The sequence below is a fragment of the Schistocerca cancellata genome, chromosome 4, assembly GCF_023864275.1.
Source record: "Schistocerca cancellata isolate TAMUIC-IGC-003103 chromosome 4, iqSchCanc2.1, whole genome shotgun sequence".
Classification (NCBI taxonomy): Eukaryota; Metazoa; Arthropoda; class Insecta; order Orthoptera; family Acrididae; genus Schistocerca; species Schistocerca cancellata.
This window is the reverse complement of record NC_064629.1, coordinates 686,216,843-686,281,488: the sequence shown is the minus strand read 5'-3', so window position 1 is coordinate 686,281,488 and position 64,646 is coordinate 686,216,843. Positions and strand designations below refer to the sequence as shown.

At 38.4% G+C, this 64,646-nt stretch overlaps 1 protein-coding gene across 1 annotated transcript; it reads left to right on the top strand.

The window, feature by feature from the left end:
* Positions 1-6,151: 6,151 nt before the first annotated feature.
* Positions 6,152-41,874, top strand: LOC126183538 (tRNA-dihydrouridine(20a/20b) synthase [NAD(P)+]-like). Its single transcript, XM_049925608.1, has 6 exons — positions 6,152-6,599; positions 7,226-7,347; positions 7,424-7,499; positions 8,253-8,432; positions 10,734-10,942; positions 41,245-41,874. The coding sequence occupies exons 1-6, from the start codon at positions 6,523-6,525 to the stop codon at positions 41,646-41,648; spliced, it is 1,068 nt and encodes a 355-aa protein (XP_049781565.1). The 5' UTR covers positions 6,152-6,522; the 3' UTR covers positions 41,649-41,874.
* Positions 41,875-64,646: the final 22,772 nt, after the last annotated feature.

Below are 64,646 nucleotides of genomic sequence, written 5' to 3'. Positions count from 1 at the left end.
GTGATAAAGCTCGTTAATGGTCAAAGCAAACTTCATAATGGACGTTCTTGACAAACTTTGTATGATGCATTTTTGGGAAGTTGAACAATAGGAAAGTTGTCATCCAAACATTTTAAAACATTGTCAATTATTTGCAAGAGAAAATATATAGATACAAACACATTGAACAATATTTAGAAAGCGATACATTTTTACCTTTTCCATTGTGTTGCTATCTTTCTTAGTACTAAATGGAGTGAAAAACAATTCTATTTTGATTCTGCAATAGTGAGACTTTTTCACTGTTAAAGAAAGTTATTTAATGGCTATCGTTTCGTCAGTTGATGTTCCTATTTGTCCACAGAGTAGGCTTTTTCTTTACTTGGGTATTGCAAAATTTGAATCAGTTTTCATTCAGATATTAGGCCTCTTTCAAGGAAGAGCACTCATGGGAAATAACAGTCAATCCATTATGGAACATTTGCAGTGTGGACGAAAACGAATTAAAGTATCACAGGAAGACTAATAAGACACAAAATCATGAAATCCAGTAAGGAATAATGACGTGAGAGAGTGTGGCAAGAAGAGCTTAACTTCTGACATTAGCAATCGATGCCATCACCCCTCGCCAGGTTGAGGGAGATGTTCATTTTTCAGGAACACTCCTTTTCAATAACTTGCTGGCAGGCATAGAATGTCTGATGACTAATAAAGTTCAGTTTAAATAAAAGCTTTTGCAACAGTGTCTAAAGTGATTGGACAAAGTAATATTTTTTCATCTCTTATACGTGTCCTTATTGTGAACAATTTTCTTTATATGTCATATGAAAAATTCTAAACAGCTCATACATATATACATAATTTTGATGCAGTCTGTCCAGTTACAGCCTTCAGGTGACACAGGTCTACTAATAAAGTGATGTGTTACAATAATATCAAACAATGCAAGTATTATTACAATTCTGTTCTGAACAAATTCAGTGCATTGATGTGATCATTGTAAATACGTATTATAAATTGACCTTTCTATTTAACGATGTGTGACTACCTGTGGCCTTAGAATTATCATATGCACCTCAGGGTAGTGAACATTTATAATGTTGGTAATCCTTACCAGCCACTAGTGGGCATTCTAAGTTTCGTGGTAAGTGGTTTGTGTTTTAAAAACATTTTCATTAAGTTTTCATAAAATGCTGACATAAAGTATTTTGCAACTAATTATTATTATATACTTTAACTTGCTGTAACTTGCTTCCCTACTTTCACCATTACTGTAGAGATACAAAAGCAGTCAGTAGGTAAAAAGGTTGACTACCGCTTATTTCCATGTTTTGTGACAAAACATTTATTACTTTTTAAATAAAAATAACTTATTCCATGTCAATGAGAACTACTTCACTTGGGATTTGTGGAAAATGCGTATATTTGTTCTTCTTTGTAAATATTAAATATTTCTTGTATATCCATGCTTTTCTTACACATTCTACAGCCTAGAGGGTCTACTCGCTATGGATCCACTGGAACACAAATCTAATCTAATCTAATTAATGTCAATGTCAGTACTTTCTTCCTGGGAACCCTTGATCTTGAGCCCTCGTTCTGTTTTTTTTTTTTTTTTTTTTTGACAGCATTTTTGTAAATGCTGATGTTTGAATGGCATTTTCCTGTGTTCTTTTCTGACACATTCCTTTCCGCCAAGTGTGAATCAATCTTAATCAATGATCTCTATAAAGATCACTGACATTAAAGCCAGGTTCACACATGCAAATAATGTGACACCACAGGTTATGGCTTTCTGTAGTGGCACCATGAGCTACCATTCACACATGGCACTGCAAATTCTATGTAGTTGCTCAACTTTCAACATGACATCAACTGAAATCATATGGGACGGTGTCAGTGTCATAGTATGGGTTAGCGCTGTGACAAGGAGCACGAAACCCAAATGTGGGATCCGAAAATAGTTTTTGCCCAGGGTTAAGAAGCTACAAACACATTTATTAGAAAAATAATACTTGGAGACGAAAATGCTGTCTGCTTTGACAAACTATCCGACAGCTGGCATGTAGAAATCATCTGTAGATATGCTAGTCTCCTAAAGAGTTTAAAATCTTATCGTATTCGTTGATGTAGGCATTATGAATCACTAATTTTTAGTTTAACAGCTGCCACATAACACTCGCAAGTTATTTCCTGCATATAATCCACAGTTTATACACTGCTTGGTCTCACAAATCATGTCGTTTCTACGACTCATTTTTTTGAACTTATTAAATTTGTTTATTTATCACTGATTTGCAAATATTGCTCATGCACACACACACACACACACACACACACACACAACACACACACACATACACAGTGCGATAGAAATTCAAACATAGTTTGTAGTTCTTGTAGTTCCAAATGCTGCGAAAGTGCCGAGCACTGTTTTCACTTTCTTCAGTAATAAAATGAAAACACACTAAAATGGAACGGAGTAAAGCAGCAGTTACTCCACGATGAATGTGACAGAATGCTCGTGTTTTGAGATAGAGCCACCAGGGATCAGTGGCGGAGTGAAAGTGGCCCAACGAAGTACAACCGGATTGAACTTTTTGTGGTATGGCATATCTAGAGTTGCGCCACAAAAAAATGGGAGTTCACACATGCAATTGCAGTATGCCACTAGCTGTAACGACCCTTTTGTTGCGTGTGTGAACCCGGCTTTTTAACCATGGTGGTAGAATACCTCCATTTTTTAACTTACAATCTTCGACCATAAATATAATAGACTGGCCCTGACGTCATTTTCTTGGCTCCAACATCTCTGGGCTAAAGTCACGTGAATGTTGGCAAAACATGGTTGTTTCGTGTTGCGCTTATGGCTGTACTCAGCGTTTTGTCGGGGGAAATGGCGTTACATTTCATGTGTAAGTGTTTCTATGATGGCGCAAATGCGTTTATTGAAATCTGCTGAAGTGACTTTTATATGTTTTTTACACTTGAAATAGAGTATCACGTAAATTAGTGTGTTGAAAGTGATGCCTGTAAAGTCAGACTCATATTACATTTTGGAAAGTATCTGTGATAATTCGGTTACAGAAGTAAGTATAACTGTTTCTCATTACTACTCATAGATTCCCTAAGGATGAAAACCGAAGGCAGCTTTGGGTACAGGCCCTGAAAAGGAAAAACTTTAAGCCATCTGCACATACGCGCCTTTTTGTATATACAAGTGAGATTATGATAAGGTAAGAGCACCTGTAGTCGGCACATGAAGAGAATTTTTTTCTACCTTCTAATACTATTAAATAAATGTAGGCTCCAAAATTATTTTCTGAAACTTCAAAGTCTCACCTTTCATCTAAAATATCATTTTTTTTACACTGATAGTTTAAACTTTTGTAAAAATAGTAGGAACTGAACCTTTGAAGTGCACCTAAAATTGATACTCTAAAATGGACCTGCTCCTAAAGTCGACAATTTTGGCACCTATAGTTGACATAATTCCCATATCCCATTTTCTTTTATAAGTGACTAGACCTCAAAACGCTGCGAATCCAATGTTTAAAGTTTTGACACGAGCCCACTCTTACTGTTTAAAAGAATTTTAACGACATTTTACTTTAATTGATAGTTTATTGTAATTTCGTCCCGCTGCCCACCAGAGGGGCGTTCGATGTATTTGTTAGATTTTATAAATAGTGCTGTGAATAAATCCAGGTAAAATCTAGTTCTGACATAATTTTACGCAAATAAAAAAGTAATTTTTGTTGGAAGCGTTTGGCAGTCAATTGAGAAATGTGGGTAAAATACGATACAAACATATGATGGCAGAACGCTGATTTGAAATCCCGCCGCGTTTTGCCAACAGTCACGTGGTTTATGTTGGAGCCACACCAGCCCTATAGCTTCTGCACAGCGAGGCCAGTCTACTAGTATCTATGGTCGAAGCTCACAATGCACAGGTATAAAATCTTTGAAGAAACTCCTGAATCCCCTTTATGTGCAATGCATATCGATTTACGTGTGTCTAGGGACAGCAAATCTTGGTGCCGATCGGGTGTGCTGATCGGTTGTGCTTTGCTGGCCTGGCCTGAAGTCTGCAGCTCTTAGCGCTTCCTGAGCAGACAGTGAAAGCCTACATTCGCCTTTAGCTCGGCCTGTGGGACAAGGAGGTGTTTCATTCACTCCGCGCGAAATTCAAAATTGTGTGTTAATTGTCTAGGATGTTACATTAGATTAGTACTTGTCCCATAGATCATGAATGCGACACTTCGTAATGATGTGGTACGTGTCAGGTTAATAAAATGTGTCTATACAAGATGTTACATTAGACAAAACATTACATGACACTCAATATTTTTAATTTTTTTATGCAGCTTTTAGCCCCTACAGTTTACGGTAATGACAGACTTTACAAAATTTCCTCCAAAATATATCCCACAACTAAAGACATATTTAACTTCTCCCTAAACTGCGAGTAATTTTTCACGGCAAAAGTGTTCTGGTTCTTATTACGGTAGCTTGACTTACTAATACTATACGTTTCTGACTGCAGATGACTCAATCCCGTGTTTACTGCCGGAGGCTGCACAAACGTCATGGTCACAGGTTTCCTTCATTAACCTGTACCTGATTTTGATCTTTAAGTAGCGGAGTTTTATGTACTTTCCTCAAGAAGTTTATATTCAATACGGAAGTTTACAAGTAGCTTTGTGGTTTTATGTAACATTTCTTTGAGTAGACTGAATCTGCCAATAACGTGAAGGCTGTTGTAATTATATTTCACAATCCTGGAGATGCAGAAGCATTTACTAATGTATTGCACGGGAGTGGAGAATCAGAAACAGGCTTTGTGATATATACTAGTTAGTTTAATGAGTCCGTTATTACAGCAAGAGCTATATTATATTAGTTTTTATGTAGTTTTTGTCTCTGTATGGAATGTTTTGAAAAAAAAAAATGGGGCAAGATGTTTCTATAGTGCATAGTCTCAGTAGCAGTGACACAGGAAATTTTCTCGCTAAAGATGGTTTGGATGGAGAAATCGCCAGTAAGGTGCAAACTATGTTAGAAGGATTCAGGATAGTTGATTATTAAGACTTCTTTTGCACCATACAACAGTGCAGGTTTAAAATAAAAACTGTCTGTGCTGTCTGGTTGTCATTTGTGTTTTTGCTGATAACTAAAAAGAAAATGGAAATTACCACTGCTAATGAGTTAAGAAAGTAAAGGCAATAGTCGAAGCACATTTTTTTGTGGTGAGATCCATAACAAAGTAGATGACAGTATGTTTCTTTGACTTGTAAACTTGTAAATGTCTCAGAAATGATATATTTAAATTGCACATCCAGCAAATGAGACATCCTATATCAGACTGTTCAAAAAAATAAATTTATTATTTCATCAATTTCGATTTTGATGAAATTTGCTGTACATTCCAGATATGAAAATCCTGATATTTGGCATGAGAATTGAAGAACTTTGCGGCAACATTGTTCTTTCCAGAAGTTTCTGGGATAGTAAAGTTTGAGGCATTCAAGATTAGAAGTCAGGGAGACTGATTTTGATATGTAATCTGAAGTAAGGATTTGCGGGTTAAATAGAAAGCTGTATTCCTTGGCTTCTCGACTGATTTTAATCCTCCTAAAGAAAACAAAAAAAGTTACTGCCATTTGTAAATAATGTTAATTTTTACGCAAATTCTGATTATCATGCCTGTATATTGGCTAATTTGGCGATGTAAGTTTTTATTACTACCATATGTTGCAGTGCACAAATTGCAATCATGTTTTTCCATTTGCAAAGGAGAGCTGTATCAACATAAGCAAACATGTAATAACCAAATGCAAAAATTCGAAATTCCCCAAAAATCTAGGTCAAATTCCCCAAATTTGGGAAGAAAGATTTTCTGATTTCCCGCATAATATGCCATTTTTTCTGATACTCGTCTTTAATAAATTATTGACTATGTTATTTCATGCTCATAATGTGCTGTTAATCTTGATAAATTTAAATATTTACTCGGAGAAACAGAAATTCACATAATTCGGAAGGCCACAGAAATGTTTTTTGTGTGGCGTGATGCTTTGCTCTACGCATGCCCTCAGCCATTGTTATGTTCAGTCTCGCTTAAGTAATATCTGTATATTAAAGAGTATTTATCTGCCCTTTTCAAATTCTATTGATTGAAATCTTCTCTATGAAACTCATTTTGGCAATGCTGGCTGCAAGTTTTCGCTGCCAGCCGCAAGAATGCGCGACGAGCTGCAGACCCTAGCGCGTTCGATTGAGGTTTGCTGTCCCTGGGGCTGAGTTATTGATTTTACTCGAAGTGGTTCATTGCTGCGCAGGACGCTGATGTAGAAGCAGGGAGTACCGTTTCGTGTAACGGCTCTCCAAAATATTTTAAAATTTGAATGTTGTAGGACACTGAAATGCTGTTATAGCGCACTTAACGTAACGCCTGTGGTTAGTTTAAGTGAAACCTGTGTTACTTTTTGAGTGCGCGCGTGAGACTAATTCTGTTTTGTTGATACCGGCGATGTTCATAGGATGCCTGTTGATATATGTGAGTTGTTTGAGCGGAGAGAGTTGGTGAAGGTCTGCGCGCCGATGGTGAGATACAGCAAGTAAGTATAAAATTCAAACTTGAATTAAGAACAGCTACATCTATAAGAAAAGTACCACCTTAAGGGTATATAATTTCGGTGTCAGTGATGGGGTTGAAATTCGGTGGCTATCTAGTGATAATTTATGTTTAAGGGTGAAATATCGTTATTAATGAAAATCGTGCACGTTGCTGTAGTACTGAGAATTTCTGTTCGAATTTGTTCGTGATATGGTTGTGCTGTATTAAAGTTGACTCATTTGTATGTCCTGCTTTAACTTGTGATCGTATTTTTGAAGAAGATTCTGCAGGAGAATGAGCCATGAACTAGAGATGACGGCTCTTTTTTGTTGAAGGTGATAGTAACTTGATTTCAGAAATTTGTGGCTTAACCCAGCAGTTAATAATTTGAAATAAAGTTTACCATCTTTCAATTATATGTAGACTACAGTGAATAAATACTTGTATGTAAACACTTCTTGCGTTCCTCATTACTTGTAAAACTTAGGCCTATATACATTTTAAGAATTGGGTTAGGCTTCTAATTGGAAATATCATTTTGGCGTGAGTTGGTGTAGTTGGAGGCTCATTTTACGTTTCTTTTCTACGTCTTAATACTGCTTTCGTAACTTAAAAAATTATTTTTAGGTTGGCATTCCGCACATTGGTTAGACTTTACAACTGTGACGTGTGTTTCACGCCAATGATACTAGCAGATTCATTTATTAAATCAGAAGAAGCAAGAAACAGTGAATTTACAACATTTACAGGTATGGCATTTTTCCATTCATGAGTAACGATGGTTTTATTTTCTTCTTTGGTATTCACAATTTTTTATCTTTCCAGGTGATCAGCCATTGATTGTACAATTTGCAGCAAACAATACGTATGATTTTGCCACTGCTGCTGAAATGGTTGCCAGGCAAGTAAACATTTGTGTAATGGGTCACGCTATAAAAGCAGCTGTTCTGGAAGGTTTAAATGTGATGGCGCTCTGGTACATTGTCACTTCAAGCAAGGATGCATTTTGCAACACTCAGTTTAGTGATAGATTCAGCAAAAGTGACAATGATAGTGATAAGAGGTTGCACTGACTTGTTCCTCGTTGTATTTAGCTGTTGACTGGAGAGCTGAGAGTGTAGTATTTAATGATGATTTTTTTGTAATGTCAGAGTATAAAATAACCACTCTCATGCCTGTATTTGTTTTCCATTTGCACAACTGTGCAGTTTTAACACTATTACTTCAGATATTGCATACATTATACTGTAGATGAAAGTTGGTTTATAGTCTGTTGGTTTGTGGTAATCAGTGCAAGAAGATCCCTTACAGTTAGTAATGTTGTTGAAATCTTTCAACTGTGAACCACAAACAGCTACAGGTGGAAACAGAAGCCATTTATGGAGCTGTGACCACACTGAGGTGCCATAAATGTTTAAAAAAATCACGTTAATAATTTATTGAGGTGAGTGCATGAAGCTGCTGTATCCAGTCCACTGAAACTGTTGTGATTTTCTTATGGCAATTCAACTATAAGTGCTCAGCTATACAGCTAATGTTCAAATTGTATTTATTAAAAATGATGTTCAAAATGAAGTTCTATGTAGTAAGGTCGTTTTTCATTGCTTTAATAATGTTGTCTTCCCTCTCACAGTAATCTTAATTTTCTTCGTAGATACAGCAATGGTGTAGATTTGAATTGTGGCTGCCCCCAGCGCTGGGCAATCAGTGAAGGTGTGGGTGCCTATCTACTTGACAAACCACAGCTTGTGAAAGACATGGTGCTGCAGGTGCGCAACAGGATTCCGCACCCATATTCGGTGTCTGCAAAAATACGCATCAAACATGATATTAGGTAACATGCTTTTATAGAACTATATCCCCACCCCTCCTATATATATGATTCTCTAGAATATGAATAATATTTAGAATTGTTGATTTACGTATACTTGAGAGAATATATGAAGAGCTGTATGCAAGAGACTGAACAGATTGTGAAACTCCCCTCGCCCATATCTTCCCTTCTCACTATTATTAGTTAATGACTCTCAGGTTGTCATACACATTGAATGAGGCAACTTACCAATTTCAAGTGGTAATTATTATTTTCTTAAGCATGCATGTAAGTTTGCCTGTTATAGGAAATACTTTGATTATTTGAACAGTGTACTGTCTAGTTAAACCTGATATTTAAACACTGTACATGTCTGATTCGACCAGTAATTCAGATTAGGTTACTTGCTCCTGTAATTGTTTATTATGGCACAGGGGCATAATGTTTCGAAGTAGTTGATGCACCAGACTAATTGGAAATAAAGGGATCAGTTATAAGTATCAATTTGCCTTTTCATTATTTTTAGTAAAATTAATGAAAAATAGTAGGATGGTAACTTGGTGTCATGTAAATTGTAATACATGCCTATTGTTTTAACATCTGTGTAGGTGTAGTGATAAACAATCAATAGTAAACATGGCATTTTTAGTGCCTGTTGAGTTTAAACCTAAGCAGAGAATTAGCATAGTAGTCTGCTAGTTTGACTGAAAATAATAATCTGGTTCAGTGTATTGGAGAGCTGTATTGGACACCATATTGATTCAAAAGTGAGAAAATGTAAATGACAGCAATATAGCATACAACTGTTCTGGCTGCCAAAACATTAAATAAGTGTAACACATAAATAATTTCTGTCCAAAAAGGAAGCGGTACTGGCGTTGTTTCTAATATACAGAGCTTGCTACGCAAAAAATTTTATTTCTAAAAATAATACTAATGAAAGCAATATTTTGTGAAAAATCCAGAGATATCTGAAACATTGTTTCATTGTACTGTGATTTTATTTTACACTAGTGAACCCAACAATGCTTCGCAACTCTTAAATATGTATGGGAATTGGATGTATGTCAATTTCCTCCTCCATGTGCATTATGTCCCTTCTCTCTGACCATCTACTCCTACTGCCCTTTGACCTTCACCCTTGTTAGTTGTTACTACAGATTCAGATTCCTGAGTAGTATTCTGATCATAAGCTGATAAGCCATGAATACAACTCTTATGTTTTCTCTGAAAATAAATTGCGAGGAAGGAAACAAAAAAGCACATTGTTGTGTAAACAATTTTTGTTCAAAAATATGAAAGAGATGTGTGTGGGAGAAACTATTTTTCTAATGGTGTACATGCCATATTGTAATTTACCTGGCATTGACTGCAAGAAAAAATGAAATTGCATGTATTCATTGCAGAGCAAAGTACGGCATTTTCTTTCTAGCAGTCAGTTGTAACAGAACACTTCATTTTTATTTAAAAAATGCAGTATATTGCTTATGGCAATCTCAATGTTCATTAGAGTATCGTGTAAAAATATGAAATAAATGGGTCAAATACTTTTAAAGGTTTTTGGTAACAACTTTTCTCCTTTATGTACTAAATGTGTATTTATATATTATAGGGTGGTGCTCCGTAGATATATAAAAATGCGTGTATTCGAATGCAGAATTTGAGTATCAGATTTAAGATTTTGAGCAGTTGAACATTTACATTTTTATTAGTATAGATTAATCCACTGTTTTCTTTCTTACATTGCTTATATCTAACATAAAGTATTTCTAAGTCCTGTTCACTAAATGTAACATTCGTAAGGAGTTTAATGTGGAAGTAAGTGACAAATTTAGTGTTCTTTACATGAGTATCTTACCTAATTTCTGATACTATAATGCATTTTGGGCATATACACTGTTACCAAACATTTATATGTCAAAAATAGAATGTTTTGTGCGTGGAGGATAGGAAGGGAATTAAAATGTAATGAGGTTTATTAGTGCCCCATGTCATTAGTTGATTTGTTGTATATTCTCCTCTATTTCTAGATTTGTGATTCAGTTTATTTTTGTTATTGCAGTTGCACTTTTTGTCATTCATCTTGCAGTAGTTTTGATTGTGGAAAGTTTTCAACTTTCTCGGGTGGTGATCAAAATGGAAGGTATTGAGCGCATATTATATAATTCTTATGAAGTGCAGAGGCCATAAATTTCTACTTGAAAAAGTATCACCATCTTGGAAAGAGTTTTTGGTAATTATCTCGACAGTAGATACGGAACTTACTTGATATCAATATTTTATATTGGGTTAATTACTGAAACATATGTTTAAATTTGGCAGGTTGACAGTTGAACTCTGTAGAACTTTGGAAGCTGCTGGATTGTCATTTATAACAGTTCATGCTCGAACTGTGGAACAAAGAAACCAGCCAATCAATCAAGAAAGCTTGGAACTGATTTCACATTCCATTAGAATACCAGTAGTGGCAAATGGTGATGTCAGGACATTGGCTGACGCTGAGGAACTGCGAGAAACTACAAGGTGCAAAGGTATGTAAAAATAAAAATTGACATGGCTTAGGATTGGGTTAAGCACTTGTCAGAAACTTGTACTTAAGTTACAAGAGAAGTGAAGAAAAGGTGAGATAAGAGGTACTGGCGGAAGTAAAGCTGTGAGGACAGGGGCACGAGTTGTGCTTAGATAGCTCAGATGGTAGAGCACTTGCCTGTGAAACGCAAAGGTCCCAAGTTTGAGTCTTGGTCTGACACAGTTTTAATCTGCCAGGAAGTTTCAAGAAAAGAAAAGCTGCAGTGTTGAAAAGTTTAACTTTATATAAAAGTGCTTTGTCCAGATAGTCTGTTTGGTGTAATGTGTAGTTTCCAATGAATATACCGTTGCTGGTAAAATTATGGGAAGTCGTCAATTAGGATGCTCTAGATGGCAAATTGAAGTTCCTGCTCTACATCAGATATCATAGAAATGTAGTTTATGCCACAGCATTGTCTATGTCTATTTCCCACTCACCTGTATGACTGGTAATTTGTTTTTCACGATGCCATTTAATCTGTTACACAAGAGTAAAAATCCCAACACACAGGATAGAAACTCTCACACAAGACTCTGCATAAAGTGAAAGGATTGGGGAACTGCTTGCTTGCTATGTTAGCTCAGAAACACATGTAATACTGTATGTCAAGAAAAGAACCCAGAAAACAATGGCAGAACAGCCTCACAAGAAAACTTGATGCATCACTGTTCTTTGTATAGGATTGATGCCAGATGTTGTGTATGTTAATACTAGCTGGATGTACCAAAATAAAAGTATTTAAGATGGATTAAATATAAGGAGATGGCAAGGTTGTTGCATGTATGACTAAGGAATTGTCAATGATGGCACTTACAGAACAGTGAGAAAATAAATTCCAAAAATGGCTACTCAGAAGCTGGCAGGTATGAAGAAAATGTTTGTATCATTCCCCAGATGAATGTTTGAAAGCTGCCTGTTCCACCTAATTAATCTGGGAGCAAAAATTGCCTCGCGTTGTGATTTCAGCCTACACAGAGAACATGTGCTAAATAGTGTGTTCATGAACTTAAGCAAGAGCTATATAATATCAGGGACAAATTGTTTATTTTTTAACTGGAGGCAATGCTTGTCTCAACACTACTTCAGATTTTAGTACTTAAGAATACAATGTAAATGAGATTGCGCAAATACTGAGACCACAGTGCATTATTAATCACACAAAAACAGTGAGTAAAAGACATATTCCTACCTGGAATTCTGTAGTAGGATCATTAAGAATGAAAGTCGTGCAATTCATTCTTTCAATACTGAATGGTTGGGTCAGCACAGATATTTAAACTAAAATGGCTTTATTTTTCTTCAACATCTACAGGAATGAGGTAGAACAAGCAGAGGAGGAAAAACTGTTAAATTCAGCGAAGAGGCTCAGAACTATTGCAAGGTAGAATGGGACTGGTAGATGAAATACCTAACATGCAGAATAGATTCTGCAGTCGCTATGAAAACTAGAAAGCACTGCAGAATGCAGAGATGGAAGAGAATGGATTGAAATAATTTGGTTAAAACTGTAAAAAAATGTGTGAATCTTCAGTGAGTCCCAATATTTATAGTATCCTGTACTGTACTGAAACTGATGTAATTGCTCAGCCACTGATTGAATTAATAAATGGCCGTGTACTTTTGAATTCCAAGATTCACGAAAAGAGGTGCCCATAGAACCAGTTTAAAGACAAATGCAACCCATTGAAGTCTCAAATTGCAGGCCTCTCTGCAATGTGAATTCTGGCTAAGGCAGTGCAATGTATGATGAAATGCTAAGTATAATGTTATTTTGAAGATGGTTACCTCTTCCTTGATGTAGTGTCATGTTCCATGCTTAGGTTTCCCAATGGCTTAAGTGACTTGGTTCTACAAGATTCAGCAGGTAGACACATGGGACATGAAGATTTTGGTTTGGCTGGGAGGAATCTTTGAGGTAATCATGGCCAGAGAGGAAGATGGCTAGAAAATTCACAAACTTAAAAGCATATAGTTTACTAAGAGTGTAGTAGAAACAATGTTGATGGGACCACTCCATAACAACTTCGAATGTTTTCACAGTGAAGTATTAAGTCTAAGCATAGACATTGGAGTCTCATTGTTCCATACAATTAAAGAGCAACAAAAAAATCTAAGTAACAAGGAGATGCTATGGTACGTTTCTGCAAATGCTACTAAGAATGTGTAAAAACTGACCGATTTGCCTCTTGTTGCTTGGTTACTATTACTTTAATCCCAAATTCTGTGCCTGTCATGTACAAGAGGAAGGGAAGGATTCCTTTGATAGGCAGTGGTCTGTGATATATGAAGTATATTAAATTGAACTTTCGGTTTGCGGCAATAAATTTATTAATTTTGAGGTACAAAGTAGTCTCCTAGGTAATGCGCACAGTTCTGCCAGCACTCCTGCCATTGTTGTAAACACTTATGGACCGTATCTTTTGGAGTGGCGATCAACATTCTGCATATCTTCTCTTTCCTCAAACTATATTCCTTTCACGGGCAGTTTCAGCTTGAGAACCAACCAAAATTCACACACAGCATGTCTGTGGAATAGGGAGCATGGCTAACTACTGTTTGGCGAGGAGTCTGCTCCATTGTCAGCAGTTTAGGTACAAATTTTGTGGACATTTTAGTGGTGCAGAAATTGTTGGTCAGAATTGAATTTACTCATTTGAAAGTTCTCTGTGTGGTAAGTGTTCCATGACAGTTCACACATGGTCATTGACACAATTTTGACTGGAGTGTCTTCCTGTTTCTGGTTCCCTTTCCATTGATGTGTGGCCATCTGTGAAGCATTTGTGCTACCCCTTTATATGTGAATCATCCCACGACGTATCTTGGGAATGGTTTCCTCTTGGGTGTCGCCAAGCTTTTGGTAACCTTTGATGCAGTATTGATTTCAGTTTGAGTGGGCATTTCACAACTTACTGGAATCCAGTGGGTGCTCCCTACATGTGCTCATTCACAGGCTGGCTGCCAGCAACTGACAATTCTTGCTAGCAAGAAAAAATTCACGACTGCACATGTATGTCCCCTATCACATCTCTGCTGAAGGAAGTCTCCTGTGTTTCTTTGTTTTATGACAGATAGGATTGATACGCCTTGAACGCACCTCATTTGCCTACTGTTCTCTCATCTTTTCTCTCACACCTTCAGTACATTATTCTAAAAAGTGGTAGTTCAGCACTTTTTAAACTAGTTGTTTGTGTGATTTTACTGCTGCTTTTGTGCTCTGGCTTGCAGCAAGTGTAATGCTACAACCACACAAGTGTTAATCACCCAGTGGCTCTGCCTGGTTTCAATCAACACGTGCAGCTGTCAGTGCTGGCCACATGGTCTTTTTCCTCACACATAGTGAAGTCCAGAGAGATCCAGTCACAAGAGTCAGAGCAAGCTGCAGTAAAATTTACTGTGTGCAGTATGAACTATGAATATTTCTTTAAATAAGAAAGTGATCCCTGTATTGTGTGCTGTAATAGTTGTTTATGGGTGTTAACAATGACAGCATGAGAGAAATACTGAATTCATTTGATATTGAGACGTCAAAGACAGAAGTGTGTGCTGCTACACAGCAAGTTAAGGGCAAATCTGGGCAAGTTTTCTGAATGCCATGAGGTATCTGTTAACTTATTTGAAATTATTTTGAGCATAGTCAAATACAAAATTTCCAAAAGTAACACACCCAGTAATGCTTGGAATGTTGCAATTTCATGTTGACATTGTATAGCTTTAAGTTAAGCTATATTAGATATATCTATTTATCTGTACCAGTGTAATCATGACAACAGTTTGTTTATAAGGTGAATTCTGTATGCAGGTCTGGTGCTTGGTACCATTCTCTGGACATCATGCATGCAATATCGTGAACTGAGAAATACTTCAGAGCTGAAATTGCTTTTAAGAATTTATTTTGAATATGACTGGCTTCAACACTACTTTGCTGTCATTTTCAGATCAGATCTGCAATAGGACACACACACACACACACACACACACACACACACACACACACACACACACACACAACCATTTGTAAACATATTTTCTGTGCCAGTAGTAATGAATACATAAATATAAAATTATAAATATAGGTAACATAATTCACTTTTTCAAAATTATGGCATATATTTTGAGTGTTGAAAATTTAAATAGTTCAGAAATGCAAGCTTTCCCAGCTGGTAGATCACAACCAGTCAGCATGTCATTGATAAAAGTGCTAGTTGCAAACATGTTGGCATGCAACTTTTGCTGATTACATGCAGCCACACACATGCTCGTTTGAAGCTGTACTGGATTGTGTGCTGTGACCGTCAACCTACATCTTACGTCCACTAGATGGCAGTGTGGTAACAGATGTTACTGTTTCCATTTACATAGTTATGATTCACCCATAAGAAATTTGTGTATTAAGATAGTCCAGATATAAAGTTCAAAAAAATTGCAGACAATTTATAAAGATTATACAGTAGCAATAGCTTTCAATATACAAACTTTCATAAAGGAGCAGTATTGTTATTTAAGTAATAGACTGCTAAAACAAATTCTGCAGTGTATGTCATTAATAGGATTTAATAAAATTTCTATTTTATTGTCTCTGCATATCGTGAGTACTGTAAGATTTTTAATAAATGAACAGTATAGTATTGAGTTAGTGTAAAAGTTTTTAGCATTTTTGTTTTGCTTGTTGGTCTCTGGTTGCCATGGATTTATTTGATTGGTGTTTTACTTGTAATTCACTGTTGCTATAATGGGGAGTGACAGGTGAAGAAATCTGAACATTTCTGATGTCACCTTCTGTTTGAGTATAATAGAGGGATGCAAGCAGCAGAGGCAAACATACATTTGTGCTGTGTATGGGGATAATTCCACTGGACAAGGCACAGCAAGAAAATAGTTTTCTCATTTTGAACACGATTGTTTTGACATTAGCGACTCTTCATGTTCAGGAAGACCTTTGGGTTTGATGAAGATTACTTAAATGCATTAATGTGTGATCCACATCAGTGTACTCGAGAACTGACAAATATGACACTGTGATCATTCCACCATTGTGTGACATTTGCATGCAGTGGGGAAGGTTGGGTGTGAGAGTACCACATGCTTCACGCCAAAATTACAAAAATCAGTAGGTGGCCACATGTGCATCTGATTGTCCACCATCAATTGGCTCGCGAACACTGACCATTCCTATCCTGTATTGTTACTGGTGGTGTGAAATTGTCTTTATGCTAAAATAATGAAAAGAAAAGAATGGAAGAGTCCAAACAAAGAAGCAACTCCCCATACAGAGACCTGCATGCATTGACAAAAGGCAATGTTATGCATTTGTTGGAACAGTGGGAGTGTGGTGTACTAAAAATTGCTCCCCCAAGGTGTAACCATTACTGCTGACAATTTGTCAACAACTAAGTGTCTTGCAGACCCAATCAAAGGACAATGACCAGGAAGACTGCATGAAGTGGTGCTACTTGATGATAATACCCGCCTGTATTCTGCTAGACTGACAAAAAACACTATACTGGAATTGGGTTGGGAAGTCATTTCACACCCACTGTATTCACAAAATCATGCACCCTCAGATTTCACCTTTCCTGCTCTGTCGAACAATCCTCAAGGAACTTCCTTTCGGAATAAAAATGCACTTGGAACATAGCTTGTAGAGTTCTTTGTCTCAAAACCACGTGATTTCTTTTTTTTTTTTTTAGTCAGGGAATCAAAGTTACCCCAACATTGGGAGGCTGTTGTAAATAGTGGAGTATATACACTCTTGGAAATGGAAAAAAGAACACATTGACACCGGTGTGTCAGACCCACCATACTTGCTCCGGACACTGCGAGAGGGCTGTACAAGCAATGATCACACGCACGGCACAGCGGACACACCAGGAACCGCGGTGTTGGCCGTCGAATGGCGCTAGCTGCGCAGCATGTGTGCACCGCCGCCGTCAGTGTCAGCCAGTTTGCCGTGGCATACGGAGCTCCATCGCAGTCTTTAACACTGGTAGCATGCCACGACAGTGTGGACGTGAACCGTATGTGCAGTTGACGGACTTTGAGCGAGGGTGTATAGTGGGCATGCGGGAGGCCGGGTGGACGTACCGCCGAATTGCTCAACACGTGGGGAGTGAGGTCTCCACAGTACATCGATGTTGTCGCCAGTGGTCGGCGGAAGATGCACGTGCCCGTCGACCTGGGACCGGACCGCAGCGACGCACGGATGCACGCCAAGACCGTAGGATCCTACGCAGTGCCGTAGGGGACCGCACTGCCACTTCCCAGCAAATTAGGGACACCGTTGCTCCTGGGGTATCGGCGAGGACCATTCGCAACCGTCTCCATGAAGCTGGGCTACGGTCCCGCACACCGTTAGGCCGTCTTCCGCTCACGCCCCAACATCGTGCAGCCCACCTCCAGTGGTGTCGCGACAGGCGTGAATGGAGGGACGAATGGAGAAGTGTCGTCTTCAGCGATGAGTCGCTTCTGCCTTGGTGCCAATGATGGTCGTATGCGTGTTTGGCGCCGTTCAGGTGAGCGCCACAATCAGGACTGCATACGACCGAGGCACACAGGGCCAACACACGGCATCATGGTGTGGGGAGCGATCTCCTACACTGGCCGTACACCACTGGTAATCGTCGAGGGGACACTGAATAGTGCACGGTACATCCAAACCGTCATCGAATCCATTGTTCTACCATTCCTAGACCGGCAAGGGAACTTGCTGTTCCAACAGGACAGTGCACGTCCGCATGTATCCCGTGCCACCCAATGTGCTCTAGAAGGTGTAAGTCAACTACCCTGGCCAGCAAGATCTCTGGATCTGTCCCCCATTGAGCATGTTTGGGACTGGATGAAGCGTCGTCTCACGCGGTCTGCACGTCCAGCACGAACGCTGGTCCAACTGAGGTGCCAGGTGGAAATGGCATGGCAAGCCGTTCCACAGGACTACATCCAGCATCTCTACGATCGTCTCATGGGAGAATAGCAGCCTGCATTGCTGCGAAAGGTGGATATACACTGTACTAGTGCCGACATTGTGCATGCTCTGTTGCCTGTCTCTATGTGCCTGTGGTTCTGTCAGTGTGATCATGTGATGTATCTGACCCCAGGAATGTGTCAATAAAGTTTCCCCTTCCTGGGACAATGAATTCATGGTGTTCTTATTTCAATTTCCAGGAGTGTATATTATTGGTGTTAGTCTCTATATCTGTTTGTTAAACTTACGGAAAAATGCTATGTACTTATGCACCAACTTAATTTAAGGGAGGCAGCATTTATTCTCATGATTTGTCAGTTTTATTTCCAAAGAAATCTTACCTTGACAGTAACAGTTCAGTAGAGTGAAATAATTAAAACGTATACATAGAGCCCCATTTCGTGTTACGTCAAATAGTGATGTATAAAACATTCAGTTTTCAGTATCTAGCCTTGTTGGCTCGCGCTAAGGTAACTGGCATTTCTTATGGTGAATATTGCTCTTCGTGCGATGGATGATACCCTAAGATAGTAAGATTTTCACGTAGGCATGGAGCACTGGACATTATTTTACTTTATACTGTACGCCAGCAGTTTCTCTCTTATCCCATATGAACATTAAATCATGAACACAGTAAGTATATAAACTATAAATAACCTTGAGCGGCATAAAAAAACTGGAAATTACATTGGGTTCTTGTGATGAACATATTTTTACTGCGATGCTATGTTGTTGTAAGAGGCGATTTTCGTGAAGACTTAGAGCACTGGATGTTACTATGTGCCAGTAAACTGTCTCCCTTATTTAGCTGAACATGAAACTATGTTTAGATAAATAGATACTATAAATTGATGTTACACTTTAGTTGGGATACCTTGAAACTAAATAACATAGTTTATATGAGTATACTATGCGATTTTACTCTTTAAGGAATCTGCATGTTGATTGCAGGATACAACATGTGCAGGCAGTGAGAAGTAATGAGTAGTTTTAGGTTAATCTTTGTTGTATGTTCTATTACATAAATTGGTTCATGATTGTTTCTCTCAGCTAGACATATGAGAAAAATTCTCAGGCACATTAAAGTGGCATTTGTTTTGTAAAGTGTTGATGGCTCATTAACTTATCACACTTTATACTGCTTAATTATACACTAGTACAAGAAACATTGTGACTGCCACTAGGAAAATATATAATTCATTAAACTGTGGCTATCCCTGCTAGGCAAAATGTAAAAAGATGTGTGGTTATTTGCTGTGGTGTAGCTTACAAATTTTAGCCTTGCCAGCATCATAGTGAACTCATGTTATCATTAGTTTTAGAAGCCTTGCTATCTATTGCCTTAAGTGATTTCACCTACATCTATTTGATATTCATGTTGCAAATTTGGCAAATTTCCACTAGAACTTAGGTGTCAATGTTTTAGGTGAATTCTTCACAGGAATTCCTACACTGCAGAAATAAAATATTAGTTTAAGCTAGTTGCTATGTTCCAGAAAGCTTTGACAGTAGTTAGTTAAAAGGAAAATTGTTTAATGTTTGGACTGCCTCATGTTTAAGTGTTTTTCCATGAAGTTCAGAAGTTTTTTAAAAACTAAATATACAAATAAATAGGAGAACAAGACCCATGTTATATCTTATGGCAAGGTCATATTAAGAAAAAAATTAAGATTGTATAATTGTTCTTTAGGTAATTGTAAAAGCTAAAATGTTAGGTTAGGATGTTTAGTTTGCACACTGTTACTAATTTTGTGATTTGTAACTTTGTGATGTGAGACAGCATAATGAAAATGTCACACTAAAATGCCTTACACACAAATGGGTGAACTGTCCAAAGAAGATTCTTTAGAAACAAAACTAAGCAATCATGAGAATAAATGTTGCCTGCCTTGGTCATTTATTTTTAAAAGAAATTTTCATACAGAACTTGCAATATGCAGAAACAATAAATTTTTTAAAAATTAAGAAACTTTTGTTGGATTGCTTTTAAATACTGTAAATGGTGTGTACATTGTAGATTTTTTAAAGTAGTGTATTACTTAAATGACGGTACTGCTCCCTTATGAAGGCTTGTGTATTGAAAGCTATTACTATTGTATAATTTGGTGAATTGTATAAATGTTTATGTAAATTCAAACAGTAACATTTGTTACTGCACTGCCACCTAGTGAATGTAAGAGGTAGGTTGCCTGTCACAGCACCTGGCTCAGTATGTCTCCAGATGAGCATGTGTGGGGTTGCATGTAATTAGTGAAAGTTGCATGACAACATATTTGTAAATAACATTTTTATTAATGACATTTTTGGTTGTGATTTACCTGCTGGTAGAGCTCATATTTCCAAACTATTTAAATATTCAATACTATCGAAGTATAGGGCATAATTTTGTAAAAGATAGTGTGTTATGTATAGGTAACATATTTTGGTAGTCATTAACACTGCCATAGAAAGTGTTTACAAATGCAATGTGTGTACACAGTATTACATATCTGAAGATAACAGTGAATTACTGTTGAAACTGGTTATCAGTTCAAAATAAGTATTAAACGTGATCCTGACTTTGAAGTATTTCTTCAAATATTACAAACTATGATAGGCATCTCTCAACAGTCGTAGAAATATACTAAGCCTCATATCTTGAAATTTGGAGTATAACTGAGGAAGTAAGAATAATTTTTCATTTGATTGTTATGTTGTGTAAGGAGTAACTTCAACAATGATATGCAGTATACCCAAACTACAAGGTGTGGCACGATGTATGTTTGCGGATGTTGAGAGAAGCCTGTCAGTTTGTTCTATTGCATGCATGATGCTACAGAGAACAGTACCAAACATCAGATGTGCATTCAGAAGTGATCTTGTAGATAAACTGTTGTGGTAAACTGATACAGATAAATATAATTTCTAATACTGCTTTACCTAATGTTATGTAGTCTTGACCTAAAACTAAAATGTCCTTGGTGTCGTTAATGAAGAGTAACATACTCTCAAAGGAAATGCACTGCTAAACAGGTAACAGATTTGTAGTTGTCCTGTAGTACTGTTCTAAGAAGGCAGCATCCCCCTGCACTGCTTACTCGTCAGTTTAGACAGATCACAGAAACACCATAATGTTTACTGCATTTGTGGTCGGTGTCAGTTGGCTTGCAGCATGAGGAAAAATGCAGAACAGATGCATCCCAATACATTCACACTGGTTGTACACAGCAGTCTGTGGGAGCCTAGTATGTGAAAAAGCTGCATTCAGCAAGGCATACTGCTTAGTAAGATAAAATCTTACAAAACTGGGGAACTGCCCTTGGCATTTCTTTGAAGAATTTGTTAAACAGTTGGCAAGTTACATCAGAGCAAGAATCTGTCTCATGTGAAGAATATGTGCAACATGGATGCCCCAAGGATGCTGCTCTTGATCATAATTGTTTACGACCTTCACTCACTCAAACTTCACACTTTGCATATTATAAACATTTAGTCTTAAGTGAGATGGCAATTATGCAGGTAGTACAAGAAGCAGATGTCTGGGTTGAAGTGGCAAAGATGTGGTTTATGTAAGATGAAAATAAAGTAAAACACAATGGATGACTTACATCCTAAGTGGATGTTGGTGCTTTATCATAGAAAATAAATGAACTAAAACTAAATACCCTGTATATACCAAATTTTCACAGGTGTGTATCAAGCTTTTGCAGACTGCAGAAATGTGCAGTTGCTGCAGAACAGTAGTGAGGATAATTTCTTCTAGCAATAAGTGCCACTGCATACCCACGTTTACAAAACTGGAGTTCTTTGTCATTGCCACTATTTATGTCTGCCTCAATCGTTTGAAGCTGCTCTGTGATGCCTACAGCAAGACACCACCACTATGCTCGAAATAAGGATAGTTGAGACAGCTCGCCCGCATCTCGTGGTCGTGCAGTAGCGTTCTCGCTTCCCACGCCCGGGTTCCCGGGTTAGATTCCCGGCGGGGTCAGGGATTTTCTCTGCCTCGTGATGGCTGGGTGTTGTGTGCTGTCCTTAGGTTAGTTAGGTTTAAGTAGTTCTAAGTTCTAGGGGACTTATGACCACAGCAGTTGAGTCCCATAATGCTCAGAGCCATTTGAACCATTTTTTTTGAGACAGCCCAAGACAATGATTAACCAAAAAACAAGTTAGATTGCTGATAGGTGTACTAAAGATATATAGTTTAATACCAAACAGTATTCATTCCTTATCAGTGTAGCCAATTTAGAAGTTAAGAGAATTCCCATTTTGCTAGAAGTGTGGCTATAGGTAGGAATTCTACCACAATATGTGAATACACCAAACTATCTAAAACACTATTTCATAGTGAATTGTATCCAGATAAACTATTTTGTCAGAGATGGTTTGAAATATTTTCTGCATGTACATATTGAGAATGTAATCAGTGTTCGTAATTGCACATCATATGACAAAGCCCAATTTGCAAAGATAATGTGCATAACATGTTTGCAAAATAAAAGGTGCAATGATGTATCACTGTGTTCAGTGCTCTGGTGCTACACTAATTTTGGGTGGTTGAATGGTTAGCTAACATCTTAGAACAAGGGACTCTTACTTTCATCTACTAGCTAAAGCTAAAAAATGTTATAATGTGGAGACACTGATCATGGTATTCTAGGTAGTGGGCATTTTGAACTGTGGTGTAGAAACCAGTAGAGGTCTGGTCTGCACTACTGTTTGATACTGTCAACCTGAGACTGTAGCCATTAACAAATACTTGGTGTTCTGTATTGCTCATTGCTTATTATTCTTATTTGGACTGAGGGAAGAGACTTACCCAGGTCTATCAAGCAGTTCACTTACAACCCGCGTAACACCAAAAGTGAGTGATGATCCCTATGACCATGTGTCAGTTCTGCTTTCACAGAAATGGTGCTGCCCTAAGAGGGATGTGAGGCTTGTTTCCTCTCCCATCTGGCATTTTAATTTTAGTTTGTTTATGCTCGTGGCCAATTGCCAGTTTGTAGCATGTGCACTCGGCACTGGAAAACTAAACATGTCAATGTATTTTGACTGCTCTGAAATTCTTTCCCTAGCATGCTGGGAATGGTTATTTTTGGTTTTACTGAGACACTGCCTTGTCAGTTCTGTATGTAGTGTTGTCAGGTATATGTTGCACAGTTATGAATGCCCACTAAAGGTTGAAATTAATATACTGCAGGCTTTGTAATTCTCTGATTGGGTAGGGGAAGAAAACTGTTGAATTGCCTTAAATCTGAGAATCACCCAGTTCACTGGCAGAGGGCTGCTGCTGCTTCTTAACAGGAACAATTGTTTGTTGCAAGCATAAACAGAACCAAAATAAGAAAACAAGGAAATATCATTTCAGAAAAAACTTAAGTTTTTTGCAAAAGCAAACATGCTAGTCAAAAAGCACCCCACTTTTTGTTTTCAGCCAATTTCAAAGCACGTAAGGCTTTGCCTTCAGGCACATAGCATGACAACCTTTTCAATTTGTATGTCTGATAATATTCAAACTACTAAAGAGTAGATGTGAATTTTTCCACAAATAGACAAATTTTCAGGTCCCTATCTATTAGTGATTGACTTTTAATGATGAGTCCCTGAAATGGCAACTTAGTGCTAATCCATTAGCAGCAATTCTGATATTGTACTTTAAATGCACTTTTAGTATAAATCACCATTCGGGCAACAAAACTTTGCACACAGATTTTTTTATAATCTGTCTGAGTGAAAATGACAGAATTTTCAACTCAGAGAAGATATTATGCAGCAAAATTTCCAGTCAAGGAAACCCTACAGTAGATTTGAAGGGTAAACCTTTGACAGACTGTCTGTGCCCTAACCTTCGAATGTATGTCTGTAACTTCCATTGTGACTGGTCTTGGATAGTTATGATGGCATAACAAGCAATTTGTATAGCCAAAGATGAAATGTTGTTTGAACTGTGAGAGAAACATGTGAAATGCTTAATAACTACTTCAATGTACTAGGTGTTAAAGTGCTGTCAGACTGAATTTTCAGAGAAAATACTTCATTTGTGGAGGCAGGTACAAGAAAAGTGTTATGAATAATTTAACAGTGGTATTTTTAATTTTCTGCTTTTGCTGAACTTCGGCATTACTATTGTTGATACATATACTGCAGACTCTGAATCCAGATACACTGAAAATGATAAATGAAACATGAAAAAATTGGCTTCTAAGTGAACATATACCATTGATAAGTTACCGCAACCAAGATTTCACATTCATTGACTTTGCGAGCTCGTGATCAAATTGTCATCTACCAACCTTACGATGACCTCAGCTATGCTAAGGACCAACCTGTCATCCCAACAGATTCTGCTGTGGAGACTTACTAATATTTCCACGTAAATGGTGCACATAACTATACAGGATGATCGGAAGCAGTTGGGAAAGCTTGTAAGGATGTGGCAGGAGAGGTCGTGCTGAGAAATAGTTAACAAAGTTTGATCCACTCCACTGTTTGTGGGTTATTTATTGTTGAAGTTAGCCAATCAGGTCATTGCCACACATCCACCCAGCCAGAAACACTGAGGAAACCAAACAAAGAGCAAGTTGGCAACAAACTGAACAGATGTAGCTTTGGCTCATTAGTTTGAGTTTAACTTCTGAAAAAGGCTACATTTTAACTGAGCAAGTAGTAACTCTCATACCCTCAGATGTCTGTGCTCTGTGCATTACTGCATTTTAGCCTGTGCAAATGCTCGAATTTTTGCACACAACAGTCTCATAGGCTGACTTCAGTGCTAGTCAGTATGCAGCAAAAGCAGAATATGAAGTAAAGGCTGTCCACAAAATTCTACGAATTCAGATGTTAGTGCCATGAAGACTTATAATTAGCAGCTGTTGATTGGCTAGTACACAGTCCTGTTGCCTGCCTCCAACAGTTTATCCAGCAGCAGTGCCAACACCTGCTCTAAAACACAACAAATCCGTGTGTACTGCCCTTTGTAGTAAAGTTTCGCTGACCGAAGCTCTGAGCTAATTCCACATTGTGCTGGAAATTTAGACATGTTCTCGTGCAAACCAGCACTTTTTTCTGCAGTTACAGCATTTCTTTGTTTGATCTATGGTTCTATACATAGTACTGTTGTCTTGTTTTCCTACATATCCACCTCTTGTCTTGCTGTCATAGCTTAAACAGAGGAAAGTGATACAGTGGTTATGGAACTGGACTCCCATTTGATAGGGATGGGCTTCAAATCCTGTCCTGCCATTCGTGTTTGTTTCCTATTTTTTATCGGAATCACTTAAAGCAAATGCCAATATGAATCCTATGACAAGTACACAGCTGATTGCCATCCATTTCTTTGTCCAGTTAAAGATTTAAGGCCAACTGAAATGACTTCTTCCCCTGGGGCATTGGAAATCAGTTTCTTCAGTAGCTCCTGCCTGTGGTAAGGTGTCTGTAAGAGATCTACCTTTACGTCAACCTTTATATTGGCTATACAGCTTTTATCATGGCAACCCCTAAAATTTGCTCTGCTCAGGAAATTGCCCTTAAAAGAAACTGAGAACACTTCTGATTCCCTTTATAAATATAATTTTATTGATATTTTTATAAACAAACTTACAGCTGTCTTGATAGCATAAGTTTTTTAATGCGGTGATTGGTTTCGATCTTATTATAAGATAATCTTCAGACATACAATAAACAGGAATCCTTATAAACATACGAAGGATGGAATCGTATATTGATAAAACGGTAAATAATGATGTTATATCATTTCTGCCGCTTAAGAAAGTAAGGTGGTAGTTACTATTAAGTCATTAATACCACCTATAGAACATATAAAACAATCTTATAGCTTACAAAATATAGTGTAAACAGGTAATTATTGTGGCCGTCAATTACGTACTGTTATCAACCAAAGCAAAGATAATAGCAAGGATACCACTGTAGTAATCATGGCTACCTACTCATCTTACTAGGGCCAAAGATGATAGCAAGGACGCCACTATAGTAACCATGGCTACCTACATGTCTTACTAGGGCCAAAGAGGCTATCTGTGAGGAAAGCATCCTGGTTTCTCTAAGGTTGCTAGGGAGACTCAACGAAGGTTGATAGTACATGATATGGGTAAGTGATATGCGCATGAGTTACTGTTACCATTAAAATTTAAACTGAACTACATCTCGTCAAAATAACTTCTATATTACCGCTCCTGTCGATGGTCTGCATAGTATGCAACATGATAGCTATCATGAGTGTAAAATTAATGACATTATGCCAATAAAAGCACTGCCTGGATGGTCATGTGATGGGCAGATGAAATAATGTCTGTGCTAACCATAATGTTATATTGAAATATAGCAATAACTGCTGGCATAGCAGGGTAGGGTAAAAGCATCCCATGTCACAGTGAAACACATATAGGTGACATAGCGTATACATAAGGAAAGAAAATTGATTCGTGCACATATGCACTTAATCCAGTGTGAAATGTTGTGTAATAACGATGATCACATGTAAATAAAAACACAAAAAATATAAAGCATAATAATGTGACACTGAACATATTGAAGACAGAGGCACATTCATCTGGTGTAATGTCTGAATATGGTATAATAAAATACAACAGTTATAACCAAGTGTGGTAAGCTGTAGTGTAACAAATGCAGTTGACAATGATTGTGTAGAAAAATGAACTGTAACAGTGGAGATATGATTCTTGACATCTATACTCATCCAGGCAAACGGAACAATGTGAAGGGTGAAGTATTTTAGAATAATTCCTCAAACAGATCAAAAAAAATTTTTCTCTGAAATCCAGTTGTTCATTAGAGTTTCTGGATCTTTTCTCTTATGTATATAAATTTCAAGTTCTTCAAGAATATTAAGTAAAAACTCTTTAGGGACGGTATGCAAAGATACTTATTGTTACTGATAATCCCTTCAGAATGCTTATTTTGGTTAATGTGTTGCCTGAAAATAGATTTACTATGTGATTTACCAGTACTATGTTCATGATATCTTAATTTCTACCAGTTTGGCCAACATAATGACTATCACAATTATTACATGTGATTTTATACACCCTGTAATTTAAAGATTTATTGTGCGGTAGCATTCTTGCTTCCCGTTCCCGGGTTCGATTCCCGGCGGGGTCAGGGATTTTCTCTGTCTCGTGATGACTGGGTGTTGTGTGACGTCCTTAGATTAGTTAAGTTTAAGTAGTTCTAAGTTCTAGGGGACTGATGACCATAAATGTTAAGTCCCATAGTGCTCAGAGCCATTTGAACTTTTTTTTTTAAAGATTTATTACTCTTATTGTTCATAGTGTCTCTCTATCTATGTTGAAGTAAATTGTTAGTAGTAAAGGTGATTGTAAGTTTTGTATCCCTAAACATTTTATCTATTTTATCTGAAATATTGCAAAAATAGGTTGTTTTGGTGAACTTCTACTTACTCTTCGCTTCGCTTTGGATTATGAACAGAGTTGCTAATTTTCTCATAAAGGGTATGAATGAACTCAGATTCTTAGTTGTTGGCTGTAACAATTTAAGTGTAGTCAACTTCTTTCACACAGCCTCATTTTTTAATGGTAGTTTAGTGATCCTATGTACCATGTACTGGAAAAAGGATTTTTTGTATATATGTGGATGACACGATGTCGAGTTAATCGTTACATCTGTGGTAGTCTGCTTCCTGTAAATTGCAGACTGGTGCCTCCCTTCATGATTAGTAATAGTAATGTTAAGAAAATGTATCGTCTTATTACTTTCATGTACGACCATAAATTTCAATTTTGGGTGACTATTATTGAGTTTGCTTGTCAAATTATCAATGTCTTCTTTGGAGTCATTAAAAAGTAATAATGTGTCATCCACATATCTTTTGTAATGTATAATTTTATTGCTTAATTCAGAGTTTCTCAAAAAATGTAATTTCTCTGATTGACAAAAATTTCAGTGGTTGTACCTGCTAGTGAATTTCCCATGACAAGGCCATATTTCTCAAAATAAATCTTCCCATTAAACATGAAATAGTTAAAAGCTAAGGTATTTTCAAGTAATGTAATGAATTCTACTATTTCTTCACTATTCATTCTGTAGTGTTTCATAAGATTTTTTATAATTTCGATCGTTATGCAATTGGAATATTTGTAGAGAGATTTGTAATATCTAAGCAAGCGAATCTTGGGCCATCGGGAATTTTAATGTCATAAATTTGTTCTGGTAGTTGAAATGTATTATTAATACCAAAATTCTTTTCGAAAACATACGGTTTCAGAATGGTGTTCAGCTTCCTATTTAAATGATGGACCATTTTTATTATTAACAATTGGACGAATTGGTAAATTTATTTTGTGACGCTTTGTGATCTTAATTTTGGTATTTGTGGGTTCATTATCTTAAGAACATTTTTGTCTTTAGGAGTGGACAACCAATTGTTGTTTTCAATTAATCTTTTAATATCTGTCTGAAATTTAGCAGTTGGATCTTTCATTACATCTACTATGTTGTTTTCGTTGAAAAAATTCAAAGTTTTGGAGATGAAAGTTTCTCCATTTACAACTATCAGAGTATTCCTGTTGTCTGCTTGTATAACGACTGCTTTATTTGTTAAAAGCTTGTCATTAATACCTTCAATTGTTTTTAATTCATGATTGGTTTTTATAAATATTTTATTCCCTTCTTTCAGCACGAGATCTTTAGTTTTGAGCACTATTGGAAAAGTTCCCGCTTTACTACATTTAGCTAATTTGGTGGCAATCCTAACATCTGCTATTAATTGTTTCACGTTAGTATCATTAAGTGAAGGTGATAAATTATATTTAAGTCCGTTATTTAACAAATTCATTTCAGTGTTCGTAAATTCAATATTTGTTAAATTAGCCACTGTATAGATGTAATAATTAACTCCACATCATGTCATCCACAGATATAAAAAAAGCCTTTTTCCAATACATGGTACGTAGGATCGCTAAACTACCATTAAAAAATGAGGCTGTGCGGAACAAGTTGATTGTACTTAAACAAATTGCTACAGTCAACAACTATGAATCTGAGTTCATTCATACCCTTTATGAGAAAATTAGCAACTCTGTTCAAAATCCAACACAAAGCAAAGCGAAGCAAAGAATAAGTAGTTCACCAAAACAACCTATTTTGGCAATATTTCAGATAAAATAGATCAAATGTTTGGGGATACAAAACATACAATCGCCTTTACTACTAACAATTTACTTCAACATAGATTGAGACACACTATGAACAATAAGAGTAATAAATATTTAAATTACAGGGTGTATAAAATCACATGTAATAATTCTGATAGTCATTGTTGGCCAAACTGGTAGAAATTTTAAGATATCATGAACATAGTACTGGTAAATCATGTAGTAAATATATTTTTGGGCAACACATTAACCAAAATAAGCATTCTAATGGGACTATCAATAACAATAAGTATCTTCCCTACTGCCCCTATAGGGCTTTTACTTAATACCCTAGAAGAACTTAAATTTTATATACATAAGAGAACTGGATTTCAGAGAAAAATATTTTTTGATCTGTTTGAGGAATTATTCTAAAATACTTAAACCTTCACATTGTTCAGTTTGCCTGGATGAGTATGAATGTCAAGATAACCATATTTCTGCTGTAACAATCCGTTTTAATTAGTTTTTCTACACAATTATTGTAGACTGCATTTGTTACACTACTGCTTACCACATTTGGTTATAACTGTTGTATTTTATTATACCATATTCAGACAGTCAGACAAATGTGCCTCTGCTCCTCAATATGTTAAGTATGACATTATGCTTTATATTTTTTGTGTATTTATTTACATGTGATCGTAATTATTACACAACATTTCATGCTGGATTAAGTGCATGTGTGCACAAATCAATTTTCTTTCCTTATGTATACGCTATATGTCACCCATCTGTGTTTAACTGTTTGACAAAGGATGCTTTTCACCCTACCCTGCTATGCCAGTGGTTATTGCTATATTTCAATATAAAATTATGTTCAGCACAGACATTATTTTGTCTGTTCATTCGTGACCGTCCAGACAGTGGTTGTATTGGCATAATGTCATTAATTTTACACTCATGATAGCCATCATGTTGCATCATATGCAGACGATTGATCGGAATGGTAATATAGGTGTTACTTTATAAAATTTTCTTTAACATTCCACTACTGAAATCACATTTCAGGCATACATTGTTTGAAGTTATTTTGGCGAGATGTCGTTCAATTTAAATTTTAATGGTAACAGTAACTCATGCGCATGTCATTTACACATACCATGTAGTATCAACCTTTGTTGAGTCTCCCTGGCTACCTTAGAGCGACCAGGACGCTTTCCCCATAGATAGCCTCTTTGGCCCTAGTAAGATGAGTAGGTAGCCATGGTTACTACCATGGCGGTATAAGGAGGGGAGATGGCACTATAGCCGTCTGCTGTACATCTGTTTGAAGGCGGTGGGCGTGGTCGGCCGCCATGTTTGATTGATCAAAACAGTGACAGGGCTCTTGTTAGAATTGCGTGTTCTTCATATTTAAAGTTATGTCTGCGAAATAATTTCAGATGTTGAGTGTTACAATGTTCACATGCATAACACAACGTCAGAATAGCTTTTTTAGGCATTTTCGTTTTGTTTTTAATGAGTTTTTGCCCCAGCAATACAACTGATTTGGTCTCGTTAACTTCAAGTGTTTCTTTTGGATACGAACTTCGAATGATGATAGATAAAAGTGTACAAAGCTCTTTTCAAACTCAAATCACCTTTTACTGTATTTGTGTCGATGTAAACTGAAAGCAGAACCCGAAAGCTATGCTTGTTTACATACCGGATGATATTTCTTACTCGCTTACAGACTTCTACAAAATTTCATTTGTAAATACAAACATCGTTTGTGCTTTATCAATAAAGATAAGCATATGATAGTGCTTTTGTGAATGTCAACACAGCAAACTTGTAAAAGTACACACAATGGGATTTTCAGTACCATTGTAGTTTAAACATCTGAACACTATGAAATCACAACTGTTGTTCTGTGTGTGATTATTAATAGCACAATAGGCCTACATGTCAGATGATAATTAGGAAACCTTCCTTTAATGTATAAGTCAATACATGTCATTAAGTTGCAGTTTTGATGCTAATCATGAACTGTTCAGCAAATCTCAATTACACAAATTTGTGTAAAGGACAACACTGCTATTAAAATCACCAATAGTTACATTAGGATGCCCTGCAAACATGCGTGCTCAAATTTCAACCTGCAAGTCAAGCTAAACACTTGCTGATGATAGGTACTTACGTGCAGTAGTCTGAAATTTCACTGCAATGTATAAAACATAATGGAAAAGAGTGAGGCACCTTGACTGTTTGAACCTACCTCTTTTTTATTTGCTTCAGTGTTGGATAAAGCAAAATATCTTAAACCAGTGCTACACTTGGAACGATTTCTTGCACATAGCATTTAAACTAGCATTACGTTTACACAATATTGTTTTATCACTCACCTTTTACAATTACTGTAACATACTGCAGACTTCCGTGGGATAAAGTTGCAAAAGTAAAGGATAAAATAAGAGACAATAAATGGCATACTAGGATGTTTTCTACATTTCAACTCACTAAAACACATTTTCAAGTACAAATTATCAAGCTGTGTTCTTGCATTATCAAATCGTCAGTGTTTCAATCTCATTATAGCTTATCCACTAACATTCCATATAATCATATGTGAAGTATGGGACTAACAAAATTTTTGGGAAGTTATAAACAATGTAGTTTTGAAAAACATTTTAATCTCTTGCATACAGTACAATATTAATATTGACATTTGGGTTACAGCAAAGCACTTACATATTTTCAGTGTCCTCAGGTTACACAATATGTTTTGTGCCAATAACAAGCCAAGACAATTATATCTGGACAGTGTTATAACAAATGTAAAAATAAGTATGTATGAAATTGGCTTTTTAATATTATGTATCTCTCAGAACATGTAGTATGGCTAGAATTGGTGATAAAAAAAAATCCCACAGAACAATGTGAAAAAAAAACTTTCAGATCACAGTTGTGTATCATAGGAGTGGTCCAATTTCCTGGATCAGTTTACAAATGAGCTCTTGAAAGCCTTACACCACTAAGTCAAGAAACAAAATTTTCCATCTGAAACCACTAAACTCTCATTACAATGAACTTCATTACTAATGCAGTACTCTTTAAACTACACATAGCTACAAATTAGGTAATCATTTCATCATCAAAATACATGTCACAAATAAAAATTGGCCAGCCCTTTACAAAATTCACAATGGCTATATATACCCTGGAGAAGAAATTCTCCAGGGTATATAATAGCCATTGTGAATTTTGTAAAGGGCTGGTCAATTTTTATTTGTTTAATGCACTGCCACCAGAAGCACACACTACCTCATTAAAATACTTCAGAAATGTTCTCCAAAAGGGGTAAAGCTTTAAAAAGAACTAATTTGGTGTATGCTGTTCTCAATTTTTTTTCATGGAGTGAATCTGTGCAACATTTTGCAGCATGTTTCTGATGTCTCAGCAGGTACCTTTTCGCAATAGCTTTGATCAGCAGTACCAAGTGATTATCTAATGGGTGCTGATCCTTCGTGTGCTCTCCCAATTCCTCAAACACAGGCTTGAACAGAAAAGTGCCAAGTACCTCTGACACACATTTAGTATTAGGATCTTTCACAGGAACCCTCCTATTTCCAGCACTGTATTTTCTAAATACTTTTTCAGAACACATACAGATGTCCACAACATCGTCAGATGGTGAAATCAAACCACCTCTACTCTTTGTGTATAAGAGAATAGGCAGTATGACTCCCTTCCCCTCGCAACACTGACAAGCATGTTTCACACTGTAAAGTTCTAAGTGACGAACCACAAATCCTGAAATATAAACAATAATATGGGTTGCCACTTCAGAGAGAATCATTTTAGCTTCAACTTAATCATGATCATGGCTCACCAAATGGGTTTCCATATCTAGTAATTGCGTACGTTCAGTGGTGAAATTGATTTGTTGTTATATAGTCTGACCACTGTATGTCAAAATAGGGATCTCTTCCGGGGCTATACAATTGCCTCTGTCTGATTCACGAATTTCATTGTGAATAAGGAGTCTCTTATAGGCAGATATGAACTGTCGAGCTGTTGGATTGTTATTCCACCCACCACAACTACGGATTGCACTAAAAAACATCTCCAAATGATTCTGGGAGCACTTATAAATAGGGAGGAACTTAACAAAGGTGCAGAGGATTGTGGTCCAAGCTTTGTATAGAGGTGCAAGACAATAGAAATACGCAGTAGGAAGCCGATGAAACCTGTTTTCCTGTTACTGTCCACAACTCTTTGTCCCTGACACACAGTAAGTGTTTTGATGTATGTCTGAGCCTCCATTAAAAATTCTTTAACAACCTTGAAATTCTGAACATTCAAAGGCTGCTTCCACTTATTCTGCAGAAGGCTTCTGGAATTTAATATATCAAACGGGCAGTTGAATATCCTTATAAATTTTATTGTAACAGAAGCATCCTCAAAGCCTGGTATCTTCATATCGCAACAGTACTGCATTGCGTCTGCCATGGAAGTGCTGAGCAGCTGGGCTGCTAACCTAACTTTCATTTTGTTGTTCACAAAATTGATGTGGCTACTCGTAATGCTGTTGCCTATGTGGAGACCTTCTTTCACTTGTAACTTATGCAGTAGTTCAAATAGGTACCATGAAATTACAGTATCTTGCCCATCCCAAAAATGTTTTGTCTCCCCTAATGCATTTCTTACAAGTTTTAGCATATGGGGTGGATCTAACAGAAATGCAACTTCAAAATTGTTACCCTGATCAAAAAAAGGTGGTCTTTAATCCATCAATGTCAGTATTGCACCCCAAGCATTTGGCCATAGATATATTGGAGGCACAACAGTCACAAAAGAGACACTACTTGAATACCACTGGCACTGGCCAGGCTAATGCATTGTTTAAGCAAATGAGCTTTCTGCTCCCCAGTCAATCCACATGTCAAAAAATACCCTAATGGTAGCTTTCATGACCCATTAATTGTGACTAACATTAATACAAAGGCCTCTTTAGCTACAGGTAAACTATCCATAGCAACAGAAGCCCCCGTATCTATGTACCCATAATACTGTGTTCCATCAAATTGTGTGTGTTGCCTGATTGCAATTTCATCCATTAACAAACTGCATAGAATTTTATTAGTCTGGCCCTGATAAGAAGCTTTTGCTTTAATAATGGCAAATGCCTCCGTGGTAAAGCCAGGAGCACCATCCACATCCTGGTACCACCTTGCTAATGTTCTTGGATGTGGCAGACACGTGTCGTACCAGCGTCTAACATATTTATACACTTGTGGGGAATAAAAGTTTAATGTAAGAGCAAACGAACGTAGCTCAGGGCTGTAAGTTCTAGGTACACTCTTACAGTTTGCCTTTGCTGCCTGTTGTTGCAACAGCTGCTTGTGCATTCCAGATATGCTTGCAATAACACTTAACTGTCTTCATCCACAAAATGTTTTTTTTCTCAGTTCTTCCATCACTGTGCTCAAACATGCCACTTTTTTAATTGAACGGCGCTTGGATTGCTGAAGAACTTTGACTTTCTTCCTATAATTTTCATTTTTTGTCAGCAGCACACACATACCTCTTAAGGTTCCTCACTATTGGTGTTTCTTCAGGATTTACATCCAATGGTGTGGTGGGATTAGCAGGATGAGAAGCTTCAGCCTGAAAGCCACTGGTAGTGGCTTCATCTTGAGTTCTGCATGTAGCAGTTAAATTAACTGTACATTTTGATGTCTGCTGCCTTTGTGTTGGTGGTCGTCTCTTCTTCTGTTCCTACAGAAAACAAAGATCGAAAACAAATAAAAACTGTTCAATTACACCTTACAGCCTACTTATAATTATTTGCATTCTGTAATGCATTTACAATATTTGTAGATGTTGATTGGACTTGTTACTATTTATTTGCACTACAATGACAGTACAGAAACACCTGTGGATGTGAGGGGGTAAGAAACCTGCCTTTATGACTTTATGAAAAGCTGCATTGGGGGGGGGGGGGGGGGGGGTGTCGATGTACTCCCAGTGCAGTGCGAAAGTGCCAATTTGGTGGTTTTGTATCCACTGTATGTTTTGAATTTGTAGCAATATACACTTTAACATATGATATATTAGACTATCTTACACAATTAAGCACTTTTTTTTCCAGTATGATAATTTGTCACTGCCCATAACAAGAGTAAATGCAATGCTGTTACTGGGGCATTTAAGTAGTGTTCTTTCACTACAGACACCAATGCTTACAGGTGTGAAACTATTATCAAAGAATACTGATTCAACTTGTTGAATTTTCCAAAATGGATGATTAAGTAATTAATGATCGAAAGAAATAAAATTAAATATGACATAGGAAGAGCAGATTATGGCAGTTATAACTTGACTTAATGCCTGAAGTCTTATTACACAGAAATAAAATTACACACACACACACACACACACACACACACACACACACACACACACACACACACACACACACGAAAAAAATAGAAATTTACGCCCGAAAATGTGATAAAACTATGAAAATATTGTTACATGGATTAACTCCACTGTAATCCGCACATGTTATTGGTTATAGACAAAAACACAACTGAAATTAGAGGCCTAATTAAAACATTCATACTTTCTGGCATTGTACATTTATTTCCTAGTTTAACAGGTATTCAGAATCAATACGCTGATTTCACGTAGACCACCTTGTGTAAGTCAGGTGGAAAGGCAGGAAAAATTGATGGCACAGCATTTTCCCTGATCCGAACACTCGAAACTGAAGTTCGGTCAATATCTTCTTCTCGAAAATGCTGGGAACATATTTTGCTTACATTTGTTAGGTATCCAGTCTTTCCTTCTTACCATATGAACCCACAGAGCTCAGAGCTTCATTGATTGGAAATCTGAAATAAAATAAGAGGAAAACAGTTTCGCGAAACGTAAACAAGGCCGCACATCTCTCAAATATAAACAACAATATTTTACAAACGGGGCCACTTACGCATGGAACGTGATTCCTTTTAACTTGGTAGCACTATTCCAATGGTTCGTACACCCGTAAACAACGCAAACCGACATTATAAAATGAAAAAACTTCCGCAGCTCTACACAGTAGCACAATCGGAAACAAGTCTTCTGACCAAACTGCAATGGCGGAGCTCGGTTTCTGTCGGCTTCAAGTTTGTGACGTCATGGTATCTCCCCTCCTTATACCTCCACGGTTACTACAGTAGTGTCCTTGCTACGAGGTGCATTCAAGTTCTAAGGCCTCAGATTTTTTTTTTTCTTCGGACTGGAATGAGATAGAAACATGTGCATTGTTTTAAAATGAGGCCGCGTTCATTGTCAATACGTGCCAGAGATGGCAGCACTGTACGGCAGATAGAACTTTACCGCCAGCGGCGAGAATGAGAACTGTTTTAAATACTTAAAATGGCGACGTTTTCCTTACTTCAACAGCGCGCAACCATTCGTTTTCTGAATTTGCGTGGTGTGAAACTAATTGAACTTCATAGACAGGTGATGGAGATATGGATGGGTCGAAAGTGCGTTCGTGGGTGCAACAGTTTAATGAAGGCAGAACATCGTGTGACAACAAACCGAAACAACCTCGGGCTCGCACAAGCCGGTCTGACGACATGATTGAGAAAGTGGAGAGAATTGTTTTGGGGGATCGCCGAATGACTATTGAACAGATCGCCTCCAGAGTTGGCATTTCTGTGGGTTCTGTGCACACAATCCTGCATGACGACCTGAAAATGCGAAAAGTGTCATCCAGGTGGGTGCCACGAATGCTGACGGTCGACCACATGGCTGCCCGTGTGGCATGTTGCAAAGCAATGTTGACGCGCAACGACAGCGTGAATGGGACTTTCTTTTCGTCGGTTGTGACAATGGATGAGACGTGGATGCCATTTTTCAATCCAGAAACAGTGCCAGTCAGCTCAATGGAAGCACACAGATTTACCGCCACCAAAAAAATTTCAGGTAATTGCCAGTGCTAAAAAAATGATGGTGTCCATGTTCTGGGACAGCGAGGGCGTAATCCTTACCCATTGCGTTCCAAAGGGCACTACGGTAACAGGTGCATCCTACGAAAATGTTTTGAAGAACTGATTCCTTCCTGCACTGCAACAAAAACGTCCGGGAAGGGGTGCGCTTGTGCTGTTTCACCAAGACAACGCACCCGCACATCGAGCTAACGTTACGCAACAGTTTCTTCATAACAACTTTGAAGTGATTCCTCATGCTCCCTACTCACCTGACCTGGCTCCTAGTGATTTTTGACTTTTTCCAACAATGAAAGACACTCTCTGTCGCCGCACATTCACCAGCCGTGCTGCTATTGCCTCGGTGATTTTCCAGTGGTCAAAACAGACCCCTAAAGAAGCCTTTGCCACTGCCACGGAGTCATGGCGTCAGCGTTGTGAAAAATGTGTACATCTGCAGGGCGATTACGTCGAGAAGTAACGCCAGTTTCATCGATTTTGGGTGAGTAGTTAATTAGAAAATATCTGAGGCCTGAGAACTAGAATGCACCTCGTATTATCTTTGCTTTGGTCGATAACAGTACATGATAGGGCCACACTGCTTAGGCCACAGTAATTACCTGTTTACACTATATTTTGTAAGCTACAAGATTGTTTTATATGTTCTATAGGTGGTATTAATGACTTAATAGTAACTACCATGTTAATTTCTTAAGTGGCAGAAATGCAACTTAAGTGATTGGCTATCCATGATGTTATGCCGGAGACGATGGTGGGGTTTCAAGTATTTAATTAGTAGCTGACGTCCTTTGCATTGCAGTACACCACCATCCACAAGCAAGAGGGTTATCAGTATACAATTTTGTCCTTTATATGTTTATAGGGATTCCTGTTTATTGTAGGTCTGAAGATGATCTTGTAATAAGATCAAAACCGGTCACCACATTAAAAAATTTATGCAATCAAGATTGCTTTCAGTTTATTTATAATAATTGACAGCTGTGTTCTTTAAAATGTTGATATTTTTAGTTATAATGTGTGTTACATTTCTCCTCGTGTTTTAGAGAGAATAAATGTCTGTGTTGTTCATGTTGGGCTTATGTCCATAGGACAGGTGCAGAGGATGGATTCTGGCAAGAGATCTGATGATCTTCAGTTGGGGTGACTTCCACACTGGCAGTACCACCCTTCCCTATTTTAAACATCTTAAAACTGCCGTTCTTTTACCTTGCTTTAACTTGCCTCATTGCTTGAACACAATTCAGATTTTAGCTATGATGACAAGATTAAGTATCCTGGACTAGACTGTTAAATTATTTATATACACTATTACTATTTTAGTTGAATTTCCTCTGGAAGGAAGAAATGACCGATAACCATACTGTTCAATCCCTTATGAATCCTATTAAACATAATCTGTAATGATTTTTTTTTTAGGATTTCATATTTGCATAGCTGCTATTGTGTAACATACTTTTTTCCTTTCTTGTCAGTGAAGTACAGGAATAATGTACTGTATGTGGTAGTTGTAGTACATCAAGGATGATGAATATGGGCTGCTGCAAAGTTTCTTTTTGTGTTTTTATTGAACACTCGAAGCAATTAAGAATGTACCATATGTACCAGGCTTACAGTTTACTAATGCTAATAAATTTACATGAAGAATAATGTAAGTGACTGAAACGAAATTCGTACTGCCATTGATTTGGTACACTATAATTAGGTTTAGAGAACTGTACATCCTCTCTGTTTTAGAGGACTCTTTATGATGTTTGGCCCTTACATGCTAGAATCAAAACCTTTAATTTGTGTGGTATGGAACCAGAGTGCATGTATATGTCCCCGAGGTAAGGAAGCAGTGGTATGCATTGTTTTGTAAAGATGTCTAGCATATTTCAGAAAGCACTCGTGCCTGAGACTAAAACAGGCATGTGTATGCCATCATTGGCGTTATGACTGGCAATCTAAGTTTCCAGATTAGACACATTAGAACCATTAGACACATTAGAACCTGTTATATAGTGAAGGCAGCACGTGGGTTACATAGTAGCTAGGTGACAGCACTCAGGGAGCTTGTGCAGTTGTGAGACATGGTGGAAAATTGATGAAGTGATATGATGGATTTTTACCATCACATACAGCTTGCGATCTTACCACTTACTTATTGAATGTAGTGTGAATGATTTAGTCCTGTTGAAATGATATTTTGAGGTTCTTGAAGAATGGTCAGTGCTGAGAGTCCTAAAACTTCCAGGCTGGTGGTCCCATTCAGATTACACTCAGTGGTTGAAATAAAAGTTGTATCCAGTGGTAAACACAATCCATCACATCATTTGATTATTTTTTCCCCCGTGTCAGTCAATAGCACAGGCTCCCAAACTGCTGTCACCTTGGTAGCATGTAACATACGTGCTGCCATCAGTGTATAACAGTTTGCAATGGGTTTGACTTGGAAACCTATTTTGCCATTCATAATGTTAGTGATGGTGTTTATATGCCAGGAGTAGTCTGAGGCATTTGTTTTTCTGAACATGGAAGCTAATGTAGTCCCATGTGAGTCCATCAGTCCAGCCCACAGCAAACAGTGTATACAGTGGATGCAGAGCTAATGTTGCACTTTGCAGTGTACTGTGCACTGTTCTGAAACTTATTAATAGATCAAAATTGTGCACAGAACTGGGACTTGAATCTAGAACCCTGTGTTTCGTGGCAGTGCTCTTGATAGATGAGCTATACAGGCATAGCTTAGTCTGTAAGAGCACTGCCTATGGAAGACCTGTTTTCAAGTTGTTGTCTTGGTCTGGCACATAGTTCTAACATTTTTGTCTGATTTTTCTGTAGGCTTTGCAAAGCAAATGCTGTGGATGAATTCTGGGACCCTCTTGCATCCACTGATTCAATGTGATTCTGTCATACATGTTTCTGGCTAGCTGAAATGGTGACAAACCAATTTCCTGGTCCTCCTCCCCTCCCCCATCTGAACGCACATTCTGATGTTGATGCTGTGTCCTCATGTGTCATTGAGATAGTGTTACTTGCTTTGATATTTTTACTTTGTTCACTGTGTGCACTTGGCAGAACACTGACCTTTGCAGTCATTCAAGAGGTCACTGCTAGGCGACTAAAGTTTAGATCGGGGCCAGTGGCAGTCATAGTGGAGCTTATCTATTGCTCATAGGTTGGCAATGTGTCAGTTTCACATAGCCGGTGGAATGATCCTTTAACATAACCGGTGTGTGGTGAGCAGAAACGGAATGTTTCTATTGCCAAAATAGCAACCTTTGTCTCATTCACTGTTTTCAGTGTATTAGTGAGTTTAGAGAGAAATATTTTGTGATTATGGCAGCGAGTTCTATGAAGGGGACTGATGTTGGTCCATGTCTTGTGGAATAGTAAAAGAGACACGGAAATGTAGCAAATGTGGTGGCAAAATGAATTCGCAGTCAATCAGCGTAAGCACACTTACTGGGTCAGTGTTTATAAATTAAATCGTGAGAGAAGGCAGTTTATTCATAATAGTAGTGTGTTTTATAAACATTGATCCACCTACCTCCTCCCATTATTTAATTTAAAAAAAAAAAAAAAAAAAAAAAAAAACATTGATCCACTTGCTCAGTGTGCTTGCACAGATTACATGGAAACAGAGCAGAGAAATATTTCACTGCTTTCTTGAATATATAAAGCATTGTGACACTGTCCTTGGTTTGCAGATACTAGCACAGTTTAAACAGCTGTGCCACAGACAAGGAACAATTAAATTAATCCTTGCTTACTGCTCTTTTTCACCCTTCTTCCAAATATATTACTTGGAACACAGTCTGCCTGCTGTTCATTTCATTGACTGTGTAACACAGACAGCTGACACACTTAATTTGCTCCCATCATACCTCATGGCAAGTGATAACTACATTCCTGCATGAAACATGTAAGTATGCCACTGGCCCTAGTCTAGACTTTCACTCTGTTGACCATGTGGGTACACCATCTCTGTAATCTTTATCAAACATTGCTGATATACTGTTCTACAATCCTCTAAGTAGGGATTCACTTTTTCTGTATTTAAATATATATTACTGCAGAACATTTCCATTTAGCTCTGATATCTTGTACTGGTCCAAAACATGTAAAACTTTTAAAGTTAAATTATTTTTGGACCACATATTTTAGAAGACTTCGTTTTGGGAGTAAATCAAAAGCTTTTAGTTGTTCAGGTATTAATTTGTTTCAGGTGTAATGTCAGCCCGTGGAATACTTACCAACCCAGCAATGTTTGCTGGATACCATCAGACTCCAGTGGAATGCGTCCAGGAATGGATAACACTAGCCAAGGCAATGAAGGTTCCCTTCAAATGTTTTCACCACCATCTTGTGTTTATGCTGGAAAAAGTACTTGCCAAACAAGATCGTCTGATTTTTAACTGTCTGAAAGATGAAGAATCTGTTCTAAAGTATCTCAAAGATTATTTTGATATTTTCCCAAAAGAAAAATCACAGAATTTCGATCCAGCCAATTTTACAGTCTGTGATTATTCATGTGTGTTAGATAGAAGTTTGTCTGAGACCAAAAGTAAACTCTCTGAAGATACAAGCTCAGAAGCTATTTTAGAACATTGCTGTATTTTTAATGTGTAGCAGCTAAGAATCAAAAGCTAATATATGTCCTCTTTAAATAGAAAACTTAATTATTTGTGGCTACTTAACCAAAATTGTATTAGATGTTTTGTATTTATATCATGGCAAATCTCAGTAGGGGAAAGCGTATTGGCATCTAGTGTATTTCAGTAACCCTGCCTTTACAATTTCTGTGTATTCGATTTCCATAAGAACACACTAGAAACGTCTTCACATGTTGCTGACACACTTACGTACTTCATCAGTCATCTATTTGACTTTTCAGTAATGTCATTTTATCTTAGTTGACTACTGAAATAGTACTCTTAATCCTTGATTTGCGTGAATTGACAAATTTAATGTTGGTCCTCCTGATAGATTGTGCCATAGGAGCCATATCCTATAAGTGTTGTGCCTGTTCAGGTGATAGTTGTCTTTCCCTAAATTTATCTCACAGCATTCTCTAGATTCAGTACTGTATGTCTAGAGTCTCTGTTCAGATGTAGTGTAGCTGCTGTCTGTTACTCTTTCAGAACATTGTGTCTGCCTGCTTAGCTGGGTGATAATGTGCTTGCCTCCCATGCACTGGGACCAGGTTCGATTCCTGGATGGATTGGAGATTTTCTCCACTCGGGGACTGGGTGGTGTTCTCATCATTTTATCTTAATCACCAGCTGCAAGTTGCCCAATGTCGTGCCAATTGAAATAAGACTTGCACTTGGCAGCTGAACTCGACTGGGACATCCTGGCCAACAATGCCACATGATCATTTCATTTTTCCAGGACATTGTTAGGTATTCATCCTGGATATTGGCTGAACTACCACACGCGGATTGACTCTAGATGTATACTCAACAAGCCATGTTACAGTATGTGATGGAGGGTACTTTGTGTGCCACTCTCATGTGTGTAATGAAAGCAGACGGGTAGTGGGCATGTGGTAAGACTCTAGAAGTAAAAATTTAGTGGTGTAAGAAATAAACCTTCATAGTGGTTTCACAGGGCTGTCATAGTTAATTGGTGGTGCATGTAAATGTTTACAAAGCCATAAGATGTGTTGTCATAATTTTTGTTGTGCATGCCAGAGCCTTCCTCATATAGTCCATCATTGGGAGGGTAGAGGTAGGTGGTGTGGTTTGTTTTAAACCATACTGCTTAAAGGTAATGAGAAACTATTGAGCTGGGAATTTAGGTTCTTTAGCTGTAACAATGTCCTTTGCATCTGTTGCTCTAATTTGATCTGTGTGAACCCCATAGGGTAGATACTGGATGGCTATGATTAAAGTTCAGCTACTCATGGACGTCCCTTGTGGGGTGTAATTGCATGGCAGCAATGCTAATGCATTAATGTAGAACTGATTTACACTGGAAAAAATTAGATCTAAATTTGGCCCCAACTGCAAATCTGGTGCCATACACTGTATAATGGTATGACATCAATGTTGTCACTTAAGTGCGTAATTTGAGTGAACAGTATGGCAACAGAGAAGAGATTGTACGCTGTTAGTGAAACTGTTTTATGTGAATGGCAGCAATTACAGTGCTACATTGAGACTGAAAGGTTTTAGGAGAGACCCAATGTCACTAAATGTTTTTAAGATGATGATGAAATTTGGAATGGGTGAACTTGGTGTGATACCTGGAAGAGGAAGGTGTCCTATCCCAGTGGAAGTTATTGATAAGGTTGCTGTTGCTGTAACTGATCATGCAGTATGGGCCCTCAGTAGTGCTAGTGCTCGTGCATTGTCATGTGAATTGTCCATCCCATGGTCAACAGTGTGGAAAGTTTTGCAAGCTATTTTACACTTGCACCCATAAAAGATCCAGAAGGTGCAGCAACATTCTGAATTTGCTCTTCGGTTTCTATTATGGGTCATAGCTGATGAAATGTGGCTGGGCAATATTTTACTGAGTCATGAGGTACATTGAGATGGATGGCCTGCAACATCACCTGAACCAGTGTGATTTTTTGGCTGTGAGGATATCTAAAAGAATGTGTTTGCCAGACACACTTGGTCTCTACCTGATCTGAAGGCTGGTAGACAGGAACATGTTGCTCATATTGCTCGAAAATACTGTGAGCAACAGCTGATTACGCCATATGGATACAGCATCTTGTCGATGCCTCTGGTGCTCGTATTGAACAAATTGTGTAAGAAATGGTTGATGATAAAATCAACATTGCGCTTTTTTCACTTGTTCGACCTTTTCTGTCTGTCCCGTTCCTAAACCATTACATATGGAAACATGCCTATATATCTTTCTTGCATTGCAGCCACCGTTGGGTGGCTTGCGGAGTATAAATGTAGATGTAGAGTAGGATGAGTAGGAAGTCAGTCACCTGCAGGCAGAGTGCTGCTGGTGGCAGCTCAGTTCCTTCTGGGAAAGTGAAAGAGATACTCAAAGCAGCCAGCCTTAGTTAATAACATACTACAGCTCAAAAGATATGCAGTAAATTGTGATGAAGAGTGGTGTAAATGCACTTCCAAATGCTGTTCAGAATGTGACAGGGAACCCGTCAGACCTTGGAGTCTTACTGTTACGTACCAATTTGAGCTGCTGTTCAATGTCACTAACCCTGATACGCTGCTTACCCCCAAGTGAGAGGCCATTTGGCAGTGTTTTGTGTGTGTTTTGTGTGTGTTTTGTGTGTGTTTTGTGTGTGTTTTGTGTGTGTTTTGTGTGTGTTTTGTGTGTGTTTTGTGTGTGTTTTGTGTGTGTTTTGTGTGTGTTTTGTGTGTGTTTTGTGTGTGTTTTGTGTGTGTTTTGTGTGTGTTTTGTGTGTGTTTTGTGTGTGTTTTGTGTGTGTTTTGTGTGTGTTTTGTGTGTGTTTTGTGTGTGTTTTGTGTGTGTTTTGTGTGTGTTTTGTGTGTGTTTTGTGTGTGTTTTGTGTGTGTTTTGTGTGTGTTTTGTGTGTGTTTTGTGTGTGTTTTGTGTGTGTTTTGTGTGTGTTTTGTGTGTGTTTTGTGTGTGTTTTGTGTGTGTTTTGTGTGTGTTTTGTGTGTGTTTTGTGTGTGTTTTGTGTGTGTTTTGTGTGTGTTTTGTGTATTTTTTTTTTTTTTTTTCCCTCTCTCTCTCTCTCTCTCTCTCTCTCTCTCTCTCTCTCTCTCTCTCTCTCTCTCTCTCTCTCTCTCGAGAAACCCGACTGGCAGGAATAACAGCAAGTTTCGTCTTTGTCAGCTTTGAATTTCTCTATAGCATTGTCTATCACTGGCTGCTGTTCTAAAAGTTTACATGATGTAAACTTGTAATTTTGCAACTTCCTATTCTGTACGATTTCTTGAAGTTGACAGAAAAAATGTCGATACCATTCAAATGAATGCCAAGATAATCAACAAACAAATGACAGACATGTACGTCATCAGGTAATTTCAGCGGGAAACCACGTTCTTCATATTTCATCATTGCTAAATTGAGAATGTTAATTGGATTCCACATTACTGTGAAACTGGAAGAAAAACAGGTACTATTAGCAGGCACGTCTTACAAAACGACAATATTAATTCAGCTTTATCTGTATTGTCAATACTTACCAATACTGCGAAAAGCAACTGATTATTTGTAATAGATGTTACTTCAGTGGCCAATTCGAGAGAATAGTTACTGTGTACTGTATTTTCAGAAAAACTATCAATGAACGGTAACCTGAAACGCCCTTTACTAATTACAATCGGGTAGTTGTTTCCTGTTTACAAATGTACTGCCGACATCGGCTGTGTGTGTGCATAGTTGTGCATACGCAGTTGCTACAGTGCCAGTAGGGGTGTACATTTCTAGTGCCACCGGGTTTGCTTCAACTTCGGTAATTTTCAACTATTTTTAATACCTGCAGTGCCTCCTTGCAGCTAAAATTTTGACAGTGAATTTCTTTCATTGTCTTCTTCATGTCTAACAAATTTCACAGTAGGTTTAGACATGTCTTATAGGACCATTCCCTTGTAAAAGATGTTCCATGGTAGCACGACCACATTGAGTGGCAATCATCTGATCCAAAGAAGTGAGCATGTTCTCGTCAGAGATATCGTTCAGAAACAAAAGGTGTTTGTGGGGCGAAACAGAGGAAGATAAGGTCAGGAATGTAAATTAAGAAATGGACCATACTGACAGCTGTGGTTTCCATTATTGTAGCTGCTAAGTGGAAAGTAAATCCTAGTGTCACTCCCACATTCCTGCTCTCAGCCTTAGCATATTCTGATGATTTGCGATATTATCCTGTTTCCTTAACTCTGCTGTTTCACTTCCCTTCTCCTCCCCCCCTCCCTGCTTCCCCTTTCTATGGAAACTGGGGCCACACATTGAATGAAAATTGTCTGTATCCCCCCTTAAACCACCGAATTTGGATAACATGGGGCTCCTGAAGGGCTTGTGGGAGCTGCAGTTTAACGTTAACAGGCGACACCATCTGTATTACCTGGTAAGGGCCATTATACCGCGACACAAACTTCTTAGTTTTCCCCTTGAGCACATACGGATTTGTTAACATAACCCACTGACCCACATGGTACTTGAGTAACATTGCTTTAACATCCAGCACCCTTCCATGTTTCTCTAAAACCTTCACATTCCTTCTTTTTACTTCTCTCCACATAAGCTTCGCTCTCTAGTGAAATCCTTCACTGATGTGATGTCTCCTTGCAGTGGGGCTTGCAAAACTCGAAGGGCGATGACAACTGGTGCCCAAAAATTACTTCAGACTGGGATAACCTAGTGCTCTGATGAACTTGAGATGTATGCGCTGACAACGTAGGCCAATATGACATCCCAATTGTTATGCTGGAAATTTATCTAAAAACTCAACATTTTCGCAATTGTCCTGTGAACTCGTTCCGTGCAAGTGTTTGCTTGAGGATGCAGAGCGCTCACCCACAATTTCTTAATGCACAACAGCCTGCATTAGTGCTGCATTCATTCAAACATAAAATTTGCACCCTGATACGCGATTATCGTTCAGGTGTCCCAAACTGAAGTATCCACTGGCGGACCGCTGCCTGAGCCACTGTCGTACTTTGCTCAGGTAAAGCTATCGTGGAAACGTAATGAGAATAGTGGTCAATAATAGTTAATATGTTAACGATTCCTGCTTGGTGTTTGTGCTAGGGGTCCTAAGATGTCCAATCCTACCATTTGGAAGGGCTTATTAGCTTCCGGTAACCACTGTAGTTTAATTTTCTTGTGATTTAGTCCTATACTTTGTCCATACGGAATACAGTTTTTCGTGTAATGTTCCATGTCCTGCCTGCACATCATCCACGACGAATGTCCTGCTAAAATTAAGTTACGTGCTTGTCACACACTTTGTCACAGAAGCTCTGCATTGCTTGATACAATACTCCATCCCCCGTGCAGAACTGCTGTTTATCAAACTATTGACAGTCCGGGTTTGCACTTTGTGCTGCCCTCCATTCACTTTCATCAATGCCTGCGCATTCCATAGCACGTACCTTATGGCTGAGTCCGTTTGCGTTAGCGTGCGACCTTGCCAGCCGATGTACTATCTCGTAATCAAACTCCCTTAACTGCAAGTCTTATCTTGAGAATCTACTGATTGGATCTTTAAGTCCTAAAAGCCACTTGTCTACCATAGAGGTAACAACGAAAGTACCCAATTCCAAAAATGACTCAGCATTTCCTTTTCCATTGTGGAATAAGTTCTTTCAGTATTATTGAACTGCCGTGAAGTGTACACAGTAGTGTGCTGCTGTCCGTCTACTTCCTGACTCAAAATAACTCTTGTTGCAAAATTGCTCGAATCACAAGAAAGAATAAAGGGTTTTTCAAAACCCGAATAGACGAGACTAGATTTCAACAGATCTTTTAACGTCTGGAACGCCCTCTCACACTCGGCTGTCCAATGAAACTTCACTTCTTTTTGTTGCAATTGCGTGATAGGTCTTGGAATTGCTGCAATTTTTGGACATACGTATGGTAAAAATTTGTGAGTTTCAAATAAGATAGCAATTCCTTTACCTTGGTGGGTGTTGCAAAACTTTGAACTACCTCAACTAACTTTGGGTCAGTAAGAATTCCATCCTGCCCTATAATGTGACTCAAATACTTAACTCCTCGCAATACAAAATATTTCTAAACAATCAACATTAATCATGAACGATCAAACACTTCGTGCAACCACTCCACATGTTTTGAAATATTCTGTGAATATATGATTGTCATGCAGGTATACCATGCACTGTTTTAGTTTTAATCTGCACAACACACTGTCCAACAAATGCTGAAAGGTTGCTGGTGTGTTATAAGTCCAAAAGGCATGTGGCAAAACTGAAATTGCCCAGTTAGGGTTGAGAATGCAGCTTTTGGTTGGTCCTGTGGCATTACTTCCAAGTGGTGGTAACTACTACGGAAATCCAGCGTTGTGATGCACCAGCACTGACAAAAGTTGTCCATTTTCCAGTATGTTAGGCATATGATATGCATCGGACACCATTTTCTGGTTGAGGAAATGGTAGTCACAACAGAAACAATATGCTTTGCCACCATCTAGTGGTTTTTCATTGTAATTTTAATGGGAGCAGACCAGACTGCTGCTAGGTTCTGTGATGCCATCTCCAAGTTTCTGATGTATAAACTTCCATAATCAGCTTTAAATGTCTTGAAACTCGATACTGTACTTTGTAAACAGGTGCTTCACTTCTGTTAGGAATTTGGTGCTAAACAAACAGTGGTGCAGGTAATGAACCTGACGGATTAAATAATTCCATTTACTTACTTCAAAGTTTTTCCATTAATGCTCTGTTCTGTGCTTCCAGATGTGCTACCTCACTCCTTAGTGCTGACCAGTTGACAGGCCCTCCCAGCATTGTGTAATTTGCTGTAAAATCACGGTTTAGTACAGCCTTACTAACATTTCTAAATTCACAACCTGGGTACCCTGTGGCAACTTTACTTTCTCAGACAGGCACTACCCTTGTGCTGTCTACCTCCCAAACTTACGACACACTATGTTGTGTAAAACAGCTAACTGCAGCTAGTACTTTATCTGCCAAAGGTTCAATGATACTCAACGAGTTCACTGGCAGTACCAACATCAATCCAGACTACCTTTCCTGTGAATTGGTTTCCTCTTGCTATGGGACAGACCATGACAGTGAAGGTATTCTGGTTGCAGAGTCTAGCTGAAACAGTTTCATCCAGTTCTACCATATGCCGCTCCAGGTCAATTATGGCAAGATGTGCAACCAGGAAATAGTCAGAGAATAACATTGTATCTTCTGCTAATCATGGGAAGAACTTTTGCATCCACTTGGAAGTTAACCTCTCCCCCACTCAGAACTTATTCACTCCATTGTTGAGTGAATTTACATGCCCTCCACCTAGGCCACTTAACGTCCAGTATCGTGTACTTAATCTATTTGCCCCAAGTACTCGCTTACTTGCAACCAATACCGAAGAACTAGTACGCAACAATATTTTACATAATTTGTCCCACATATAGCTGGTCAGAAAAAGTGAGGGCATGGTGTGGCTGTGGGACAGGGGAGTGCCCTGTCTGTGACCATCCCCAGCTGTAGCTGATTGTCGTTGGTGGGCCAGGGTCCCCAGCTCCCGCCCCAGTCACGGCGTTTGTGGAGGCAGCATCCCAGGACAGTGGCGACAGTGCATAACCACTATGCACCCGAAGCAGTAACTCTGACAGGCAGCTGCCTGTCGATGGTGTCTGATGTATGTTTCAAACGTGGCATCACTCTGGTGCCTCGTAGGCAACGACCTGCATTGTGATGGTGACTATAATTATGGCTATGAGATGATACAGGTTCTGCATAACTCCAGTGCCTAATGACAGACAAGTGACGAGCTGGCTGTCAGTTCTTAAATACAGCTTTTTGTTGCTGATGTCTGCAGTTCTTCTTCCCGAGTAGGTCGGTGGAGTATTTTGGTGTTGATGGGCTGGTTTAACCGATTACTCCCATTGATGTTGACCCCCTGGTTTGTGGCGAGCAGCTGCTTGTCAAATCCTCAGCTGGCCAGTGACGCAGTGTTTGCCTTCACTTTGTGTAATTCGGGACTCCACTGATCCACTTAAGTAACGGTATCATACCACTGAACTGCACAACAGAATGTCACACACATACAACTTCTGGCTCCCAATATTCCATCACATTTTAACTAACTTCATTACTGTAAAATGCCTACATTTAACTAACTTACTCACTGTAGTCATTCAAACCTCTACACGAGGATTCCACCCGACTGACATCAGGCATTTATTGGTATGGTTCTATATGTTGAAAGGAAGCTGGTCAGGGCTTCTGTGGGTGATGTCATTGCTTCTCTCTTCTGTGCCTTGAAGAATCTGACAAACCAATCCACCTCTAGATGTTGAGCAAGAGGGATGATTTTCAGATTTTTGATGCTGTTTTGTTGGCAGTACAGATGAAACGTAGACGAGATGAGCTGGGGATAGTTGTCTGAAACAGAGATATGGGGAGTGCCTTAAATTGCAAAGATAGTCTCAGAAGACACTGATGGTAATGTCTGCTGTTGCAGACATCTATGTCAAAAGGAAAAATTTGGAGTGCATGCACCACCAGCAACCTCCTAGTGCTCTGAAATGGTCCAGAGAAATCAACATGCACAAGCTACCATGAGTGATGGTGGAGGTCAGAGAGAACTGGTTTGGAGCTGTCTGATTTTGCAGTCAAGAATGGCCTGCTCAGACTGCATGTTCAAAATCTTTGTATTGTCACAGCCAGTAAACATAATGGTAAGTGTGGGACTTCACATGAGGTATCACACAATGCAATCTGTGAAGCATGTATCTGGGAGCTTGTTGTGAGATCGGTGGCTTATGGTCTATTGGCAGGTGTTGTTTTGTGCCATACGGAAATACTCCCTTTGTCAGAAAAGTTTCAGGCTAGATTTTTTAAAAACAGAAAACTGCATCCTAGCTCCTACCAGAGTTGTTGCCTTGGCTGTCTATGTACTGTTGCAAATGTTTGTAAAGGTTTTGGAAGCAAGTAAGGAAGTTTTAAACTGTGATGCCTGTAAGCTCATTTGCCTCATCCTGTAGGTGGTCTGCAATATCGTGGTGAAGTTTTCCTTTGTCATTTTTTCAATCGCGGAACAAGATTAAAATAGCAAGATGACAGGTTGGGTGAATATTACAATGTGGGATGGCAGTAACAGAATGTCTGGGCGGATACTTCATTACAGATAAAGCAGTTTGTCATCTTGCATTGCCATGGAGTAACAACCAGTCCTGAGGACTGTTAAATTGCTTGTCACAAATGTTTCAAGACTTTGATGCAAATAGTTTGGTTCACTGTTTGTCCTGGAGGAACATACTCATGGTGAAATAATCACTTATCAGGGAATACAATCAACATTGTCTTTGTTCTCGAAAGTTATTAGACTTTTTTCGAAACTGGTGATCAAAGATTCTGGCATTCAGCACTTTGACACTTCATGTGAGGACTACACTGGTAACACCAACTTTCATCCCCAGCAATAATCTTGGAAGGAAATGTGGGATCACATCTGACTCACTCCATTAGTTAAGTAGAAATTCTTTGTCTTTCCTCTGTCTTTTCCTCTTTTAGTGTGCAACGGATGAGTTTTGCATTCAGTTTTAATGTCTCTAAATCATCACATAAAATCTTATGACACACATCACAATTAAAATTAAGTTCTGATGTCACATGCTCAGCTACATGACAGTCTTTTTGCAATAACTGCCTTACATGCTCCATGTTTGCATCGGTAAGTGCTGCAGATGGGCGACCAGCTCTGGGGTAGTTTTGCACTGAATCTCTGCTTCACAAAACCTTTTACGCCACTCAGAGCAAGACTTCTTGAAAGTGCCTCGCCTGCATATGCTTGCTTAATCATTGGGTTTTTCTAGGGTTTTTCACTAGGGTTTTTCCTGTGCTTATCGCAGAACTTAATGTTCTCTTTGCTCACAGTCAGCATCCATTGTCACTGTAACTAAAGCGCCAAGAACCCAAACTGTGTGTTGCTATACAGCCCTGCCACCTTCTGAGTTTGTGTGGAAACATGGTCAAGGTCATTTCAAGGATGCACATGCACCAGGTAACATAAAAACATTTGTTCCTTTTTAGTATTGCAAACTTGGAAATAAAAATAAAAAAAGATCTGCCCTGGAACTTTTCTGACAAAAGCAGTATATGAAACTTTTTTGTATCAAAAGTTATTGCTAATGCCTCCATTTGGATCTAAGAGGAGTTCCTCTGTGCCACTGTCAACGTTTAAAAACGGATGCCAATTGGACATAACATGCTGTTGGAAAGTTTAAGGCAGCATGGTGCTGATACCATATTGAGACACATCAGTCACTAAAGATAGTTCATACCTTGTCTATAGGTTGCCAAGTAGGAAACAGATAAAGAAATTTCATTAGTTCAATGAAAGGCTGCTGTTAGGCTTCTCACTACTAAAATATTGTGCCGTCTTGACAGCAGTTTGCAATTCTAAATAATTTAGGTATAAATTCACATTAATAATTAATGTTGACAAAAAATGCATCTTAGATTTTTAGACACAGGTAATGTGTAGCATCTACATTGTGAAAGTTACAGCCTAAAGGTGCATTTAGATGGGCTGTATTTTACGGCAATATATGGCAGCGATAGCATTGCCATCAACATTGCTGCAATGTGGCTACAGAGGACATCAGTTTTTCAGTATGGCTGGACAATATTGCTAATGTTTCAGGCTGTTGCCGGTAGTTGCCAATGTATTTCTGACATTGTGGGTGTTGCCCACCACATGTGGAGAATATTTCACATTTCAGGCAAAATCTACCTCTGTCCTTGTTCGTAATTTCTTTCCTCTTGTTCTCACTTGAGTTTCCAACTCCTCTCACTGGCACGTTTCAGACATGTCTGAGGGAAAAAATGTTTTGCTTTTGTCCAAAAATTTGCGCACATACATACAACTGTGTGTTTTGTAGTTGGTTGTGTACAGCAATGGAAAATTGGACAAACAAGAGATCTATGAATATTACAAATGCAGTTCATCTACTACCAGAGCTATGGGACATTGGAAGTTCTGTATACAAAGATTGCAGTCAGAATAAAACTGTTGGCAGACTTTTGACAGTGAGTTAGGAATCGTGCTTGATGAAGCAGGCAAAAATTCTGAAGTGCTCGAACATACGCCAAAAGTGAGGCAAAAGAAAGTTATGTAGGAAGAGTGGAAGTGCAATTGCCTCTCCATCCACAGGATTTGCATTCGAGACTGAGTTTCATAGTATCCCAAGATATAGTAATTGATGGTGTAAATGGTTGTGTGTGCTGGCAAACAAAAATAAAATAAAAACTGTATTTTTATTTAAGACTTCCCTTAAATAAATCCTTCAGTCCTTCTACCTAAGCATTGCATACTTCTGGTACCATGTGGCTTATTGATGACTGGTGAACTTAAGACGTACATTTAACTTTTTACGAATAACTGGTAGCTACAAACTGATTGTTAACCAATTTGTACCTAGTATACATACTCTCATGTTTGTTTAGGTTTTAGCATTTCTCGGATCAGTTGCTTGTAAAAGATACTCAAAATCGTGTTTAGACATTGTAGTGGAATTCTAGAACAGGTATCTACCCAGTATCAGTTCACTACTTAAATTTTCTGAAGCATTTTGCCTACGTAAAAAGGACACATCTGCAAAACCTAATTTCTCATCCCAACTCACTTGATTCCTCATGTACGGTAAATTCTGGTTGAGAATTAAGAATTATTTAGGGACTTTGTTTTGGCCAGGAAGGTTATTGGTGCAAAGGGTGTGCTGCAAGGATAGCTCATCAGCATAGCTTGGAGGGCACTGGTTGTGAAGCAGCCATTGAAATCTTGCATATTCTCCTCTGCTGCATGTTGTGCTTCTGGGTGGTGCACCTTACTTTTGGCAGTGGCCATTCATTGTAGTTGAGAACTGGTTGGTTTCCATATCAATGCAAAATGCTGGTTGCAGCATAGCTGGTATATAACATTGCTACTTTCACAGGTGGTCCAGTCTGATGGGGTAGGATAAGCCTGTGACAGGACAAGAGTGAGTGGTACTGCTCTTGTGTGGCCCTCATTAAATTAATATTAACCAGGTAACTTGCACAGTTAGGAATATCAGGTATTAACTGTTTTTAAGTAATGTTGGAATATGGTTGCCATACTAATGGTGCCAAAAATTAAGTTACAATGCTACATTCTAAAAGGCACGTTGAACTCTTAAGATCTATCGTATCTGCTCATTTGATTTTCAGCAGTAAATGTGTGTCTGCAAGTTCAAAGAGAAATGACTGGCACATGTGGTGTGTTTGGATGTACAGAGTTGTAGTGTAATTGTGACCGTTATGAGATGTTACGTGCACTAGTCTGACAGTGGCTTTTTAAATCAGAATTGAGAGCAATATCTGGTGAATTGGAAGTAGTACCCAGAGCTACTGTCTTAACTTACTACGATTGGCCGGAATACTATGCGATGGTCGTCTCAGAAGAGGAAGGTGTATTTCATTCACTTCAAGACAGTGTTGAATGTTACACCTCAACAAAGCAATTTACAGTCAAGTGTAGGGCAGGGACCAATGTCTGTTCACATTTGCCTTTGCACATAATATGCCAGCAGCGGCAGCTGTGCTTTCCATTCTGGATACATTCATAAACTGGCAGTTAATGTGCAGTATGGGGTCAGTTGGCAAGGTGTCGATAGTCTTGGCACTTTTTCTGTGCATTTTTGCAACTAGTTTCAGGCATGCTGTCACATAAAATGTGTTTATAGCTCACAGAAACAATCCATGCAACTAAAGCAAATAACAGTTCTTGGTACCAGTTGCAAGCACCATCTGCAACTGACTACGGCAACTGAGGTAACAGAGCAATGTGATGATGGTGGTCAGAAGAGGTGGACCAAGCATATTTGTGGATTGGCTATTGCTGTAGTAGCTGTGATGTAATCAACTAGTTGTCAGTCAGTTTGTTATTCTGGTACAGAGATAAACATTGTAGCTACTGTTATGCCAGTCTCAAAAACTTGGTCTTTGTTAGGTAAAAATGATAAAGATGTCTAAAGTACTTAGTTGCTACTGACACTGCCTTTTGAGTGCATCGCAGGCTGTAGACAATTGACCAGACCATTAGCCACTTTCATTAAATTGTAGCCTTGAAGCTTCATTGTGAGGCTCCTGGCCATAATGGTTAGTCTGGATATCACAGATTACAGAAAGTGGCAAGTTATTTCATTCTACTATGGGCATACACTCTGGACTAGTCCACATAACTTGCTCCCAGAGGAAAGAAGTAAAAAAGCTTAAACTGTTTGAATCCATGATACATTGTAGTGTAGCAGAAATTGTAGCAGGTAATTCACCTGTGACTTGTAAGTCCTTAAAACTAAAAAATGGGGATGGCTACACATTATGGCCACTAGTCTGTTGTTGGTGCTGCTATTACTTGACACATTGATTTTGTTGTGTTTATTGCTGTCACTGCAACATCAGCAGCTATTTCTGATGTTCCACGATTTCTCCATCCTTAACTGTTGACCACACGCTGCACTGCTGAGAGAGGTCCTCATCGCCAACTTCGTTGTCATTCTATTATAACAAATTCTAAAGCTTGTTAATACAGTCAGTAAAGCCTCGCTGCAGTGACTTGTAGTGATTGGTTTGTGAAATTTGTTTTATTCATCTCATAATGTACACAATTTCAGAATGTAAATCTGATGAACAAGAGACAGATCAGGCTTAAAATTACTTATATAAAATTTGTTGAACTTAAAATATTACTTGTCGAAGAATTTCTGCAAAGTCATTAACTCATTTTCAGAATTTGCATTCACTACAACTAGCATACATTTTCATTTCATTTTAAGGATTCAGCTCAAAGTATTAGCATATTTCAGGTAAAAAATTGCATAACTTCTTTAACGTATTTAGCTTCATATTCATTGGGTCACATCCTTTCATATAGTGATTTTTCATGTTTAACTATTGAGGAGTCTGAGCATACAATGTTAAGTGATGTGAGGTGAGCATAGTTTGTGCACCTGTCTGTGCAACCTATTATAGATGACATCGCGTACTGTCAAATGAGATCACAGCAACTGCCTACTTGCTTGTTAGATTGACTTATGAGCATTTCACTGGAAGGACGTATGGAGTAATTCAACGGTAGCCTCTGGAACTTTGTGGCGGCCGGACATCGAAAGCAAATGCCCAGTTTCCCCAAAGCTGCTAGTTGAATTTCTTCATTGTTACTTTACTGGGAACATTGTCAGTTCGTCACGGCCCATACCAGCACCAAAACAAACGTTTCACCGATGTAACAAACTTTAGCTCCATGAGAGAAAGCACATGGAACACCTTCTGCTGTGGAGTCGAAGTGGCTACTGTCGTGTTTACGTGAACAAAGCAGTTATGCAGATGTGCATGTGGTACCAACTGCTGCAAGCAGACACAGAAAACACTTTGAGTTCTCAATTATGTATCATGTTATTAAATTTTATGCTGTTATATGTTTGACTCGGACACCCTGTACTATAACATGCCATCTGCAAATGTGACTACCACCACCATGTCACACAGCACAAAACACTGTAACAGTTCAAACTAGTTGTGTGGAATTGCACTTCCCTTGACCCTAAGTACATATCCACGCAATCATGGGACACTATCATCTATAGCTTCGCCATAACTGGCATCATCAACTGAAATGCCAAGTTCAGCACTAATTATCATGGATAGTAATATAAAAAATACTCATATACATGTGTAGTGGTGTCAGGAGTACCACCTGTCCTGAATTGCACCACCCGGCAACATCTTTGTCGTGTAACATTGATATCTTCTGTGACAGAATGGATGTCATTATCTGGGCAAGATAAAAGAAGGTTACTTGAACTGATCCAAGAGTCATTATCTTGTAGTATCAGGAAAGTGGTAATGAGAGCAATAACTATACTATTTTTAGTCCACATTAATGAAAAGGGATGAAACACAATCCCATTAAATTACAAATCTACAAATAGTTTGGTGACACTCCTGTCCCACTAATTTCAGTTCACGTACAAAATAATAAAGTTGCCGAGAAGTAAATTAGGCATTGTGCTTGTATAGAAAATGATTAGATTAACAGTAGGAAGAATTACTTAGTTCAGACATCTTTGGAAAAGTGTGAAACAATGAAAATTTGTGTAAGACATGAAACGCAGGCTTACAGCAGCCATATGTATGTGCTAGTCAATGGAGTTGTCATGGCCTTCTCTGTTGCCTGTAGAGTGCTGTGCCAATTTTTTTAGGCACAGTCATCATCCCTAGATGGCAGCACAATCCAGAAGTGGATAAAATGTCGTGACAATCAAATCAGTGCTCAAAGTTAGTGGGGCATTAAGACCCATCTACCAAGGAAGGGTTAAATTGATGGGATGGTGATATTCACACCTGTCAGCATCTGCTGCCTTTGAAATTGGAATTACTGATTCTAAACTTCTTGTATCCTATCTTTGTGGTTCTGTGAAATGTTTGTTGGCAGCAGTAGAATTGTTCTCCTGTCACTAAATTTTCTCAGGAGGGCTCTGAAAAGAACATCTCCATAACACTTCTGTATTGTTCAAACCTCGCAATTACGAATCTAGCAGTCTGCCTGATATACGTGTGTACAACGATAAGGCAGAGGTAGACATATATGAGGATTTTCCAAAATCTGTATTAGCTAATTCTACGATGTGATAAGTCCGGTAGGCGATGATGTCTCTGTCGACGAAACTTTCCAGGCCAGGAACGTTGGGAACACCAGTACCACCACGTACAATGGCTATAGTCAGCCAACCATTCCCATGTGTAAATGTATCATTAGTGTCTATACTGAAGTTAAGTCTGCAACCAAAGAAGACACATGGACCATCCACAAGTGCTGTTGATGCAATGTTTTTAATAGCATTTTTTTTCTTGTCTGTGGCAGAAGTCTATAACTCGATGTTTTCGATTGTTTTGTACACTGTTCTTCAAGCGCGGCAGCGGTAGCATCTGTACGTCATCTTGGCAGCATCCAATGCAGTTGCTTGTGCGGCAGCTGTTACGCGACTGATAAGAAAGCGCGCGCTCGCCTCTGTAGAACTCCGCGTCAGTCCCAATCTCAAGGTTACGTAAACAAACCGGCTCGCTAGCACAGCGCTCGCCGGCCTGTGTTATCTCCATGTTATAAGCCCCATGTAAACGCCGCGGCACGGCCCTAGTAATTTTAAGGGCCGTGCTCGCGAAGCGGTTGTGTCACGGCTTATTGTTATGTGTTACATACAAGTATCTGATGGCCAAAGGACAGTATGTTTGTACGATTCTCATGTGTACCATTTCTTAAACACACAGTTTTATACTTAGCTTATACCGAGTAGAAGGGAAAGTGTACTGATTCTCCTAGATCACCAGTTCCTCTGATATGGCAGCTGCTTTGTTTGTGACCCACAGAAGTACATGTTACTATGGCAAACATGGCATACAAACTGTTTGTCATGAAATTTATGTAATGAAATGGAAAGTATGTGGATAGTTACCTTACCTCAATGGACATTAGTTGTCCACTAGTTTAGGCAGTTTATGGGCAGCCTTGGGAGTTTTTTGAAGATTACAGCTACTCCTCCTCAGATTTCTTTGTGGTCATTTAGGTCATATGAGTTGTTTCTCCACAAGCATTTCACAAGTGTTGTGAAATATTTCTTCGCGAATTTTCATGTGTTCTTGTGTTTCTAAAGTGTAAGGATTCGAAGTGATGGGATTATTTTGGATGTGTTCACGGTGGGTCAAAATATATTTGCATGGATACTGGGAATACGTACTCATGAGGAGTTGGGACATACCTGGAAGAACAGTTATAATGGGAAACAACTTCCAAAATTTTAGAGGAAAAATCATGTTTTTTCAGGATAAAGATAATGAAAATAAAAAATGATTTGTTAGACGTTGATAATGTGCACAGTCATAACAAATATGTTGTTAGAATTACATGGGAATGAAAAAGAAAAGTACTAGGAGCGAGATTCGTTCCAGAGACCTTGTAATTATGAACTGTGGACTCCTTGAATACAAGCAACCAGAGAAGATATATGAGCATACCTGAATTTTCAAACTCGATTTTCTCACAAACCATTGATAGTTGTCTTCATGTCTCTACTGATGAATATTGTTGTCTGTGAGATTTACTTTTTGCTCATGACAAAACCAAAATATTCAAAAGAAGTTTTGAAAAACTGGCATTTCTTGAGAGATTGCATTTCAGCTTGGTGTCTGCAACATGATAAAATGTTGTAAATTATGCTGACGTTAATGCGTATCAGTGTGCCTTACATGTAAATCATGTGGATAATTAAACATTCCATAATGTCTCATAGACCTTACTGAAAAATTTCAAGGTTGCTCAAAATGCAAAACAGGAGATGCCAGTATAGGTAGTCCAAATAGCGTGTATGACACTGTTTCGGTCTTGATTGCAGTAGGATTTTGCAGATGCATGTTGGATAAATCAAACTCTGTGTAATACTTACAAGACTGAAACTTTAAAGATCAGTCATCAGGGCAGAGTAACAAGTAGATTGTAATAGATGAGTAAATAATTCACGTAAACTATGAGGTATCTTAACAAAACTGTAGAAGTGGCAATAATATAAATACTTTGTCTTCACACTATATATTTATGCTGAGTTTTCATGACTGACCTTCTGGACATTAATCAAAGCTAACACTGTGCCATCTTGTTGGGAGCACATTGTGCTCATGTGGGAGCGATCTAGATGCTTGTAACACAATAAGCTGGTAGCCAAAATCGCAGGAATCCTTTTTATCCCATGATTACCGGTTTTGGCGAAACTAAAGCCACCATCATTGGATTATAGGACACATACAGGTTAAAACATCAAAGCAAACAATTATATTAATAGCTGCCTATAACACGCAGGCCTTACAAAATTGTCGTGAGTAGCACATAGGCGTCCAAGAGAGATGCCATAAATGTTAAGTTTTTCCGTCAGATACAAGTGTGCGCTTGGTCCCTTAAGTTATATCCTGATTAGGAATGTTAATTGCTCTAATGACAGTGTTTAGCAACTGGACTTGAAAGGAATCGAAATTGATCACTCTCTCAATTAGACAGTGCTCGCACACCACCACAAGATAAATTATACATAATAAGTAGTTCTTACAAATTGAAAGTGGAGGAAACCTGACTAACTTTATATGAACTGTCTTTGAGGGGGCGATGACAGGGCATGCTTACATAACAAAAACACTATGTGCATCCAATGCTTAATGAGCCTATCTACATACTCACACACAAAGAACTACTTCGAATGTGAGACACTTTATAGACTATGATAATAGAATATATTAACTAGCCTGCAAAGCATAGAAGATGCTTGTCTTACTGTGGTGGCAGGTGTTGTAACAGTACAGTTATGAACGTTTGTTTCATACCAAAGCTGAAACTATTTAGATCAGTCCTCAAAATCTGACAAGAAACCGCACTTTGTTTGAACGATCCCTTGAGCCTCGCTTTGAATAAGCGGAGTTGTATTGTCACATGCACACTAATTGAGACTTTTCGTGAAGTACAATCCACCAGTGCTTTCAATAAGAACAATAGAAGTTTCGCATTACCTTGCGGTGCATCAGCAAAACATAACATTTATAAGGGGATTTAGCTTGTTCATAATTTGTGTTGTCATTTAAGTAACTGATAAATACTTATATTTATGTTTCTACCAGCTTTTATCACTGCAAAATGTAATTAGTTTAACATGTACTCTGGAAGGAAAAAGGGATCATTTCGCATCTGTACAAATAACAACGCTGTAAAAAGCGTTTGCTTTAAGAATAACTTAAATAATTGTTACATAGCTTGGAAATCAGGTGTCTCTGTATGAAGACTGAATTACACAAAAGCACAGACAAGAAGAAAGTTGTATTTGGGAGGACAATGGTTCAGTCCCGCATCCGGCCATCCTGATTTAGGTTTTCTGTGATTTTCCTGAACTGCATCAGCCAAATGCCGGAATGGTTCCTTTGAACGGGCATGGCTGACTTCCTTCCCTAATCCGATGAGACCAATGACCTTGCTGTTTGGTCTCTTCCACCAAATCAACCAACCAAAAAGAAACTTGTGTGGTGAGCTGCATCCAAGCTTCTGTCGAAAATGCTGCTATAAAATGCTTTTCACAGCTAACACTTCTGTAGATCTGAATAATACTGCTTCCTCCCTTGGACTCATGGCCAGTATCAAGAAGTTTCGCAAAGTCCACGGCTCCACAGCACATCTGGCATATACTGTATTTTGTAATTAATCAGAGCCCACTTCTTAGATGTATTTCTTTAGCAGCTGAACACGAAATCGAAGGCGCCACTTGCGGATGCCCACTTAAGTGATGGATCAAAAATCACATGTATTATTTATTTATTGCAAATAAAGAAAAATGAAAGTAGATGAATGTGAATCTCATGACGTTTCAACTCTAAAATCAAAAACAAATTTTTGGAACAGCCACAGCAGTAATGTCTACAAAGTGTAATTAACTGTGCCTGAAAGACTTTGTTCATTAAAGTTCACTGTCTTTTGGTATGATCTGATATCTTTATCATCAGCTTGAGGGTGTGGTATTGATAAGTTAATCCTTGAACATTTCCATCTCGTGTCCAATACTCCTGCTCCAGCTGCCGCACATTCCTGCAGTAACTTCGCCAGTGCTGTGCAGTAAGTGAAAGGAACACAGTGTTAACGAGATCCTGCTATCTTTCCTTCGATATGTCCACCAGTGACAGTGGTCCCTTGAAATTGTGTTCTATATTCGTCCATGCCAGTTCTATCGGATTTAGATTGCAGTTGTAGGGTGTTAAACGGACGATTTTGTGGCCTTTGCTCTCTGTGATTTTATCCATGACGTACACTTTCACAGCCATTTTTTCGCCAACAGTCCAGTCTTCCTCATTGAGTCGTTGCTGTTTATTTGCCTCCTTGCAACCACTCAATAGCGTAATCCTGAAATCATATTTATTAGGCATTCTGTCGAGCTTCCTGCTGTATGACGCATTATCCATACAATCACAGAAATGGGTGAAATATAGGAATCACCATAGCTGTAAACCGCACACGCCTCCGTCGACGTGCGGTAGTTTCGTAAACTTTCAAGAAATTCGCAAATTAGTGAAGTTTCTTGCATGGAACTTCCTGACCAACTAAAACTGTATGCCAGACCGGGTTCTCAGGTTCGAGTCCTGGTCTAGTACACAGTTTTGTCGAAGTTCCAAATTAGTGCAGACTCCCTCTAGGATGAAAATTCGTTCTACTTGCCGAATTTGTCATTTTGTGGAAGTTTTTCCTCAAGCTAGTAGAAGTTGTGTATTCAGTACCAATGCGAAAATTTGTCGAAAATGAGACTGCCATTGGAACCCTTACACACACACACACACACACACACACACACACTTGGCTGTACCAGCCAAGGAAGTGCGAAAGGAGTTTCCCAATCAGTTTGTTTCACCACCAGGGAAAGCAGAATGGCAGTATAGTTGTCTTTAAATTTTAGCTGATTTTATGTTACCGTAAATATAAACGCATTACATTTATCATAAACGTAGTAAATACTGCTTGCAAAAATCGAAGAGTAATTGAAAGTCAGTCTCTTGGTGAGATACCGCGAGGCGCTGTTGTTTAATCGAACATTTGACTATACAATAGACAAGATGTTCGAAACTTGCATATGGCATCCTCAAAGTTTTAAATCTAATTGAAGGGATCCGATTTTAGTGAACTGAGTGTTTCTTGGTAACGACTATATACTATAGATATTTTTCTATTTTTTTTTGTTTCGTCGTAATTTTTATTCATTAGTAAGAATGAAATGACAGCGGAGGCTACTTTGGTTTTAAGAAAAACTGCACGTCTGCAGTAAGTACTAGCAGAATGTTCCTGAAATAAACTAGCCCCAATCACATGAACAAGTAAACTGGAGTAAGATTTAGTTCTAAAGTAAACACCTCAGCAAGTGCTTAAAGAAGTTACCTGCTAGTAAACACAAGATTTTCGGAAGACTACGCGTCTAGGGGCAGTTTGCCGTTGGCAGCGCTGAGAGACAAATGAATGCCTTTCAATCGGTGCTGGTAACGAAGCAAACAGGTTCGTTTGAGCAGTTACCAGACGTCAAACAGGCTGTAATGCGCATGCGCAGCTACTATGACGGAGGCACCCCGTGCATGGTACTTGCTCTGCTCACTTTTCGTCGCATTTCTGTGTGGAATTTCGTGGGTGGTGGGGCATCACGTGACCATGTGCAGCCCAGCGGCATGTTGTTGAGGGGACATAAGGAGTTGTACTTAGAGCAATTGGTTTATCATATCCCACCCAGATAAAGGATACAAATAAGGAAGCAGTTCTTGGCATAATATCATTTCAATATTAGACTTCACACCTCAAAGTACCATAACATTTTGCTAGGGGGGTGACTGACTTTCTTTTTTTTAATTCGTACTCATCAGTATTGTTATGTAGCATTTCAAATCAGATTTACTTTTACGCAGTACTGCAAAAAACTAGTAGGATAGAATTCAAATTTCTTGGGGGGGGGGGGGGGGGGGGGAAGTGTTTCTATTTCAGAATGTGTGTAAAAAAAAAAAATTAACACGGTTGTATGTGAGGCAAAGAAACTGTACAACTGACAGTTTATATTCTACTCTAGGAATAAATATAAAGTCATGTGAGGAGTTAAAATGATAAAACACGGTATGCTGCCAATCTACAATTTAGCTTAGAATGGCATTCTATAAATTTAAGATGCAAACACAAGTTAAGAAATAATTTCAGGCCTAGAGGAAGTACTAGACAAGTGCCTTATGATCGAAAAACACTGTCACAGAAGGCAGATTTGTAAAATTCTTCTACAGCTGTCAACATATTTGAAACAAAATATTAGCGCAAAACTTCTGACCAAATATGCCTACTTAGTCAGCTTCAATTCAATGTTTACGTACGTATACAGCATTAAGAGATCTTGCAGTGTCATAAAAGGAACAGGACGTCGGAGACTATTCCAGCAGCATCGGATTTTTGTAAACCATACTAATATGCTTCATTCCGCTCTAATTGCACATTTCTATGTCGAGATGCACTCTGAAGTACCTGATATTCAGCTTTTCTATGTGGTTTTCGTGATACCAAGTTTCTTGGAGGTCCAGTATTGTGTTCTTTTGTTTGGTTCTTTATTTTGGTATAATTTCATTCGTCCCAGAAAATAAAAATTGGCACTTGAAATTGAACGAAGTTGAAAGTAGCCGATAGTGCGGAACGAAACACTTCGTTTCAAATAAACTCAGCGGAAAAAAAATTAATAGAAGCAAATTTCTCTACAAAAGACAGAAATAGCTTCATTAAGACATTAATGGTTGATTGCTAATAACGTGGAAATATAAAATCAGAAAATTGAAAGTAACTTATTTTGGTCTTTCATGATTATGATAATGTATATTAATTTACTTGCTGGTTCCCGGCCACAGAACTGTTTTGTTTTCATTTGACGTGGGAGCCGTAAACCAAGAGACCAGCAATAGCACCAAACATATGCATGGGTCACGTGGAAAAGGACCCCCCCCCCCCCCCCCCCCCCACTATAAGTCAGCTTGCTTTGCGCATGCGTATCTGGCAGCTTGGGCGCGCCGGAAAAATTTTTCCGGGTAGCATCTGGCTACTGGCTACTTGCTACTACAGCTCATACGGCAAACATCCGCGCTTCAAGTAGCCATAAGCGGAAGTAAGGTACTGCTCGTACGCGAATTCAGCTGTGCGCATGCGCACGAGCCCGCTGGCAACTGCTCAAACGAACCTGTTGTTTCGGAGGCGGAGGTTTCGCGCCATTTCACTCGGATCATCCGGCTTTCTCCGTTTGGACAGGTCGAATCGAGCAGACGCCATGGAGATGAATCTTGCCGCATTTGTTTGATTTTGCAGTAGCATGAAAAAAAATGCAGTTTCCGGGCATAAAGTCTATGAACATTAACCACTATCGAAGTTTTATAATAAGAG

Bases quoted from the DNA above. Each gene is read 5' to 3' on its own strand.
- LOC126183538 (XM_049925608.1), top strand. From the start codon at position 6,523: ATGCCTGTTGATATATGTGAGTTGTTTGAGCGGAGAGAGTTGGTGAAG. The intron at 6,600-7,225 runs GTAAGTATAAAA...AATTATTTTTAG, and splicing joins CCGATGGTGAGATACAGCAA to GTTGGCATTCCGCACATTGG. The intron at 7,348-7,423 runs GTATGGCATTTT...TTATCTTTCCAG, and splicing joins TGAATTTACAACATTTACAG to GTGATCAGCCATTGATTGTA.